This window comes from Hermetia illucens, chromosome 1 (genome assembly GCF_905115235.1).
Source record: "Hermetia illucens chromosome 1, iHerIll2.2.curated.20191125, whole genome shotgun sequence".
Taxonomy (NCBI): Eukaryota; Metazoa; Arthropoda; class Insecta; order Diptera; family Stratiomyidae; genus Hermetia; species Hermetia illucens.
Genome location: NC_051849.1, coordinates 149,551,024 through 149,623,112, shown reverse-complemented (window position 1 = coordinate 149,623,112; position 72,089 = coordinate 149,551,024). Strand labels below are relative to the sequence as shown.

Sequence of the window (72,089 nt, the reverse complement as noted above, 5' to 3'; positions counted from 1 at the left end):
AATTGACAAATTTATAAGAATGCCAACTCAGAAGTAAAGAAAGCGATCACTGCCACCCGAGTGGTCTATTACAAAAATCTTTACGATAAACGAAACACTCGGGGTGGCGAGAAAGATCTCACTTGCCAAAAGCTGAAACGAACGCACATAGGTATCAAACGCTTCTGTTGCGTTAATAACAAGAACGGTACTTTGCTTACCAACCGTCGAGCCGCGACGGATTGATGGCGAGAATACTTCGAGCAGATTGCAACTGAAGAATTTGTTCATCCTGCACTTCGAAAATCATTGTCGAAATTTGGAGTAGTTCACCAGTCAGTGCAACTGGTGCTCAGAGGTGGCGGTGAGGAAGACCTGCCGGCCGAGCCAAAACCAAATGGCCGAGGAGAACCTCCATAGTGGTGGCACCGGCTTGCCGGCCGTGGTGGCGAATGCTCTAAAGGCCTAATTAGGACGATCAGACCCGGGTCTGCACGGGGACTCATCTGAAATGGCAACAGGTCACGAAACCTTACCAGGGATATACTGATACCATGGGAACCGGGATAGCCCCTGAATTCACATATTTCAGGAAAACTCACGCTGTTTGTGCCTTCAGCTCGGTTGTTGCGGTTGGCCCCCTAGTGGGAGCTTCATGTGGGTTGTTGGTTACGTTCAAGCGGGCAGAGAACTTCAAGCTTCGATGTAGTGTTGCGTTTTAACACGGGTGCCGTACTCCTTAGTTCGGTAGAAATTTAGGTAGGTCTTCCATCCACCAGTATGAATGCTGGGCCATGCCCTTGGTATAGACGGGTACTGCTGTAACTTGCTGCAGCAGGGCTCTGATTGTGGTCACAAAATCAATCCATGTCTGAAGAAGACCGTGGGATTAAGTCCCCGAAACAGGTACCCAAGTAAAACCACAGAGACGTAACTGTCAGTGCCACTGAAGTCGAGGAAGCAATAAAACGAATGAAATCAGGGAAAACTACAGGACCGGACAACATCGCACTTGAGCTCTGAAAAGCGAAGAGCTGGAACCCAACACTGTGGCTCAGTGAAAAAGCAGGGTAATCCAGCAGAATATTCAAATTACCGTCCGATCCGGCTACTTTCCCGTACTATGAAGATTTTTAAACGCATTGTTGGCAACCGTATTCGCGAAATCATTGAAATAACCGTGATTCAAGCCCCGATTCGTGAGGAACTACGGAACTACTGACGCGTTACACGCTGCGCGGTTACTCATGGCAAAACGCGGGGGTGATGCCCTCTTTACATTGTAATTCTGGATCTAGAGCAAGCGTTTGACGGTATGCCATTCGGACTCATCTGATATACTCTACGACAACAGTTAGTGGAGAAGAACTCGTGCGTTGGGTTCAATTGCTCTACCACGATCCGAAAAGTAAAGTTTGAAGTGTGGCGGGTGAATCAAAACCGTTTCGTGTCTCTGTTGGTGTTTATCAAGAAAGCGCCCTCTCACCACTCCTCTTTGTTCTTGTTACGGACACCGTGAATATCCAGCGCCCTATATAGTGCGTTACGCAGATGATGTTTTGTTTGCGTCTAATAGCAAAAGTGACCTCGAGTAACTTGTCTAAAAATGGAATGATCGCCTCATGCAATACGGTCTCAGATTGAATCTGAATAAAACTGAATTTTTGACGACCGATACCTACGAAACAGGCACAGTCACTGCCAGCGTGATCTGCCCAGAACTGAGCGATTTAAATACCTCGGGTCAACGCTATCAGCCAATGGACAAGTGCAGTATGAAATTGCTTCACGCATTAACGCAGCCTGGATGAGGTGGCTTTCCACAATTGGTGTTCTTTGTCTTCGACGTATCAACGAACGTCTCAAATCTAAAATTAACGGCAATGTCGTCCGTCCTGCCGCTCTCTATGGTTCTGAGTGTTGGCCGACAACAAAAGGCAATGAACGATGTCTTGCGGTAATGGAAAGGAAGATGTTGCGTTGGACTATTGGCGTGAAACGTTTTGATCACATCCGAAATGAGGATCGCGATCGATATGGGGTTGCACTGATCGTGGAAAAACTGCGAGAGAGGCGTCTTCGATGGTATGATCACATAATTCGCGCTAACGAGAATTCACTTGCCAAGATTGATCTGAACATCGAAGTCGATGGTAAGCGACCAAAAGGCCACCCAAAACAACGGTGGCTTGATACGCTGTATGGGGATTTAAAAGCCTAGCGACTGCATACAGATCAGGCATTTCATAGAACCAATTGGCGAAAACGATCACGACGAGCCGATCCCGCTTGTGAACGGGACAAAGGTTGAAGAAAAAGAAGAAGACGTTGGGTGGTATCTGATCGCCCTATAAAGAAATAAAACTGGATAAGTGGAACTCGTGCTTGCTTTTACAGGACATTTTTTTTAATTTACAGGATGATACGTTATTTGCGTTATTGACGTTATCCAACTATAAGTACATATTACCTAAAATTCTTGACCTTAGTCGGTACTTAAACTCCAATCCTGTGGGATGATCACGAAGGTCGCCTTTGAATAGAATATAGCTAAAGAAATGGTCCAATTTGTGTTGATTTAACCTATTTGTGATTACATATAAGATTTCATATTTTGACAGTTATTAATGCTAACAATTCTTCTTTGAAATTGTAGCAAATTTTCGAGCGTTTTGTCTTCATATTGTTTATTATTGTTTTCTCTTCGCGGCAATCGATGGAAAAACTGTTGGAATATGGACATCAGTTGCACCATTTTTTCATCGATTTTAAAGCCGCCTATGATAGCATAGCTAGGGTAAAACTGCACACGGCCATGAGAGAAGACTGACTAGGCTGACCCTGACCAGTGTGCGAGGCCCGATAAAATCAGCAGGACCACTCTCAAGACCATTCGACAACAACAACGGTCTACGACAAGGGGATGGTAATTGCGGGGGTACGATGCCCTTTAAGTCCACCCAACTATTGGCCTATGCTAACGATATCGACATCATGGGAAGAACCACCTGAGATGTACAAACTGCCTTAATCCAGATCGAGCAGGCGGTAATCGGCGCGAGATCTTGGGCTGCACATCAATGAAGGTAAGATAAAATATATGGTGGCAACGTCAGTGCCAAAAACGAACCAACCAACAATATCAAACCGCACTGATCAAACGGGAAGAATAAAGATAGGAGACTACAACTTTGAGACCGTTGATAATTTCTCCTATCTAGGGCCGAAAATCACAACTGATAAAAGCTACAACGAAGAAATTCGCGCACGATTGTTGGTAGCCAACAGAGCCTATTTGAGCTTACAAAAACTGTTCCGCTCGAAACGTCTCACCATAGGGTTAAAGCTCATCCTGTAAAAGGCAATAATCTTTGCAGTGCTCATGTATTCCCCGGAGACTCGGGTTCTTAACAAGAAAAATTGCGAACTCTTGGCCACGTTCGGGAGAGGAATTGTCCGCAGAATTTTTGGCCCCCTACATGAGGATGGACGACTCCGTAGCCTACATAACGATGAAATCTATGAGCGATACTATGACCGTCAGGTTGTGGATAAAATCTGGCTCAATAGGTTATTTTGGGCGGGTCATTTAATCCGTATGGATGAGTAAGATCCCACTCGAAAATCTATAAGGGCAATATCTACGGTAGAAAAAGAAGACGAGGCAGACCCTGCCTGAGATGGAGCTATGGCGTAGGCCAGGACGCCAGGCAGCTTTTAGGGATATCGAATTGGTGTACCTCGGCTCAAAACCGGGATGTCTGCAGTTCCTTATTAAGGCAGGCCTAGACGGGATACCAGTTGTTGCGTCGTTCATGATGATGATTGTTTATTAGATCACTCATTGCTATCATTGCATTGTCTTGATCTTCAAGCGCCAATCCGCATGCCATCATCCTTGTTCTACCATCGATTGCAGGGCACTTCGAATTAAAAACGTCGAACCAATTATTTGTTATTTTCAACAATTCGCTCTATTCTATTGCACAATCCTCGCATACGCTTTTGTAAGTGAGTGCAAAAAAAGTTGAGTAGCTAGCTTAACTCCTGTTTTTAAATTCAACAAGCTGGGTTTTACAAAATTACTCTTTATGGTCAAGTCAGAATCAATGAAATGAGTGCTACTTTTCTTTTATATAGAAGTCTGTATGCTCGTGGTCCAGCAGAGTAAAGCGAAATGGCCTAAGAAACATCGCATCTTTTCATTCGGATTCCCCATTTTCCTAATTTGCCCTTTCGTAAAAATATCCTTGATTGAAGAAATAGTACGTTCTGCTTTTTGTAGACGTCTAAGTATTTTTTTATTGCAAGCTTTGAGTTGCCTGTTTTTCTGTTGTAACTCCAATAATTCCAATTTTTTGCTACAATTGTGATCAACCCTGTTCTAAACATTTTATTTAGATTAGCGAAATAAACGCATTTGCACCCTAATGTTAACTTACTCTGCTTGAACCTCGGCGTCTTTTCGGGTCGATTGAACAGGCGAAATAATTTCTACTTCGCTTTGACAACTTGCAGACCCTTCTTGCCTTTAATACAATTATCGAAAATTAAATTTTGATTCATTTATTTATTTATTTGAGGAATACTGAGTCCATCAATTGCTTTGTCACTTTTGGGCAAGCACCCAAAGAAAAAAAAGGAAGAAGATTAGAGGATTTCGTCGAGGTAGCGTCTGATGAATTATGCCTCCATTTTGAATGAGAACGTCTAGCCTTTTTCAATTTTTTTAATTTTCAGATTTCAGATGATGCAGTATCTTGTACCACCTTTTTTGTCTCTTGAGTTTTGCTCTTTTGGATCTGCCGCTTTTATTACCCTGCTGTCGTAAATGCTGACCCGGAACAGCGTCGTCCTTTAACCGCCTTTTGCTTTCCACAGTCTTTAGAAGTATGGCTTGGAGTCAGAAGTATGTTTTGCACAGAATTTTTTGAACACATACGAGCGTTTTTGAAGTCGATCTTTTAAACACGATTGATAGAAAAATTAAAACCACAAATTTTAACACATTTCGATAAAATATACGCAGCGATTTTCAAACCGAAACGTAACGTCACCGAATTCAAATATGACGGACATGATGTTCGCATGCTATTACTTTGTCTAGTCTGTACACTGATGTATTTGGTGCTGCATCTACTCTTATGTGCCAGGGATTAGCTTCAGTCCCGTTTAAATTTCCATGGAGCAGATAAGTGTTTAATTTTCAGTTAAATAATAATACTTAAGAGGATTTGCATCACGACTTTTAATGACTCACCAAAATACCAAAATACGTTAAGTTCCACCCGCAAATATTGGAGCTCCACAAAAGCGTTCTATATACACGCGCTTTCTTGAAGCGCCGAGCTTCCGGTATTCCGACTTGTTTTATATAAGAATATTAAAGTGAGCATTTATGTCATAGCTCATAATGTTTATTCATTAAATTTATCAGACTATTCACTTTAGTGTGATACTAATGTTCAAAGTTATAGATTGCAATAAATTTGCACAAGGGAGGCAATTTGACCCAGCACAACTTTGTTAGTAACAGGTCGATTTCCACCAAACTGCTCTATGTTATGGTGCAGTATACTACTGGGAAACTTGATGTTGTCTTCAAGAGAGTTGCTAGTCGATTTATAAAAAATATAAATAAAGCTAACTAACAACCCTATTATGTGTTAAAATTATTTAACCAGATATCGGTATGGAGAGTATTTTGAGGCCTAGATCACCATATGTATGGACCGCAACAATTTTTTTCAGATTAATCGGTTCCTAACTGCTGAAAACGGGTCCTGGAAGTAATTGACCCCTTTCAGACCCCGCACTCCTCCTCTTTGCAAATAATGTCAAAAATTATCGGGTCTCGAAAATAATAATCGAGACCTTTCATTTGATACCCCGCATGACCATATTCGCCCTCCTCTTAATTTCAGCGTAGAGCACTGTTACTCACTGCATGCAAGGGGATTCACAGTTCCCACCTTCCCACCAAATTTCGTATCGATAAGAGTAGTCGTTTTTGGGGAAATGGGTGTGACAGACAGGCAGACAGACGGACAGATCTCCCCAATGCCGAAGATGGCAAAATAGAAAGCTTATGGAAGGTTAGTAAGCCGGTAAAGGCGAAGGAGCCTGTAAAAGGAATAACGCGGGCAAGACTCACCAAGAACAGAGCCCTGATCTGGAAGAATTGCTTTTCATGCAGCATGGAGCTAAAATAGTTGATCTGTCCGAACGGAGGAAATCAAAGATACGAATTCACCCACAGGCGATTGTAATCTTCAGTAAGGGAAATCTATCGTATGCGGAGATAAAAAAGGGTCACAGCTGAAGCCGACCTAAAAGCCCTAGTCGGAAATGTCAGCAAAATTCAAAGGGCCCAGATAGGGATCTTATGTTTAATGGTTTTCGTAACTAAGTTATAAATTCGTGAAAGGTGACATCCAGAGAAGAAATCTGCATTGCCTTCAAACAACAATCCAAGTTGGAGGGATTTAGAAAAGAATCCATCCTGAGTCTAAGAAAAGCTTATGGCGACACTCAAACGGCCACAATGCGACTACTAGTAGAGGCAGCTCAGAGGTTGTTGGCCGTAGAGAAAGTTCCAATTGGATAGGTTGTTTGACGTCTAAGGGAGCAGATCTCTCCAAAGAGGTGGTTCAAATGACTGATGTTTGGACACTTCCCGAAGGCATGAACCGGCGGAATCGATCAATGCAGCAGGTTTGGAGAGAAAGACCATACTGTCAAGGAATGCAATAAGGACCCCAAATGCCTATTGTGTGAAGAAAAAAAGTAGTAAATGCTCGGAATTTAAGAAGGCATTGACTCTAATGAGAAAATGAGTTTTTTTCACATAAAACTCAATCATTGCATGGTCACTCAGAATTTACTTCAACAGACCACCCATGATGATGATGTTGAGGATGTTATCGTAAGTGAACCATGCAGGAACCATGACGGGGATATATTGGCCACTGACTCGACTGCTGGAGCGGCAAAAATAAGCGGCACCCCACCTAGTCTCACAATGTTTGTGGTTGAAGACTGGTTGGGCAACCTTGTTCATGACGGAAGGGGAGGCAGTTTGAAATTGATTGCCGGTAATTTGAATGCGTGGGCAATTGAACGGGGAAGCAGAGAGAATAACGCAAAGGGTCGAAGTCCATTAGAGGCTTTTGCCCAGTTAGATACTATTCTGGTCAAAGAAGGTAGACCCGACCTTTGTTAACCCTGTACTAATGCGTTATATGTCATGACATGTTCGCGGGGACTACACCACACACCATACAGTGGGGAAACTTCATACTCAAAGCCGAGAAGGACATCAGGCTAGTCTATAAAAACACTGTATGAGCGAATTCATAGAAGTGAGGTTAGACCAACCTAATGAGGCTGGTGGCTTCGCGGAAAAAACTCTCCATGTGACAGAGTGCATGTCCAAAGCATATGATTCCTAGAAGATGCACATTCTCCAGTAGATGACCCACCTGCTGGTTGAATAGTGAACTGGTCCGACTTCGTTGTCTCCACAGTGTTCTGTACTGCGATCACTACTGTAGAACATCATGTACTTAATCTTCCGGCTCCGAAAGAGGTCACAATGGTTGTTTATGCCGATGACATTGCAATCGTAGTGGAGAGGAGATTATTTGTAATATCACCCAGTTTCTCACCGCCTATGGTGGATACCGTTAATACCTGTATAGGTTTAAGCGGATAAAAACTTCATACATTGGCGCGTCTACTACAGTGTCTTTTCAAGATTTCTACCTTCTTAAAAAAAGGTCGTCAGAGAGTAAACCGATTTTCGTAAGGTTTTGTTTTGCAGAAAATCTTAAAAATAACGGTTCGACCACGCGCCTTACGCTATGTTACGCTTGTCGCGTAACCATTGACAGGCTTTGAGTACACTGGTAAATCCTGAGAGACCATACCACTCGGCTGCGCTGTCTATATCACTACCGCCGGACTCCACAGACTATCTTTCATTCGTCGTTGAAGAATACTGTGTCATAATCTTGCAACATATTGCTGATCCTCCACTCTGGTTGGAAAGTTCACACCAAAGTCCCTTGTGACGATCGACTTGCATGTGGCGTATGCCTTTGGAGCATTTAGAGGTTCCGGAGATACTTGCATGTTCCGTATTCAGGATGTTATTATGGCCGTAACTTACATACATTACACGTTAAAGCTTATTTAATGTGGAGGTCCAGAGGGTGGAGGTGTAGGAGTACAATGTTTAACATTGGACGAAAGAACCAATCTTAATGGTGCATAGCGTCAACTCCGTTTTGGCTGGATTTATGCCGAGTCTGCATGTTGCACACAGGCGCACTTTTCCCAACGTTCCTTTTATGGTTTCACTCATAACCACCTTCAGCTCGATCTATCAACCAGAGCAACGAAGAGATCCAGGACGAATCTTTGCTCATAATCTTCCAGATCAGCTGGATTATCCGAGTCCTTATTATGGATATTATCCAATGTGTATGATATCCCTCCAATCCTATTCTGGTTAGGGTTTTTTTTGATGTCATCGGTACTCACGTTGTTAAACGGTCCCTCTGTATCTAGGAAGGCAGCTGAAGTATATTGTTTGTGCTGCAGCGATAACTTAATCACCCAGTCAAGAGCGGTTTCGTTGCTTTGTGGGTAGGTGTGCTGAGACTTGAAAAAGGGCGTTCTCTCCATAACCGTCTAATTTGAAGACGTGCTCTAGGGTCTTTAGCAAGAGGTGAGGCTGATTGGTTGAAAGTTCTTCAACCGGCGGCCATGAGTCCGCGCTTCTCCAAGAGTGTGATATGTATTCAAAAGGGATACAGCTCCGGCAAATCTTGACAAGCCACGATATAACCCTTTCTTGCTGTTTCTGTAGCAAGGTTGGTATTATGTCATCTGGGCATATTGATTTATATGCCCAACTGATTTTATCCTTGGTAATGAAGATCTCCCTGATTAGCATCTTGGGACTGGATACATCTTCATTCCACCGCGGTGGAAATGCTTTCCTCCTTCCTTCTTCACAGACCACGAGATTTTGAAGGCGATTTCGAATGCCTCGGCGACCCTGCCTTTGATTCCAGTTCGTCTGTGTCCCAATGTTGTCAAATTGCACACCGAAGAGTTTGTTCTTGATAAAACCTTTCAGCGAGAATTAGACTAAAAACTTTGGATAGTTTTCAAATGTGGATCTATGCGACAACACGTCAGATTGAGGCTCTTACTTTTGTTGGTATTTGTATTCAGTCTGGTTCTGTTTGCTTCCTGTACGAAATGGAGAGTCATTTGGCCAACGTCCATAAGTCGGTGTGAGAGTGAGCAGACTTTTCGACTTTAAATTCCTTACAGATTGTACCTCGATGCTCTGGGTATACTTCTATACTATGCTCTACAATGATCCACCAGGTATTGATGTTGTCATCGAAGGAGGATTCAGAGCCGAAATAAGTCTGCTTTCTGTTGATCAAATTTTCAATTTGTTCTTTAATTATTTTAGTTTTTATCTTTGCGGCAGCCGGAAACACGCAAATACCCTCCACTTGGCGCATTTAAAGCAGGTGCTTCTTTTGGAATCTTAACGATCATTGCCTCCTTCCAATTATTGCGAAAGATTTTGGATTTCGGGATGATTTTATCCTGTTGAGGTTCGTGGTGAATTTCTCCTTCCACCTTTTTAGCTGTTTATAATCGTAGAAAGACTTGCGAGCAGTAAACTTGCGCTACAAAACCGGCTAATAAGATGCTCCCGCACAGACTCTGCATTAAAGTAGGGCGATGTATTGGCCTGGAGAAAATAATTTGAAAGATATCAATGGATTTAAGTGGTACGCTATATTATATAATTCATCTTAGAGAGGGGCAATGACCAAAAGAGAACCCGAAAGAGACCCTAGTGAAGTTTCAAAATCATGACACGGGGTAGGCAGGTAGATATCAGTGGCCGCTCCGTGGAGCCCAATTAGCGCTTTGGTGCGCCGTTTTGATGCCACAAACTCCTCAGACCGTGACTGTTGTTATGGGAGCAGGGAGGCAGAGTCCAGCCGGCTCGGATCTTCAGAGCCAGCCCGTAGCATTCACGAAAGAAAGCAGCTCTCCCACCCTGCAGCTAGAAATCTGACTCTAGCCAGAGTTGGGCAATCGCAGAGAAAGTGCATGAGGGTTTCCCTTCCTTCTCCGCAGCTTCGGCAATGCGAATTGTAGGGTATGCCGAGCCTAGCGGCATGGCCCTCTATGTGCCAGTGCCCCGTGCAGATCGCCGTATTCTTGAATGCAGTTGCACGCGTTTGGCACAGAAGCTCTCGTGATCGGGCTATGTTATAAACGGGCGAAATTCTCCTTGTCTTGGCACAGCTTGTGAGCCTTCGCCATCTCAGGCCCACGGTTGCTAGGTAGTGCAAGTAGACTCGGCCCCCGACAGCCGCCAGCGAAACACCGACTGTATTCGCCGAGGGACTGCCAAGAGCAGAGCCTTGCCTGGCCAGTCCGTCAGCCCGCTCATTCCCTTCTGACTTTGAGCGTGCCGCCCAGGCGGTTCAGCGCGTCTCTGCACTGCCTTACCAGCCTGGAAGATGTCGTCGCTGAGTACAAGGCCTTGACGGCCGCTTAGCTGTCGGTCAGAATGGCTATGTCACGTTTGGGGCTCGAATCACGTTTCAGCCATCGACAGACTTTCAATATCGCACTTCCGCCTGGAATACACTGGTGAAACCTGGGAGACCATACGACTTGGATACACCGTGTGTATTCGAGAAAACCCCCGCGCCGACTCCATAGGCCATCTTTGATCCGTCCGTAAAGAATGCCGTGTCATAGTCTTGCAACACGCCGCCGGTCTTCCACTTTGCCCTGGTTGGAAGGTCCACAGCAAAGTTTCTCGTGAAGTTCAGCTTGCGTGTGACCCATCCATGGGGGATGCTCAGATTTCTCGAGGTATTTCATCTAGGATATTGCTGTGGCCGTAGGACTTCGCTGCCCAGCATCCGCTGGGCAACATATTTGATGTGGAGGTCTATGGGGAGGAGATGCAGGAGTACATTGAGAGCATCTGCCGGGCAGGACTGCAGAGCCCCCGTAGCACCTGCACACGCGGTTTTTTGAATCCTATTAAGCTTCGTTCTATTGTACTTCTTCTTCAAAGTCACCATACAATAGAGCCGTACGTCAGGATCGGACGCACTATAGCGGTGTACATCCAGAGAACCATCTTTCTTTGCAAAGGTTCTCTTACAGACATAGAAGGCTATACAGGCCTTCTTAACCCACAGTTCTATGTTCAACTTCCAATTTAGCTTGGGATCCATGATTACACCCAGATACTTTACATTAGAGGAAAGAACCAATCTTTGTTCATTCAGCCGTGGTAGATGGAATTCAGGTATCTTTGTCTTGGTGGTAAATAGCATCAGTTGCGTTTTGGTTGGGTTTATGCTGAGTCCGCACCTTGCGGCCCACAGGCACACCTTTCGCAACGCTCCTTCCATGATGTCGCTCATAATGGACAGAAACATCCCTGATACTAATATCACTAAGTCGTTGGCATACGCCACCACTTTCACCTCGCTGCTGTCCAATGTATGTAAAATTTTGTCCATTACTATTAAACAGAGCACCGGTGAGATGGCACCACCCTGGGGCGTGCCTCTGTTCTCGGCTCTGGTTAGGTGGTTGCCTCCCAGATCCGACTGGATTATCCTGGTACTCTCACGCATGGATGCAATCCATTGCGTGAGATACCCCTTCAAGCCAATACCGGTATCAATCATGACACAAACTAAAAGAAACAACTCAGACAAAACGGGGCACTAAGCTATTATAAAATCGTCGTAGCCGACAGTTTTGTGTACTAGGGCGCAACAATGAAATATATGAAATTAAACAACGCATTCTACACTGTTTTGCAATTCCAGGAAAATGAAAATGTGCACAGGAAAACAAAATTCATAATACATAAAGCCTTAATTGGGCCGGCCTTATGTTCTGGCAGCCAGATGTGATCAAAGAACCAGGTTCAAGAGCAGAAAATCAATCAATCAGAAGAATCTGAGATCCAGTGAGGGTGGAGTACGCATGGTGAATAAGATACCACGGCGAGTTATAACTATTATACAATGAAGCACAATTCGCCATTCATATTAAGAATATGGATAACAGAGAAATTCCGAGGTGCTTATTCAAAGGGAAGGTAAATGACTATCTGGAAAAGCCCGAAACAGATGGGAGGATTTAGCAGGGTGTCACCCCATGTGTCGGATCCGAAGAATCGGTTTTTTGGCATCAATTGTATGTAATTTCAGAATGACAGGAAATATCGAAAAATTACTTTGATCAAATATTCTACATTACAGCTGGGTCCGGGCGGCTCAGTAGTTAAAGCGTTAGGCTTTAGTAGCAGGAGTTCGGGGTTGAATCTTAATGGTGGCAGAGGAGACGACCTGTTAGGTCACACGCCACTCGGTTCCCAAAATTGGAGGAACTGGGGAGAGTGGAGGAAAGCCTTCGGGAGGCCAAGGGCGAGTCAACTAGTTACGAGTGTTATTTGAAATTCAATTCATTAGATTAGATTTAAATTGCAATTAGAGAACCTACCTGCTAAGTGTTCATCGGATTAGAAAAAACAATTGAATAATGGGTACGGCGTCAATTAAAAGAGTACGGAGTTAAGGTACGTAGGTCGGTTAAATGACAATCTTCGAGTCGACTCGCCTGCGTTGGACGTACAAATATAACAGGTGGAGTCAGGCGCGTTGGGATGGAATCATCTTTTCCGACATGTGTGAATTTAACCTACATGAATCAAACGGACAAATTTATGTAAGAAAGTATGACAACTCCATGCCAATAATTAGAAGCCCCCAAACAAATTGAGGTAATGGTATGGGGTAGTTTTAGCAGGCGTGGTGTGACGATGTTTACATTGTAGCATAACTCAGAATAGTTATTAGAGTGACTGTAATAAGAAAGTCGTTTCGCTTTAATTATTGATATGTTTGCGAAGAATGATGAATTCACTTTCCAACAAGATAGTGCCCCTGAGGAAACTGCTGCAATTGTTACCACCAATTTATAAATTGAAGAAAATGTGTCAGCCTCATCCAGTAAAAAAGAATACAAAAATGGGGGGGGGGGTTTGGGATTCATACTATGGATTTACTTGGAGTGGTTTGAAGTACGCAGCATGCAGCCAAAAAATATTCAGAAGCACATTGCAATGCCATACTTTAAGCTTGGAACAACATACCAGAAGAATACCTGAAACATTGACTGCCTTAATACTAACAGGAGGCAGAGTACTTACAGTGCCGGAAAAAAACGTGCTCAAAGTTTCATGAACGAATCCATTTTTAATCTTTATATTATGAATAAGATGTGTAATTTTATTTTTTGAAAAAAGTTATCATAAAGTAATCACACTCACTTTTGTTGTTTTCGTCAATTTTTTTTTCACGAAAAAATAACGTGCTCAAAGAATTTTTTTTCAATTTATGGCAGCGCTCAGAGGAAGTTTGTTAGGTTATTGTCGATTTATTGTGTTGATAGAAAATAATTGTTCGTGAACCTCAAGATCTTTATCGTTAATTCTGCAAAAAGGCTCTAGACAGAGACTAGTTACTAAAGAATGCAGCATTTCGCCGTACGATTTCGTAACACGAACACGGTTGTAAAAGGGAAGGGGAACTAAAGTCCAAAGAAATCAACTGAGGCTCAGGACTGTCTGTTGGTCCGCATTATGTGAAAAGATAAGTTTAAAATGGCATCCTCACGCCGAAGATTAAGGCCACAATTCTTGAAACTTGGGAGTCACGACAAGTACGGTTAGAAACATTTTGCGGTGGACAATGAATTTTTTTGTATGTCTTATTTATGCTGCATTATATTGTCTAGGCATGCAAAACCGATTGCTTTCCGATCCACTTGAAAGCCATTAACATCGGAAAAAATGTTGTGCAAGATTATGTTTCGTGAAAGAGTATTCTGAATGGAGTGTAGAAGACTGTACTGCCGTATCTTATGGTTTAGTTAATCAAAATTTGTGATCTTTCAAACAAAGGGATTCGTCATGTTCGATTACGTTTTGGAAAAACTAAGGACGTCAAATACCAAGTATCGGCGGTCAAACATGGAGATGGATCTATGATGGCATGGTCTAATACTTCCCGTGATACAGTTAGTCGAATGTTTAAGGTGATGGGTGTAAAGACTGCAGCTAAATACTGTAATTTATTAACGGGAACTATGCGATTAATTGGGCAACAATTGAATTTTTATACACGACAATAATTTGAAGTTTTCAGCTCGAATGACGAAGAGACAACCATGTAAACGTCCTTCAATGGCCTGCATAAATTTCCTGACTTGAATCTTTGGAAAATCTTTAACAAAGATATTAGGGAACGTAATTTCACAAAAACAACTGACCTATATACCGCCAATGGTGGGAGTGGACGAGACGGCCAACAGATCTGATTTTTTGGTTTGTTGACTCCATTCTCCAACGCAGTCGTGCAGTTATTATTGGGAAATGAATTTAATGCGCATTTGCTTTTTAAATGAATGAGCACGTTTTTTTCTCTCAAAATTTTGAAGAAAACGGCAAGAGTGAAAGTGGTTACTTTATGAAAGCTTTTTTCAAAAATTGGAATTACACATCTTATTCTATACAAAATATGCTATAAAATCAAATATAAATATATAATATAAAGATTGAATGAAAACATCTCTGAAAGCTTTGAGTACGTTTTTTTCCAGCACTGTATATCCACGTATGGGGAGCACTTAATTACTCATTGTTTTGTGCTAGCTTTTTAAATAAGATAAAAGGGAAGAACATCTCATTTGCTAGTGTATATTATTTCAACATTTGATGCTGTTTCTGATATGGTCACTTGCTGGGGTTTAATAAAAATATGATTTTACCCAATAGGGGCATTTTCTTCAAAATTCTGCTTGCCTAAGAACACATTTCTTGCCTCAATATTTAGAAGTTTTTAGTTTATTTCTTCTCCCAAGAAATCAAAACTGTTCTATGGTAAAACTTACTCTCCTGGCGATATGCTAACGATTAAGGAAAGGCGTTTGTTTAATAAAGAGTTTTTTATTCAGAACAACATACAATACAACTTTAACCAACCCGCAAGCCAATTCTGTTTTTAAATATCGGAATAAATGCTACAACTTTTTATAAATAAGTTTTAATATGTTATAATTATATAAAAATCAATGCGTATATCGAAAAAATACGCAAGGTGAACGACTATACGAAACTTCTTAAATATAAAACCCTAAGCCACCAAAGTCACAGTCGAAAAAATGGAATATGAGAAATATAATAAAATTACTTCGTTGGAAAGGGTGGAACCCAGCCACCGAAAGCCCTTTCCAGTTCTTCAGCTACAGCTAAGCAATAACGATCGTTGTTCCGTTTCGATATAATCTGAATCCCTAGTGGAAGACCATCAGCACTTAGGCCCATGGGAACCTAGAATAAAAATTAGGAAAAACATAATATGGAAGTAGAATAGCATAAATTCAATCTAATCGACTATTTGAAATTGCTGAATGGATAATTTCAGGGACAAAAAATGGACTTGTATCGACAAATTTTTATGTAGGACAATGGTAGGACTTTAATGTTAAGCTATATATCGTAAGGTGGCAATAAAAATATGATTTTTAAAAAAAATGGCGGGATCTCTAATTTTATATTTGCTTGCTTCAAAGATAACACTATTTTTTTTAACTATTATATTTATTGTGTCTTTTTAGGGTAAAAACTAAGGACAAATGTTCGAATCTTATAGGGTGCAAAACATGTTGAGATTTTGTGTCAAACCCATGTAACAAACTTGAATCCGTCGGTATTTTGTCGAACTTTAACCACAACAACAACAATCTTATTCAAGACAAGACAAATAGGTTTGTTTAGATTTTATTACTTATAAGGTCAGAATCATAATTGAATTGTAAATCTACCGATTGTTAGTATCCAAGGGAAAGTAAAATAATTCATCAAAATGAAGGACAAGGATTGGTGTGCCACAAAGGCTCTGAGCGGGAGACACTACGAAGGGATGAACACTAAGGTCTCATACGTACTTGCGGTTAACTGTGTAAGCGGCTAAACGCGCATGTACACACCGCAACAAAATTTCAAACGCGGCGTTAGTTATGACATCGAAGATGGAGAGAGGGTGTTTGATACTCGTGTATATCACTAACAGGTAAAACAAGCTGTTCTTCAACACTAAACATTTTTGATGTGGCGATGATATATGAAGATGGCGTCCACTTCACTTGTGAATCGCGGTTGGACAAACGTGACTCATTTCAAACGCGTCTCGTGCTTAGCCGCGGCACTCAACCGCGTCTGGCGGTTCGGCGCGCCCGTCAACCTCCAAGGCGCGACCGCAAGTGTGTATGAGTTCTAATTCATTAAATTCGGTGAAAAACAATAAATTTCTTTAACATTCACTTAAAATCTGCTTTTATGGAATATACTTGGGGCATGTAAATGCTGAAGGACGTACCTTAGGTGGAGAACACATCAACACAAGGACCCCAAATTAATACATATCTTAGCTTGACGTGTACCCGTTTTCACTGCAGGTGGTTATGAGTACTGAAACCATTGTCATAGTCAAATTACTGACACCTTTCAAGGAAAATATTTCGGAAACTTCAAAGTGAAAGGAAGGGAAGTTAGAAACCCGGCTGTAAAAAAGGAAAACATCACTGATCCCAACAGCAGTCCGTCGTTCGTTAATTGTTCCGGATCACACCCAAAATGCTGAGACAAAAGTTAGTCCTTAGATATGCAAAAAGTCTTGCACCTAGTCATCCATAAACCGTAAAAGAATTGGAAACGGTGTGTTTACGTAGAACAGGAGAATAATAGCGAGGTACTAAAACTAGTGTTTACATAATATATCAGCCGGAAGTGTTGCTCCCTTTTCTTCTTTTTCTTTGGCCTTTGTCCCGTTCAGCCATTTTAATAATAATAATAATCGTTGGCGCAACAATACAATTGGATCAGGCCCTTGAAATGTGTTAGACCACTTCACTCAAGATCGCAACTATACATTATAGGATTACAGTACCCTTTAGGAGATTCAAGACGGTAACGGCACACTACAGTACACTGTAGGAGATTATTACCCTGATTTGACTCAGGTACTCATTCACAGCTGAGTTGACTGGTATTCGACGTCAAATCACGATATAAATCCCATTCCCACCAGTGAGATTTGAACCGCGACCTTCCGTACGACAGCCTTGTGCTCTAACCACTCAGCTATCCGGACGCAGTATTGACTATTTCGGGTTGATTAATGGCGTTCGTTGAAATCTATTCCTTTGTGGAAGGTGGGAGCAATATGGTCAGGAAGTTATCGCTTCAACCAATTAGGTCTTATATATCTGAAACGCCTATTCTGATAGCATGATGGTTACGGGAATAGCGCGCCAACTGTCTTCGTTTTGTACTTGCCTTGCTGCAGTGATTTTACCATTTGCACCTGAAGAAAAAAACAATAACAACAAAGAGACTGTTCGGATTTCCTATACTTTAATAAGGGCTCACGTTCGAACGGATGGATTCTTCCGTCCGACGTTCACAGGTTCTCGTAATTATAGCACATCTCCTAAAAGTCTCCTGTTTTTCGTTGAAAATTCTTATGAAGTATTTGCTTCTATCGTCTGAGGAAGTCTGGCAGCTACATATGAAATGAAGCGCCGTCTCCTCCCCCAACTCAAATAAGCTACCTACATTCGAGACTATGATTTTCTCGAGCAGAAGAAGTGCCCTAGTAGACATTCTACTAGAGTTTTCACATCCCCTTTCTTAAGATGCAGTCAAAATTTGCTGATTTTTATTATGGATGTATGTATAAATTCAGTGAATCTGTTGTCGTGAAATTTTCCAGGTCTTACATATTACAGTCCTACAGCTAGCCAAGCACAAGCACAAATACTTCAGTTTGCATTTCCTATATAGGTACTCCTAAAAACTTTTTCACTCTAATTAGATTTTGAGCCCAATAAAACGTGTGCGTGCAGCTGCCTCACTTGGCATTCTTAGGAAACATAAGTAGTTCCTATGTTCACCGTGAGTACATTTTCGAGGTACCAGCTGCAAATTCATGCAGTCACATGTTGGGTTGGAAATCTTGTCGATTGTTGCTGCGTGCCAGTTTCACAAACTTGAGCTTAGACCACTATTTCTGTTTTCAGAAAACTATTTATTTCTCCCCACCTTTTGCCAAATTATTATCAGGGATCGTCAGTAATCCTCTGAGTTGCCTCGAAGTCATCACGAATATTTTCTGATCCTTGATCATGCCGGGGCAGCAAGTGAATATTAATGATAATGCTTCCTGATCTCTGATGATGCCGAGACAACCCAGCGAAAAGTTGAGGAAATTTTATTTTTCGAAAAACAACAATTCAATTGTAAGTTTCGAGTAGTAAACTGTTATCTAAAAAATAGTTCCGATGGTTAGATCGTTCGCAAATGCTTATGCAAAGGCTCCCTCGTCCTCAATAAATAAATACCAAAGTCCATTAATAGGAGTCGTAGCAAGAGAGAGCGAACCTCTTCCACTGTAGAGCCTTTAAAATATGTTTCTCATCTAGGTTTATTTTGATGATTGTTTTTACTATTTATTGGATTGGCGTAATGGGGGGATGGGCCCAACCAGTATACTATGAAGCGCACGATCAATGATAACGCGAAAGTTGAGGGGATAGAGCGTCAGCCTCTCAATCTCGCTGCCCTGGATTCGAATCTCGTCATGGGTGTCTGTATTCGTCTTGTGTTGCCTCGCTGCTGTGAGTTTATCACTTGCCCAGCATTAAGTGCGATGACAGTGAAACTGAAGTATGGTCTGACTGTGTGAATTCCTTATACTCCACTAAGGAGTAAACAGGAAACACTATTCCGAAAATCATCATCATCAACGGCGCAACAACCGGTATCCGGTCTAGGCCTGCCTTAATAAGGAACTCCAGACATCCCGGTTTTGCGCCGAGGTCCACCAATTCGATATCCCTAAAAGCTGTCTGGCGTCCTGGCCCACGCCATCGCTCCATCTTAGGCAGGGTCTGCCTCGTCTTCTTTTTCTACCATAGATATTGCCCTTATAGACTTTCCGGGTGGGATCATCTTCATCCATACGGATTAAGTGATCCGCCCACCGTAACCTATTGAGCCGGATTTTATCCACAACCGGACGGTCATGGTATCGCTCATAGATTTCGTCATTGTGTAGGCTACGGAATCGTCCATCCTCATGTAGGGGGCCAAAAATTCTTCGGAGGATTCTTCTCTCGAACGCGGCCAAGAGTTCGCAATTTTTCTAGCTAAGAACCCAAGTTTCCGAGGAATACATGAGGACTGGCAAGATCATAGTCTTGTGCAGTAAGAGCTTTGACCCTATGGTGAGACGTTTCGAGCGGAACAGTCTTTGTAAGCTGAAATAGGCTCTGTTGGCTGACAACAACCGTGCGCGGATTTCATCATCGTAGTTGTTATCGGTTGTGATTTTCGACCCTAGATAGGAGAAATTGTCAACGGTCTCAAAGTTGTATTCTCCTATCCTTATTCTTGTTCGTGCTTGTGTTTGACCAGTGCGGTTTGATGTTGTTGGTTGATTCGTCTTCGGTGCTGACGTTGCCACCATATATTTTGTCTTGCCTTCATTGATGTGCAGCCCAAGATCTCGCGCCGCTTGCTCGATCTGGATGAAGGCAGTTTCTACGTCCAATTCCGAAAATACGTTGCCTAAACCGATTTCTTTCCGATCACAATACGAATCATTTTCCACTCTCCAGCCTGTGAGAAATAAAACAGAACCGTATGTGCAGGTGCTGTCGGGGCTCTGCGGTTCAGGCCGACGGATGTTCTTAATGTACTCCTACTCATCCTCCCCCGGAACTTCAACGGAGTGCTAATAAACTCCGTGGGCCAGGATGGTAGACAATGAAGTCATAAGAGCACAGTAACATCCTAAATAAAATACTTCGGCAACTCTGGGCATTCCCAATTGACTACGCTACGTGCGAGCCGTGTATTTTTTAACGTGCACTGGGGTCCCGGTATACTCCATAATTAGGCGAGAGAAACTGTCAGGGATTTCTTTTGCGATTGTGAATTCAATTCAGTTTCAGGGGAATGAAATGGATTGCCAATAATTTTTTTGGACGACATAATATCCCAATTCATAGAGAGGAGGAGCAAGGAACTTTTGATGAATCCCTGCAAATTTGTTCCACCGATATTTCAATTGGGAAACTTAACACAATTCGCGATTTATTAAACGGTAATGCCTGTCATGAGCATTTGAATAAATCAAAACAAAGATAAATATACTCTATTAAACGTTAGCAACTTGAAAGATAGTTTGAAGTTATGATTAAACTTCTTGAGTAGCAGGTGGGTTTGGGCGTTGAGTTTGAACTCACTCTACCTCTGAACCAAGTCAAAGACTAGTAAAACTTGACTATCGCGAACATGGTTAATGTCAAGTTAAATTTTCCTCTCCATCCCGACTCCAGTCAGTTCACCAAAATTGTGAATGAGTTTGATTCCCGGAGGATATTATCACTATTTGTCATATAAATGAAGATAAATAGCTTCAATAAGCATAAGGAAACATTTTTTTCTCATGATCTAATAATCTATGATAAATCCAACTACTTAGAGAAATCTATAATTACCTGTGTGGCTGGAACTTTCAAAACATTGAAAATCGAGAAATAATGAAAATCTCCAAATTTAACCAGTGGATAGTAATGGAATGGTGTAGTTTTCGGTGAACTAGGGAATATCAAAACACCATCATCTTCCAGGATGCTATCTAATTCTTCCTCCATCTGTCGAGTGATTTCCTTCCACTTTTCGGGTTTTCCAACGGGTAAGAAGTCATTTATCATTCCATAAATACCAGCCAGAGTAAATTGACTTTTGTTGAATAGTTTTTTGGCAAGCTCGATGAATGGATTCGGTTTCACACCGTTACCAATAAGTTTAGAGAATTCTGCTGGTTCCTGTGTCATCCAATACATCCATAGTTTTCCTGAGTATTCGAGTCCTGATAATTGAACTTGTTGGACATTTTGTCCGGATATTGATGATAAGTGTGAGATAGTCCTGAGGAATTTGCACAGAAAATATTAATGTGGTTTATGGTCTTATTAAAAAAAATAAATTGAACAAACGACTTACTTTTCCATTGTTGCTTTCATTTCGTTCGAAACAGGACTAGAGATAAGTACGTTGTTTTGTGGTATGTAATAGTATTTCAACTTTTTCACGTCCACTTTCTCATTAAGCGTGAGAAGTTCTGCGTTTTTAGGCCCAACGAGTACCTGAAACCAAGATGAAAATATGCTATATTGTTTAAAATGCTGAATATTACAATTATGATATGTACAATTTCACCGTTGAGTCTTATAAGCGGATAACCTTTCAAGCAATAGTTGTGTGTTATGTTTGCATTGTTTATATATAATACACAAATCTAGTTTTACTTGTTAATAGAGTGCAAGAAATAAAAGTACATTTCCAAATAATCAATTCAAAGTTTGAGTTGAGTTGAGTTTGTCATTTAGTTTGTTTTCTGTACTCAATTTTGTCAGTTTCCCTCAAGTGTGTTTTGCGATTTTTATAATAGATAAAATATTGCGGTGAATCGACTTGATTAAAAATAAACATTCTTGCGGTCCAACTGAAGCTAACATCGATAAATTGATGGAAATGATCACTAAATATCATGATTTAATTTAAAAGAGGTTGTTTCAGATCTTTCTGCGTTTCACGAATCAATTTGCACGATTTTACACAATTGTTTGGGCATGAAACACTCGCAATTGCACTAGTTTCGAAACACCTTGAAATTTCTCAAAAATTCAATGGCGTAACGGTCGCTGAAAATATGCTGAGAATGAATCAATTCCGTTCCCACATTAAAAACGCATTATAACTGGTGATGAAACATACGCTTACGAGTTTCATATGATATATAACAGATTTCAGAATGGCATCTTCCAACTTAGTCGCGAAATGGAAAGTTCCCGGCAAGAATTGAAGTCGATTCTGGCAAATCTCTTTCAAAAATGTTCAGATGATTGGATTACTCGCTGGCATATGCCTATTATTCCGAAACGTACCTGCTTTGAAGGTAATACAATAAATTTGATATAAAAATATTTTTTATTTTATTGACTAACTCCGTGTAGTCTTTGGCAGGATGTATAATGCTCATAATCTTACAGCTTTTCGAAGCTGGTCTTCTGGTGCTGGACCTGCTCAACACCCCTAGAGGCTGCAGAACCTCCGAGTTTGAAGGTGGAACTACGACCCAGACTACATCTCAGAGGATTGGATATTGCGGTGGATACCCATGCAGTCTCTTGGCACTTGAATAGGCAGCTATTTTCTACCTTCTCCAGTCATTCCCCAATTTCGAAGAACACCAGATGCGGAAATAATTTTCCAATGGCGACAGGTATAAAGGTTCGTGGTCGATGATTTCACTGGTCAAATCGTTGGCCTTCAAAGTCGAATTTTAAGTTGAGATTGACAGTGATTTCAATAAAAGCGATATTTTTTTTTTGGACCTGATTTATGCTTGAAAGGTGCCAATGTGTCATGGTACATACTCCCTGTTCACGCTGTTGAAAACTTCCTCGAAATTGACGACGAACAGGTGGAGTGGTGGTCTAAACTCCGCACATTGCTCTACAATGATCTCTTGGGCGATAATATGGTCGCCACAAAAGGATTCAGAGGGTAATTAGCCCGCTCTGTGTTTTGGAGGTGTTCCTTGATGTGTTCCGGAATGATTTTGGTTAACATATTCGCGTCAACAGGGAGCACGCAAGCACCCCTCCAGTTCTTGTATTCAAAACGTGTCCTTTTTCGGAATCTTACGATAGTGTCCTTCTTTCATTTATTGATTTCCAGCATTTTTTGAACAGGCGAAAATAAGGAGACCGCATGAGATTCCCGGAAGAATTCCGCAGGGAGACCGTCAATGCTGAAGGCTTTATTTCGATTCTGTTTAAAGGAGCGGCCCGGATCCGCATGTTACGACGCTTGGAACAACGAAGCTGATTATTCTTTCCGATAGGGAGCGGATTCTTTTTGGAGAACTAAGTTTTATATTCGAAATGGTGAGTTTTATAACCAAATTTTTTTCAATCTGTTTGGATGCTTCTAGCGAGTATTATAATCAACATCCAATATATTTGTATTGGGTCCCGTGGGCAATGGGTATTGGGAATGGTAATAATAACAATATAACAGTTTCTTTTGGAACCTTGCCCGCCAAGCAATGCAGTTAGAAATATTATCAGAGGAACATTGTGATGAGGAGAGGGATCTGGGCATATATGGTTGATATTTACTCCAGAATGCTTTGACGATTTGCTGAAATGAGATTCAGCCCCCTCCAGGACTTCCCGAAAAGCATGCACTCCTCCCACAGTTCTGTACAATGTTGTTTTTGGGGTGATTCACTCATCAACGTAGAAAAGTGTTGGTCAGTGTTGCCGGAAGTGTAAAAACTATGGTACTAAAAAATGCGACAAAAAGTTACTAAATACTACTTTTATATGAGTGTACTTAATTTCGTCCAAAAAGAAAAGATTTTCATCTCTCTTGTTACTGTTGTTGTATTTTGTGTCATGTCCATGTATATCGTGCAAACTGATTCTAGGAGAGAAGAGCTTGAAGAACGCACATCGCTATATTTTTAATGTTATATATTCAATTACGGTTGTAAAACAACGATTCATCGGAGTGGAAAGTGATTGAATCATCCCAGGGCAAATTTCGTCCCCAACAACGTCACAATGCGTCATAGAACTAATTTCTTGTGGAGATGTGGGGTTTATGGATGTGGAGTTTGAGCAAATAACACAGGTGTTAAACTAGATTAAGGTTTATCAATTGGGGAGACATATAGAGGTGGCATGAACATTATACAATAGCAATTCCAGAAGGCGAACGATTGCTGCATGCCTAGGGTGGCGTTTTGGCGTAAGGCACAGTACACTCAAACATAATTTCTTTCCATGTTCTAGCCAATAAATATCTGCCCACTCTGGTTTCTTTGACGCGTCAAGTTAACCGATTCCTCCCACAATGCTTGACAGTTGTATGCATGTCGCTAGTTTTAAATTGCATGTTCGCCTATAGACATGCTTTCTATTAAACCAAAATAGGTTGTATTTCGTTGCCGGACAACCGAACTGAATATCAAAAGCCTAAAATTTATATCTACGCTATAGCACGCTCTTTCACAAAGACAGGCTGGTTTTCTGGTTATTTTCAGAAATGAACGGTTCTTTTTCTGACCGGGCAACTATGCAACTTCGCTACCCACAATACTCTGCTCTAAAGTCAATCTGGATTTTTTTGTCTATTGTGAATGACATCGCGTCTTTTTTGAATTGGCAGCTTCCGCAGTGGGTCGTTCCAATTTATGTGACGTGATGGACTGCATTCACTGACTGACAACCGCTAATTTGCTTTTGCGATTTCATGGAAATTTTGGCCTATTTCACGAACTGACAGATGGTGTAACGTTACGTAACGTTATTATTTTGTTATTTACAAAACGTGTTGTTGCCAAATATTAATTTCATTTCGGTTTCTGTTCAAAAGTACTAAAAACCACCTATTTTACTTAAAAAGTACTGAGCTACTGTTAACTTCAAAAGTACTAAATTTATTACTTTTGGTACTAAAAAGTCAACACTGGTGTTGATGTGGACATGGAGGATTTGAGTAACAACGGCGGTCATTTTTCATGTGCTGCTTCAATTTTCGACTTTTTGTCTTAATTTCAATATGCATTAGAATATCGTGAAATGAAAAGTGAATTTGCTCCATATTAAGACCACGTTTTCTCCCATTTAATGCATAATATCCCTAAATTTTATATAATTAAGCCCATCATTTTTACACGTAATTTGAAAGCTAACATGATAAAGCAACTTTTGTCAACTTTACAGGTTTGTAAGTTTAAGTAAGCACCGTTACAATAATGCATATTGAAATTTCTTTCCAATTTGAACAATCATATCTTCGAAGTGATGATGACCCTTGCAATTGAAAAAGTATCCATTTATAAGTAATTTTATGTAGTTTTCGAAAATGGTATCAAATCTTCGATTAAATGATTGCGGGAGTGGGAAATTGTGAATTTTTTGGGAAGGGCAAGCTTTTTGAAACTATTCACGAAAAACTCTATAATTCCGTAGCGATAAAAAATAGAGTACCTACACCACGGACCAATTTTCCACAGACAAGTGGTATTATCCACCATTAAAATTTGCATCATCATAAACGGGACACCTTGTATAGTAACACAGAAAGAACATTAGTACGAAACAATTTCAACTTGATGTTGGTATTGAGATATTTGCGACATCAAGTTCGGTATCACCATCACAATGTTTCCTAGATATACAAATTGATCAACTCCTTCGATGTTTGTCTATTAATGCCAGTAGAAAGAGTGTGTTGACTAATCACACTGAGAATCTTGATTTTGCTGGTGTTTATCTTTACTCGGATTCTACTTGCCTCCTTCTCCAAATCAGTCCTCGATGCAGCCCGCGAAATTTTACCCCATAGCATATGCAATATATTACTTTGATAATAGCTATTGGTTTCTCTGAAATATCCTCCTGTGTAGATCACTCTAGATAAACACTGTTTAAAGTTTCGAAAGTCTTCTCGAAATTGACAAAGACCAGGTAAGGCGGAGATCTATACTCCGCGCGCTGTTCCAAAATGCAGGGTTTTGATGTGATCAGTGGAGCATCCACAGCGGAAACCAACCTGCTCTCTGACAGTCAAGGTTTCAATGTGTTTTTTGATGTGTTCCAGGATTGTTTTAGATATTATCTTTGGGGCGGCAAGGAGCATGCAAATACTCCTCCGATTGCCGCAACCGAGACCGGTGCCTTTTTCGGAATCGTAACGATTATTCCCAACTTAGTGCCGGGAAAGGTAGAGTTCCAGCAGCTAATTTCATTAAACCCCAGAATGTCCAGCTTGTAACACTGGAACTTATGCTTTGGTGGAGAAAGTGAGCATTCTGTGGGCTATCGATATCGTTGTTGAGAAGCGTACACATTTCCTAACAACCGAAACCAACCAATTCCACTCTCATTGCGGCATGAATAACGTTTCTGCAGTAAGATAGTTCCGAAATCTACAGGTTGGTAACCCGGAGGCTTCTACCTCTTTTAGTTACCTTTAACGAGAGAGAGTGAAATGTTAACCCCCCTTTCACTATCTCAGTGGGATAAAGATGCGATAAATTATTAACGATTATTTTTGAGAAGGCCTTACCTACTCGCTAAGACATATTGATGTTCCAAGACCATTAAGAGATTTATTCCTTCTCCTATTCCAAAGGGGCTTGGGATCGTCTTTAGCGGAGGGATCTAATACGGATAGCTAAGTGGTTAGAATACAATGCTGTCGTGCGGAAGGTCGCGGTTCAAATCTCACTGGTGACAGTGGGATTTGTATCGTGATTTGACGTCGGATACCAGTCGACTCAGCTGTGAATGAGTACCTGAGTCAACTCAGGGTAATAATCTCGGGCGAGCGCAATGCTGACCACATTGCCTCCTACAGTGTACTGTAGTGTGTCGTTACGGTCTTGAATGAAGTGCTCTAACACACTTCAAGCCCTAGATCCAATATGGATTGTTGCGCCAACGATTATTATTATTATCTAATACGGATTAACTTCCTTATTTGAAATGATGGTATTCAAAATAAATGCGACAATAACCATGGTGAATAATACCAGCTAAAAAGTGCAGATATCAATTAGTTGCCAGTAGCAAATAACAAATGAACTGATCCTTCCAGAAACAATAGGATTTCCAAACATAACATTCTCTAATCCAGGAACATATGGAAAATATTATCAAGGCGTGTTTCTCGCAATTGGATTTTCTAGTTGTCGGCCCACCGATTAGCCCTACTGCTACCCTGAGACTTACCGAGTTTTCTTAAAATCTTTGTATTGGCCTCTTGTCGGCACATTGGTTCCATTATAGTTATTTTAATTTTATTGTGGTAACTGAAATATGGCATATCTTATCGGATGGACTTTTTCTTTCAACGAATTAGATAAGTTATTGGCTCCAATGACTTGATAGCGTCGATTTATTGTAGTCCGGATGTACAGGGAATTGATACATCATCATCATCATCAACGGCGAAACAACCGGTATGCGGTCTAGGCCTGCCTTAATAAGGAACTCCAGACATCCCGGTTTTGCACCGAAGTCCACCAATTCAATATCCCTAAAAGCTGTCTGACGTCCTGGCTTACGCCATCGCTCCATCCTAGGCAGGGTCTGCCTCGTTTTCTTTTTCTACCATAGATATTGCCCTTATAGACTTTCCGGGCTGGATCATCCTCATCCATACGGATTAAGTGACTCGCCCACTGTAACCTACTGAGCCGGATTTTATCCACAACCTGACGGTCATGGTATCGCTCATAGATTTCGTCTTCATATAGCCTACGGAATCGTCCATCCTTATGTAGGGGGCCAAAAATTCTTCTCTCGAATGCGGCCAAGAGTTCGCAATTCTTCATGCTAAGAACCCACGTCTTCGACGAATACATGAGGACTGGCAAGATCATTGTCTTGTACAGTAAGAGGTTTGACCCTATGGTGAGACGTTTCGAGCGGAACAGTTTTTGTAAGTTGAAATAGGCTCTGTTGGCTGACAACAACCGTGCGCAGATTTCGTTATCATAGCTGTTATCGGTTGTGATTTTCGACCCTAGATAGGAGAAATTATCAACGGTCTCAAAGTTGTGTTCTCCTATCTTTATTCTTCCCGTTTGACCAGTGCGGTTTGATGTTGTTGGCTGGTTCGTTTTCGGTGGTGACGTTGCCACCATATATTTTGTCTTGCCTTCATTGATGTGCAGCCCAAGATCTCGTGTCAACTGCCGTCTGCTCGATCTGGATGAAGGCAGTTTGTATGTCTCGGGTCGTTCTTCCCATGATGTCGTTATCGTCAGCATAGGCCAGTAGTTCGGTGGACTTAAAGACGATCGTACCGCACTTTCACAAGCATCACTTTCTCAAGGACCAGGTTAAAGAGGACGCATGATAGGGCATCCCCTTGTTGATGTCGAATGCTCTTGAGTGTGATCCTGCTGCTTTTATCTGGCCTCGCACATTGATCAGAGTCAGCCTAGTCAGTCTTATTAACTTCGTCGGGATACCGAATTCTCTCATAGCCGTGCACAGTTTTACCCTGGCTATGCTATCATAGGCGGCTTTAAAGTCGATGAATAGATGGTGCAACTGTTGTCCATATTCCAACAGTTTTTCCACCGCTTGTCGTAAAGAGAAAATCTGATCTGTTGCTGATTTGCCTGGAATGAAGCCTCTTTGGTATGGCTATCCAGCCTAGCAAGATAGCGGAGAATATCTTATAGATGGTACTCAGCAACGTGATACCTCTATAATTGCTGCACTGTGTGATATCTCCCTTTTTATGTATGAGACAGATAATGCCTCGTTGCCAATCGTCAGGCATTGATTCGCTGTCCCATACCTTGAGCACAAGTTGATGAACCACTTGGTGTAACTGGTCGCCTCCATATTTAGCCAATTCGGCTGTAATTCCATCGGCTTCTGGCGACTTATGATTTTTTAGCCGATGAGTTGCACGGACTGTTTCTCCTAAACTTGGTGGTGGCAGTATCTGTCCGTCGTCTTCAGTTGGCGGGACCTCCAACTCGCCGATGTGCTGTTGTTCAGTAGTTCATCAAAGCACTCAATCCATCGCTCCAATATGCCCCTTCTGTCGGAAATTAGATTTCCCTCTTAGTTTCGGCAGGATGAGCATCGAGGTATATAAGGCTTCATCCTGCTGACTTGTTGGTAAAACTTCCACGCCTGGTGCAGTTGCTCCCTGTACTTTTCAAGTTCACAGACTTGTTGGTTCTCCCAGGCTTCCTTTTTCCGTCTGTGAAGTCTCTTCTCCGCTCGACAGAGTTCGTGATAAGTCTCTGCGCGTGCCCGTTTTTTGAGAATGTAACATTACTCGGTACTTGGTATCAATTCACTTTATAATCTGACTATATTGTATGTATTTTGGTGTGCTGGTAAATTTTTGAATGAAACGCTTGTATGTCGTATCCTTCAAATTGGGAACAAATTAATAGAGCTTTCGGACGTAGAAGATAATGATTTTTTTTATGAGAATTCAATAGGATCCACGTGAGATACGGGTACAGCCAACGAACCCAGAATGTTTACCGAAAAATATCGAGTTCGTAATTATTTTATTAGACGTAATAAAAAAGAAAATGGTACTGACTTCAAAAGGATCGATATGCTTTAAAAAACAAAGTCTAATTGCCACTCAAAAATTCCAACTATATAGATAACTGCTTGTGTCGGCGAACATTTGAAAATTGAATTTCATTTTGGCACACAAGTAACTGTTAAGTTTATAAGCACTAGCCTATTAAATTATATAAGGTGCTCACTAATACTCGAGTAAATCGAGAATTTGTGACTAAGATGTTTGTGCTTCTATGAAATATTTATCTGAGCAATGAATACAACGTTGACTTTCCAAAGGACCACACCATTACATTGGATTGTTCATATTTTCTATAAACTAACCTTGAAAATCGGTAACAAATCTGTAGCATTTCTAGTCATTGGACCTGCGGTAACCATTGTTTCCTCTTCATCACCTCGTCTGAATGTACAGCCTCGCATATTGATGGTTCCGGTAGTGGCTTTATGACCGAAAATGCCACAATTAAATGCTGGTATGCGAATCGAACCACCAATATCAGTACCTGTGAAATAAGTATGCTATTGAAAATACTACAATACACAACGATAAATTATATGAAATTATATTTATTTCAGAAAACAGTAAAAATAAACATAAACATAACTAGCTCAAAACAATAAAAAAATAAATGCATTATTGAGTCTCATTGGGTCTTAACATTTCTAGTAAAACTTCTAAGTACTTCAAGGAACATATACGGAAGTTGGGGAAACTACAAAAAAGCAGTTTGAGATAAATCCTCACTAAGTGATAAATCAAGTAAATTTATATAAAATATACTTTATGACCAATTTTCATATCTTTTTGGATAGGCTAGACTTTGAATTTAAAGTTTTTTTCGTTCATTCAGTTGTTCTGTAGTCAGATCGAACTAGTGATACTGAACAAAAAATCAATTCCGTGTGAACTCCTAAGAAATATCACTACACATTTATGTGCATATAAACATTAAAAGTAAAATAAAAACGCAAAATATTAACAACTAAGGTATACATATTTAACTACAAATTCTCTAACAAAAACAACAATAAGCAACCTCTGAAGGTTTTTAATAACTACGATTTGACCTTAGGGGACATAAATTGAGCCAAGTTTTGATCCAAGCTGAGAAATTTGTAGAAGAAAAGGTCATCAAAAATATCCTGACAGGAAGGTTTGGAATATTTTGGTTTTATCTGTAGGTCTTGAAGCATTTATAGTTGTTCAGTCCAATATTACATAAAGATAGTTATAATATCATGAGCTTAGGCCGATATACATAGTTTATAGGGCACTTGGTAAGTTACAAGAGAGGCAAATTCTACCTACCTAGAACTAAAGTCAAACTGAGTTTAACGTGGTGAATAAATTGTATCTTCTTACGGAACCTAATTGAAACATCTTTAAGCCTTAGAAAGAATGGAATGGTAGTCTAATACATTCACTGAAGGTTTTTTCATGCTTTACTATGGACTTCGTATGCAGTCATAAATAGTAATGGCGCACTATCCGAATAATGGCAAACACCTTACGGGTAAATGTGTCGAATTTAAAATTGTCGTCACCCGCAAATTCGAAGCATTGAATCGGGAATTTTTCTGGTTTTCAAGCGAGACCAGAAAATCAGTAATAAAGTGTTGAAGGCGAGCAATGTCTTATAAGTTTTACGGTACAAACATATGTAGTTATTATTTTTTCTTGCTTTTGATGCTACTGAGTTCCATATTTCTTACTGCATTAGTTGTGGTACAATAGTTTTAAATTTGTAAGAATAGCTTCTTTTCGTGTCGACGTTTACTAGTTTTGTTTATAAGAGAAATCATGGAAATGACCGGCAACATAATTTAACAGTTACACGGTTTTCTCATCTCGTTCGCAGTTAGACTGAGCAGTGCCCTATCTCATATCTAGCGACCTAAAGTGATTGTGACGACACTGTGGGAAACTTTGAACGTTCCAAGCTTGGGTGCAGAAAGCAAGGGCCTTACGTTGTAAGTCCTGCTTGGTTTGATATAAAAGGATAATTTGCGATGAATAAAGGGCAATCGATTATTTGGGCAAATGCGAAATGCTTCACAGTCCTGAGTAATTTGAAATAATTAACAAGGCGGCATTTGACACTAATGATGACGAAATTAGCAAACTGTAGCGCTAAATTCGAGTTTCTGTACTGACAGGACTTGGAAATATCGCGTCCCCATATGAAAGTTTTTCAAAAATTGAAAGATAAAATCATAGCATTTTGGGAGTTCTTATCATTCTGCTAAGAAAGAATAATGATCAGCGGTAATAGGAGCGTGTCGTACATTTCGAAGGAATCTATTTAGGTGGTTCACTGGGTTGTTCGTAAATGAAACCAGTTGGATCAAGAGAGTTTTATTGTTGTATGAACCAAGGATAAATCGAACATTTATTGAATGTATAGTCTTTACCCATATGTCACCGTCTCAAGAGTACTGTTACCACCATCACGAGCGCGAGATAATTTTTCTCACTTACAAAACAATGAACGTGTTGCGTCCTATGAATTCAAGGGGATGAGTGTAGATCAAATTAACAAACCTGTGGTCTTGTTACTCTAAGTACCACGGGATGATAGTACGGAATGCTTGCCCGTGGTACTGGACGAAATCAGTAGAGAAATGAGTAACGTCTCCAATTTAAACTTCCATCGAACCTAATATTGTAGAGACTAATTAACCAATATATTTCTAATATCTTAGTTCAAGATATTTCCTAGACTATCAAAAATGGTGTAATTAAGTCAACAGATTAGTTACAGTTTGTATATTAGTTGGAACTGTGACTGACATAAAGCTCTGCAATTATTTGAATAAAATAAGTCTAGGACTAATTTTTGTTTTTATTATGGCAGTGAATTTATTGAAATCGCCTAATCCATCCTTATTTGTCAAGGAAGGCATTGTCTTAGTCACATTATAGACAAAGTTTTTCAAGTGTTGTGCTTAGTGCAAATTGAACACACAACTACGTGCACTTTCAAAATGAACGATTTTTCTACAAAAAAACAGTGGACTCACTATTCCTCTAAAAGGGAATTTAACTACCGAAGAACTTTCAATAATGTTCCTCATACAAATTACCTGTGTGCCTTAGGCTTTATATTTCATTCGCCAGAGCTTGAATTTACCCTTCCGAGGAACCCCTCTCTTCATTTTACTATTATGGCAAATGGCGGAAATTTCTCTGTTGAAATATTCATACATTTTAACTGTCATTAAAAATATTCTAAAAAATAATCTCTTTAAATACCTTCTAAAACGTGCATATCTTATTATCAAACTGCAAGATATTTCTCGAGCAAAAAGTTATTAATAATATCTGTAAATTAATGTAAGGAGCAATGAATCGTTTTCACGGAATAATGGATATTATAAAGCATGTTATACTCATAAGTTAATCATTTTATTATTTTATTACGAATGATTGCAGTGCACATAACGAAAGCTGGGTTTGGTGGTAATTCTGTGCATGAATCGGCATCTAAATTAGAATCACGTTGGATTCGGCGTTTGAACTACAACTATTCCTTTTGACATTCTTGGCGAGAACGTAAGATCTACTCGACTCTCCGGATATGAGGGGAGTAATTAGAAATGTTTAAAGTTGTACCTTTTCCCCGCATATAATACCTGGAGGCTGTTTCTCTTTCAAATAAAGGATTTTTTGAGGAATGTCGGTGAATATAAGCAAAATTAAAGAGTTTAGTGTTCAGTTAAATATATATATATTTTATTTATATTGAAAAACTTGACGTTGTTTATGTCAACCGTGTACCAGTTGGTGGATTTTAGCGCAGGACGCCTAATTACAAAAGAGACTTTAGTTTCTTCAACTAATGCATACTCGGACTTATTTCGCGCCCGCCTAATTTCAATAAAGGGAACACAAGTCACTATGTACATGCCGATTTGTTGTTTTGTAAGCATTTCGGGCACACCGTGGGATATCAGTTCATTCTTTCATTTTTTATTCTGTTCGGACAGGATCCGACTCAACTGTCTTGTCAGTGGCACCACACTTTTAAGGAATTACATTTGTGATTGATCAAACTAACTATTTTCGTATATCGCTGGTATCATAGGCAACAGCCTGCCGTTTTGTTCGTCTCGGGAATCATCGTAAACGGGACTGGTGTGTTTTGCCGCACACTGTTAGCTTGCCGGGGCCTTGTAGTGCAAAACAAAATAACAATACCAACAATTAACTGGACTCCGGGAACAGATGAATGATTTTAACGTGTCCTCTCGGGCACCACCTTGTAGGTGTGGGGTAGTAGTTCACTAATGCAAAAAAGGTGTCCAAAACACATGAAGATGGGAGCAACGGATTTTAACTCTCCAATTGGCAAGGATAGATTTTGGGATGGAAAGCTTGCACGGCACTGAGGAGGAAAGGAAAGCACACCAACTTCCAAAATCAAAGGAACTGGAAACCTACGGCCGGTGTGTCGTGGCATTGTTGCCTAATTCTTCCAGAAAATGGGCTGCCTAATTCTTTTAGAAATGGGGGACATTTCAGTCACAAAGGCTAAATCTTGCATGTTAGAACCTTCTCTTCCGCCTCTACCAGGAAAAGCGGAAGAAAGGTAGTCTTCATACCTAAGCCTGGGAATTCAAATCCAAAGAATTTCAGACAATTTAGCCTAACATCATTTTCGTTTAAATGTCAGGTGAGGTTAGTCGAGCGTCACATGCGCAAAAAGACGCTAAGGTGACACCTACTAAATCAAAACCAACACGCTAGCCAGTATGGAAAGTTTGATGGGTCTGCTCTTCACTCTTGGTTTTAAAAATAGAGGATGCATCTCTAAAAGGCCAGCACGCGATGGGGGGTCCGTGAGCATTGAACGGCTTTTGACTGTACGCCTTTCTAAAAACTTTGTGATGTCGCCACTGAGCATGATTTCTTTGAAACTTCAATTAAATGAATCTATGCTAACCCGGACTTAGATCTTAAGTAGTAATATGGACATATGCTTCTGTCATTTGGCCGATGTTTGCTCATGCACCTGTAGTGTGGCGGATTAAGATTGCTTCACTGCTAAGAACTATATATCTGGGTATTACCAATGCCATGAGCACAACATCCGGGGTAGCCCTAAATGCAATACTCAATTTGCAGCCCTTCGATTTACTTATTTAGAGCGCTGCAATGAGAGCAGCTCATAGACTAATTCGATTATATTTATGGGGAAATAATGGACCTCACGGACGAAGAGCTTGTTTTTATAGTCAGCCGACTAACGTCCAGGTATTTTATTTATTTATTTCTATTATTATTAGAACATAGAAACCGACACAGTACATGAGAAAGAATTTTCGAAAATTTCATTAGTAACAACGTCAAATCTTTGAAGTTTTCAAAGTTTCGGGGAAGAACTCACAAAAAACCATTTAGTCAATTTAGTTGAAAGTTTAATCCCTTGTTCCACATACACATGATATGCGGGACCTCAAAGATATTTAATTTTTTAATAATAAACTTTCTTCTTTTTTCAACCCTTAGTGTTAGAAGAACCCGTGCCGTGGGATTAATTGTACCATGATCCGAAAAGTCAAGTTCGAAGTGTTTCGGATGTATTAATACCGCTTCGTGTTTTTGTTGGTGTTCATCAAGAAAGCACCCTCTCATTACTCCTCTTTGTTCTTGTTATGGACACCGTCACATGGGACATCCAACCTCCAGCGCCCTATACACTACTTTATGCAGATGGTGCTTTCCTTGCGTCTAATAGCAAAAATAATCGCGAGCAACTTGTCCAAAAATGGAATGATTTCAGATTGAATCTGAATAAAACTGAGTTTTTGCCGACCGATCCCCATGAAATAGGCACAATCACTCTCAGCGGCGGTAACTTGCTCAGAACTGAGCGATTCAAACTGCGTTATGAAATTGCTTCACGCATTAACGTAACCTGGATCAAGTTACGTTCCATAATTGATGGTTTTTGTGATCAACGTATCAACGAACGCCTCAAACCTAAAATTTACCGCAATGTCATCCGTCCCGTCATTCTCTACGGTTCTGAGGGTTGGCCGACTATAAAAGACAATGAACGGCGTTTTGCGGTAATGGAGACGAAGATGTTGCGTTGGACTAGTGATTATATTCGAAATGAGGATATCTGATCGATATGCGGTTGCACCGATCGTAGAAAAACTGCAATTCTCCGAAAAAGGATTGACCGCAGTGTATCAAGAAGTTTTTTTGAAAGCCACTGAATACATAAGGTAATATGAAAAAAATAAAAAAACCACATTTTGAAACGATACTTCAGGTAGGTCCCGAGAAAAGTTACTTCTAAATGTGGTGAAAAATAGAGGATGCTGCGCGACTGAAGACACACTAGGACAACTAATGGTTTGGTGAGATTTGTCAGGAATCAATACGAAAAAAGGAAACTTACCGGCTTCTAATTGAAATACATAAACAAACCAGAGAAGACAAGTATCAGGAACCCAGGCCATACGCTTAGAAAACTGTAGATGAAAATAACGGTTTTTTTAATTGATGATCATATGAGAAAAAACGAAGTATGAGTAACATTCATCATTGTGAAACAAACGGGACAAGATTATAAACTCTTGAAGATTCTCTGTAAAAACCAGATCATATCAAGAAGAGGTTTGTTTGGTATTTTTGAAAATTAAAATCGTACAAAACCCCAGAGACCCACAGAATCATAGCTGAGTTCTTTAAGAAAGAGGAAACAGAGTTGATCATCCTGCGAGGAAAGTTAGTGTTGTATATCAAGTGTACAAAAAAGCGACTATGTGCGCCGCGAAAACTAATGAGGAATTTAATTGTTGTGCACGTGTTATAAACGACAAAGCAGTCAATGATTTCAACTGGGGAATATTAAGGAGGCTTCAAATCCGTTTACTTACCAACGGACTAGTTATTCAGTCTAATAGGCGTTACAAAAATTTTGGAAATATAACAATGATATGCACCAACTTTTCGCTGACTTCAGACTGCTAGATTTAGGATAGCATTGATCGTAATCTGTATAAATTAGCGATCTGGCGAAATAGTCCGATTAGTAACTCGATCAAACGAATCCTAAATAAAGAAATAAAATTAACCGTATAGAAAGCCTCCCAATGTAGTCAGGACTTAGATAAGGCGGCGGTCCCGCCACCATTCTTTTAAATCTGGTTCTCGAATACGTCGTCAGGAAGGTGACGGAACACGTTATGATCAGATCCGAAATGATAACCCCGATCGATATGAAGTTGCACCCATTCTGAAAAAATTGCGAGAGTGGTCTACAATAGTAAGAGTATATCATTCACGAAAACGAGAAGAAGAGGATGCAGCTAATTTTTACGACTAAAATGAATAAGTTTATTCAGTTTCATTCTTTTGAAACTTCTGTTGCTGCTATCAGCAGCATAAAGCCAAAAGTTTTTGTTTCTGTCTGTTTCTAATGTATTATTTTCTGTTCGTAATGCTACTGGCGATCGAGTTTCAAAATTGTGTCTTCCTGTTGTAAATGTACTGAATTCTTTTTCTGTTCTATGCGACAACAAGACTTAACTCCAGGATATTGCTCTATAAAGATCTTTGGAAAAGTGAAGAAACATAGGTTCCAAAAAATTTGTGTCATCAACGTCCCTGAGAGAACAGAAACTACATATGTTGTCAGTAATTGCTAATGATGGTCATTGTATTTTCAATTTGAAGAATAGGTACATTCGCGATACTCGGTGAATCATAGACACCTTCAGAATAATCATGCACACCTTCAGCATAATTTGAGAGAGAAATGGAGGGAATAGAGATCACAAATTCAAAAATATATCCGTCAAAATAGAGCATTATGTGAGGTATTTAACTGAGAATATGTTTTTATGAACATTCTCTCTTACTTTCAGCACAGAATATAGCTACGACACTTTGTAAAGTTTGGAGTGTGGAGGTTGGAAAGGAGATAGTGGAGGTACAAAATAGCGAGGGAAAACATAGAAGCAGAGAAAGGCATGAGGAAAACAACGAGATAGGATATGTGTAAATATATAAATAAAATGTGCACCGCTCTCGTTCCATAATTACACGAGTAAATGCATCGTGTATATTTTTTATTGCAATAATTAGAAGAAGTAAAAGTATGTTGCCTTCGATCCATTTCTAAATTGGCCCGCGATTTTTCGTAAAAGTCGAAATTGAACCTCGAATCGGACAGAAAGTACAATGATTACTATAATGGAAAAGACTATAAGTTTGCAACCTGGAACGTGCATTCCCTGTTCAGAACTGGCAGTCTTAGGGTACTCACAGGTCACAAGTACGACCAACTTGTTAGGCAGTGAGGTATGTGACTCTCGATTGTACACGATTTTTAAAAGGGGATACACCTGGAACACCCGAATGTAGAATAGCTTTTGTCGTCCAAACCCGTAGCATGACCGATTTCAGACCAACTAATGCTCACTTTCCAGTTAATCAACGCTCCAACAGAAGGCTACGATGACACAAATAAAAAGAACGGAGGCAGACTCATCGAATTCCCAGGTAGCAGAAACATAGTAATCTTATCGAGTCTCATAGTTCCGAGAAGAACGTGAGCTTCACCAGATAAGATGACGTTTAACCAGATTGATCATGTCCTCATGACAAGATTTGGCTTTGGATGTAGATTTGTAAGCTTACAACCTGCAAGTTTTGAAACGAATTATGCTTCCGTAACGGTTTTTAAGTCTCGGACTGATCTTTCGATTCCGAACTTTTGCTTTTATCAACGGTTTATGATGGGATTTTCGAATGTGAGAACATTTCTCGACGACGGAATCGAGGCTGGTAAGAACGCTCGCTTGGTTTAACTTCAGCGATACAGAATGGACCTATGGCGTTAAGCGAGCTAAAATGGTGGGACTCCGGGGCTCAACTGACCAGTAACGTACATCTAATTAGATCCACCACATCGTGATCAGCAGTAGTTTTAGGTGTTGTCATCCGGATGTACGAAGTAAGAGAAGTGCTGACATTGGCCTGAAGCAAGATTATCGTCGTCTGCCTTTGCTCAACACGGTTCACTCACGGGACCCGACTGTCGTCCGACAGTGGCAAATCTATCTTGCTGTTCGGAGAATATTGATGAGCCATCAAGTCTTCTTTCCGTTGCAAATGAGGTTGTAGTTATTGCCGTTGCGAATGGAAGCAAACGTGATGCGTTTGAGCTTTGGTTCTACAAAAAAATTCAGTGAGCGGACCCTAGCCGTGACATAAGGGCATTCATTATTGTGGTAGTCGTGGAAGCTGCTGTAAATCACTACGGTTTTGTTACCGTACACGGAATCACGAAGAATTTGCTGACGGTCGCAAACCTACCAATGGTGGCCATTAACGGTAGAAATTTCTCATCTGCTGATGAAAGTTCCAGTCCGATTCTCAGCCGAAATCCTAAGATTCACATCTTCGATTCACGAAGGGTTTCGACAGCGATGATATTAATAATGGTGATGAAGGCGTTGCATCCAGGTCAAATCTGTCTGAGGAATTTGAAGTTCAAAAGTCCTGCAAGGTTGCATTCTGTCGTCAATATAATTCCTGTTACCGGTGACGTTTTTTATGCTGCATTGTCCGGAAGACTTTAATTAACTATGACATTCTTCCTCAAACACCTGGACTAAGTTGATGACATCTGTGCTCTTTGGAAAGAGAGGCAATAAGACCCGGATTGAAGATATGCACCAACAAAACCAATGTCTTTAATCTGACTGGTAATTGCAATCGTCCTATCTGCATCAACGATCAAACCATCGAGTGACGATCGATTTGTCTATATTGGTTGGTGTTGTTTCTGCCAACTGTGACGCCGGAGGTTGTTTTATATACAGTTTAGCCTTCTTTCTGCATTCGGATGAATTTTCGTGTGTCGAGATCTATTCTTCGAACAAGTATAGGGCTTCCTTCATCGGTACGTTTGGGAACAGCACTTTTACGTAGAAGGATACTAGGATTTCATCACTTTGAACTCTAGGAGGCTGGGGCACTACCGAGATTCTGGATCAGATATGTGGATGAAGTATTAGCAATCATCAAAAGGGAAGAAGTAGGAACGATCCTCGAGAAACTCATGAGATCACCATGGAGATCGAAAAGGAATTGGGGATACTGTTCCTGGACTTAAAAATAATCCGGGAAAAGGGAATTTTGAATTCAACATCTACAGGAAATCAACCCAAACACAACGAAACATCACATACACTTCGTACCCCGATTTCCACCATAAGATGGCGGCATACAACTTTATAATTGATCACAACACCGTTCAACGAGGAGAGCAAGAATCAAGAAATGAACTACATCCTGCCAAGAAAAACGGATACAACAGGAACTTCATCGAAAACCGGATCAAAAAGAAACTACGCCAGGCCTCAAGCCAGGAACTTTCAACACTCCTCCAGGAGGCGATTACAGAACCTAGGCAATGGATAGCTCTCGGGTCGGACGCAGAACATCAAAAGGCGGCTACAAAAACGTGGTTTGAGGGTCACCTCGACCCTGCTGGTCCTATACCTACTTAGAACCCGGTTACAATTGGTCAAGCACAAAAAAGAATGTACTGAAAAAAGCGACATTTATAAGATTTCATGCCTAGACTGCGGCAAGATTTATGTAGAGCAAACAAAACGGTTAGTCCACACCAGGGTGTTAGAACACAAAGGAGGCCGAATTCGCTAAAAATAAGAATAACCCACCCCCATCCATAAAGTCCTCGGTTGCCAGACATATAATAGAACAGGGACACCATTTGTTGTTGGACAACGCGAATTTTTTGAAGTAAGTGAACAACATTTGGTGGAATTAGGAAGGATTAGGAGCAGAAAAGAAGCATAATTAAGGATATCATCATTACAAAAATAGCCATAAAAATCGAAATTGTAAAGAAAATTTTCAGAAAAAAATACTTTTAGTCAATAAAAAGGCTCAAAGGCACATCTTTCACTTAAAATTTCGGCTGACTAACTACCTCCTAAATCAAACCACTACCAAATCAACTAACAAAATATTTCGGCATAGACTCTGGATGAAAATAAGGCTGGCCCCAATATTATTCAATATCGCTCTTATCATCTACATGTGACCCCACAACCATCAAGTTGACGGCATGATGGGGTTAGACCGTCAGTCTTTCATATCCTGCAGGTCCCTAATCCATAGAACTTGCCTAATATAACGTATCTTATGAATTCACACCAGCAGCAAGAGGTCGCTCCAAGTGGCGGGGGAGTCAGCGATTTGTTCATCCAAAACAAAGTGGTCATATAAGAACTTTAGATGAAGAACTCTTCAATTGCGTTAACACGATGAGATAAACCAAGTTTTAATTTGTTGCAGAGAAATAGGAAAATTTTACTAAATAGATCGGTGCCTAAGTAGATCAAAAATGAAATCTACCGGCAACAATCAATGCTAAGCAACTCAACCGTAAAATGTTTCGCAGTAGTATATGATCCACGAATAATACTATGAAAAGCAAAACTTGATAATTGCAACGTGATGTAATAATAATAATGACGAAATTTAGCTGTACTGTGTTGCGTGTGTTGCTGCTATAAGTTATAAGGAAAAACCCGGCAATAGACCGATGAAAGCAATTCAAACAGAGTGAAATTATGCGGTGTTTCCAACGATCAATTAATTGAAATAATAAAAACTTGTTTTTTCTTATTCGTTGGTGTGGGTGTTTATTCTTGCAAATACCGATATTTCGGGAACCACTTGTTCCCTTCATAGTGTAAACAAGAATAAACACCCACACCAAAGAATAAGAAAAAACAAGTTTTTATTATTTCAATTCAAACAAGATGACGGATGCAGGTTGGCCTTTTTCGAAACCGGACAGATATTCTCAATGGCCATAAGTAGTTGAACTGACGGTCACATGAATTTAATCTCCCAAATGTTTACTTGAAACATATTCTAAAGTAACGTATTTCGCGGAGCATGTATTGTCTGCGAATGCATAAAGCCCCAAAATGATATGAAAAATGGCACTCTGTAAGCCCCAAGCATGGAAAATTATCTATTCAATAAAAGCATTCGGTAACCTAGTCCAATGGCTGTTCCGCACGCCGCTACCAACGCTCCTTCTCCTCCTGATGATCCTCCAACCGACCGCCGAGTATCATAAGGATTGTTCGTATTCCCAATCACCAGATTCCTCGTCTCTATCCATTTATTAACCTCAGGAACACTTGTAGTGGCGATGATAATGGCGCCTGCCTCCTTCATCAGCCGGACACACTCGGCATCCTCGTCCGCACGAGTATTTCGTCTGGAAACAAGCCCGAGGGTGTGGAGCTTTCCCTTAACTGCTGTACTGTCTTTCGTCGTGAACGGTACACCCAGGAAGGGTTTGCTTGAGAACTCCGCGTCCGAAATCTCGCCGTTTTCAATTTTCCGGTCAATATCACGGGCCTCGTCTAAGGCTTCACTGAATGGACCATCGATGACGGCATTCAGGACTCCGTTGACCTCATTGATTCGATCGATGTAGGCTTTGACGACAGCATACGATTTTGCCCGCCGCTCAAAAATCATTCGAGCCAGGTCAGTGGCACTTTTTGTGATGATTGTGGGGTCCGACGAAACGATGGCAGGGCAAACCTGTTTCGGTGGAAGAACCCGCTCTAGAACCATCTCCACTAGGCGGTCCACGAGCATGTGGACGATTCCCACGAAATTGACAAAAACACTCCACAAAATGCCCATCATCACGTCTCGACATTTGTTGCGCCGTCGTTTCTAGAAAGCGGAAAAATCATTCGTTAATTATGCAGATTTTCATGTATGGCAGAACCTAATTACCGATTTCTTGTGGTGTCTGGGTTCAGCGTCGGATTTTTCGCGCTTATCACGGTGGTGCCTGCTCATGATGATTGTCGATTCGGCTTGATTGTTCGCCAGCAAACTGATAGAAGGTACGAAGGATGTAAACAAAACTTGAAGGATCTACACGTTGCTATGCACTACCATTGCCCTCCCCGGCAGACTACTCCCACAACACGTAATGGGCGGTTGGACGGACCAAAAACAAGTTACACGGCAGTCACGGCCAAGGCAAAACTTCTTAGACGAGGTACTTTGGAACTGAAGAAACGTCAAACGAATCTCACCATTTCTTAGCCGGGCTCCAAGGTGGCTAATAAGATTAGGTGTGTGTCTGAGATAAGCAATCATTCCATGACGTTAGGCAAGGAAGTCGGTCAGACACCGGAAACGAGGATATCCCATCCAAATTGAGGACTCTCAACCAAACCAAATAAAGCGTGAAATTTCTTTATTCGCTTCCTCTTCGCTTGCATGGTAATTTGCCAAGTATTTAACCAAATCTTCATGTAAGACAAATAATGAACAACTCAAAGAGTAAAAAAAATATTATTATTTTCAATTGTTTACTATTTCATCAAAATGTTGTACTGTAAATTATGCTTTGGTCTTGGGAATGTTTTCTTTCTCATGGACCAAAGATGTTCTTGATGCACTTGACAAAATAACACGCACGCACAACAAGCAATAGATAGTTAATGTGGGAAGGTTTGAATAACTGGGTCTCACTATGGATTGTTGAAGGTGGAAACATTAGGATAAGGAACCTGATACGTAACCTGCTGCTCCATATTTTTTTTTTTTTTTTTTGGAGTAGGGTAGGTGAATGCGTTTACGCACAGAGTGTTGGACTCCCGCAACAGCACGCTGGCGGACTACCAACTAAACACCTCCCTGTCATCAGAGAACTAGCCTGGAACCGTTTGACACATTACTTCGGGCTAGCCCTCCCGCTCTCCCGGCTTTGGGAGCCTTCAAGTCAGGGAATTCCTTTCACCAACGGGAGGGGAGGGGAGGAAGGGAATTGTTAGTTCAGGGAACCCCTTACCGTCCGATCCCTCTGCCGGTCGAGTTCAATCTTCTTCGTAGTAAGAAGAGCCCGAACATAATGCGCAATACGATTCCAGCTGCCAGCGCTCTTCAGCATCTCTCTGACAATGTTGTCTGGAGAGAGCTCCCCTGTGTCTGCATAAAGCTGCTGGCGGAGGCCATCCCACCTCTCGCAAGAGAAAAAGGTGTGTTCAGCGTCATCCGGCACTCTATTGCAGAACACACAATCAGGAGATCGCGCCTTCCCGACCCTGTGCAGGTAAGACTGAAAACCTCCATGCCCACTTAGAAGTTGGGTAAGGAAGTAATCAATCTCACCGTGCTTTCTGTTCAACCACGGGTCTAATTTGTCGATGAGCCGCGCAGTCCACTTGCCCCTTGGCTCATTTTGCCAAGAAACTTGCCACTCGTTAAGGGTGCGTTGACGTTCTTCACGGGCAACCACTTCTCTTAAGTTTTCGCCCTTACGGCGATAGATAGCTTTGCGCTCCTTGGCAAGGAGGGCAACGGGGATCACTCCCGCAATCACCATCACAGCCGGTTCGGAGACAGTGCGATAAGCAGACGCCACTCGCAAAGCTCCCCGCCTCTGCACTTGAGCTAGGCGTTTACGATGCACCTCCTTGTCAAGGGCATCAGCTCATACCTCCGCACCATAGAGAAGGACGGACTGCGTTGCTCCCATGAGGAGACGTCTCCTAGTTGATATAGGGCCGCCCACATTCGCCATTAGCCGACTCAAGGCCGCGACTCCTGCTGCAGCCCTGTCCGCGGCTGCTTTGATTTGCTCGAAGAAGCTCATCTTCGAGTCGAGCATTAAACCAAGGTATTTAACTGCTGGTTTTGACTCTATAGTCAACTCGCCGATCGATATGGGACGCAAGGTCGGGATTCTCCTTCTGGTCAGGATGACTACTTCGGTTTTCTCCAGCGCAAGGTTGAAACCGTGAGCAGTCATCCATCCGTTTACCCGTCGCATCAATATGCCAAGTCTGCTTTGCGCCTGTTCAACAGTGCGTCCGGCAACAAGTGCCGCAACGTCGTCTGCATAACCGACCAGGCGCGACTCTTCAGGCATATCGAGTCTCAGCAGACTATCGTAGGAAGCGTTCCAGAGGTCCGGCCCTAGGATGGATCCCTGCGCTACTCCCGACGTGATTTCCATCCTCCTCTGGCCCTCTAGTGTCTCATAGAACAGGGAGCGGTCTTTCAGATAATCTCTCAATATCCGCAAGAGATAGCTTGGCGCGTGAAAGGAGTTCTCTAGTGTGCCCAGCATATCTGTCCATCTTACGGAATTGAAGGCATTTCTGACGTCGAGCGTTATGAGGAGCACTATCCGTCGAGATCGGCGGCTGTGCGCCCCGGCCCGATTAAACGCATCTACGACCTCCATAACAGCATCCACTGTAGATTTCCCTGTTCTAAACCCGAAATGCCTTGCGGATAAGTCCCCGGCAGCACGGATCGCTTCAGCGAGTCTACCCCTGATGAGCTTCTCGAGCACTTTTCCGGCCGTGTCAAGCATACACAGCGGTCGGTATGCAGACGGGAGCTCCGGATCTCCTTTACCCTTACGGATCAACGCGAGTCTGGCCACTTTCCAGCGAGAAGGAAAAATGCCCTCCTTCAAGCACGCGTTGAACGCTTCGAGCAGCAATTCTGGCCGTTGGCGGAACACCAGTTTGTAAACTTCCGCCGGGATGCCATCAGGGCCTGGCGCCTTCCTGTTTTTCATAGTGAGAACCGCTTCTTCGAGTTCTCCCATTGTGAAAAGGGGGCAATCCACGAGGCTTTCCGCGCTGTTTACATCAACCCGTACAGGGTGTCTGGGGAACAATGCCCGTACAATGCGGTCCATCTGGTCGGTGCTCAGTATGCAGGGCTTCCGCAGAGCCCCGATTTTCCGAGTGACAAGCTTATAGCCAAGTCCCCACGGGTCATCATTCACCTCATTAACAAGATTTTGCCAGCCGCGAGCTTTGCTTTTATTTATAGCGCTGCGGAGTCTCCTTTTTGCTGCTCTATATTGTGCCTTTATGGCACATGCCTCCTCGTTGGCGTACAAACGTTGTGCCAAACGGCGGAGCTTATGACACTCCTTCCGTAGGTCGGCAATTTCCGCCGTCCACCAGTACATAGAAGGCTTGTCGCGCCTGGGGCCTCTCCGGGGCATGGAAGCCTCACACGCCGTCGTTATCAGATTCATCACTGAATTTACGACGGTGTCAGCTGCGACACCACCACCCCCCGGAGTGCCCCCCAGTGCGGCCCTACCTGCTCCAAGAGCTTCGACGAACCTTCCGATGTTCACCTTCGCGACATTCCACACGCAGGGGGAACGTCGTGTTGGTGCTCGCCGGCAAGTAGCGTCAAACACTTCGAACGCAATGTACTGATGATCACTTGCCGAGAAGTCTTCTAGGACTCGCCACCCGTCCACCGATGATGCCAGAGATTCCGACGCAAAAGTGATGTCGGGAATGCTTCCTTCACAACCTGAGCGCCGAAACGTTGGCGTGGATCCGATGTTTAAAATTACGAGCCCGGTTCTCGCCGCCATTTCCAGAATCCGTTTCCCTCTGGAGTCTGATTGAGGCATGCCCCATTCAAGAGCCCTGGCATTAAAATCACCGCCAACCAGGATTCGTCCCTCGGTGCTCGAAACGGCGTCCTCCAGAGCACCAAGCCGGCGTTGAAAGTCCGGAATCGACTCATTCGGCGTCAGGTAAACGCTAAAAAACGTTATCCCTAAACACCGGATCCAGGCAAATCCGTCCCCCCGGCCTTCGGCAAGAACACGAAGTCGAACGTCGTCCCGAACCCAGATGGCAGCGGTGCCCGATAAGTCCAGATACCATGAGGACGGGTCTTTGTTTCGGTATTGCTCGCTAATCAGCACTAGATCAGCATTTACTTTCGCATCGAACTGCGCTAGCAACTGGTGAGCGGTTGCACTCCGGTGCATGTTAATTTGCAAAATGCGGATCATGGCGTTCGCACCCTAGCCCTCTCCAATTCCGCCCTGAAGATCGGACACCGTCCCGAGCCCGCAGTGTGTGCGACGCTTTCGCCAGACGCACCACGATCCCTGCAGAGAACACAACTCTCGCTTTCCTTGCAAGTCTTCGCTTGATGACCCGCTTGGCCGCATCTCCGGCATGCTGTCCTCCTGTCCGGACCCTTGCAAGCTGCTGACGTGTGTCCATAGTCCAGACACCTGTAGCACTTGGTGGGGACTATCCGCATTCGTACCCTGCATACTACCCATCCGATTTTGATTCTCCCGCTGTTAAGGAGTTTCCTCGCATATTGCTCGGGGACATCCACCACGGAAAGTTTTTGGCCTCGAGCATTTACAGAGGTAATAGCTACCCGGGCATTGGTTACCTCTGGACATTCACTCTTTAGCGCCTCCTCTACTTCGACCTTTTCTGTGAGGCAGTCAAGATCCCGTATTTCCAGAGAGCACATGGGTTCTAGGCTGGAAACAAGGGCCTTCTCCCCCAATAGCCCCTTGATCGCTTCGCAGAACGTGCTCTTGTTGGTCGTCTTTGGGCCCAGTTCGATGAGAACTCCACCACTCCTCGTTTTCCGTATCGAAGACACCTCTGCTCCGTTCTCCTCAGGTTTCATCCTGTAGCGGATTTCACTAAGGACTTCCGCAAATGTCTTGCCTTCCGTCGGCTTAATGAGCAGAGCCGACGGTCTAGTCCTTCTTCGTTTCCTCGTTTTTTCCGCTACTGGCTTTGGGTTGGCAGCCTCCTTGTTTTTGGACAGACGTGTCTCTGGCGCCGGAGTCCGTTGTTTCTTTTTATCCTTTTTCGCCTTTTTTTTGGGCCTTGGAGACTACTTCGATAAAGTCTCCTTCAGGCACGTCGTCCTCTTTCCGCTTTTTCCCCAGTTCACTTTGCAGAGGGCTATTTGCGGTCCGTTTGACGCAAGCAGCATTCTCAGCGGGGAGTGCGACTGTTTCTGCTCTACAATCGTCTTCCGCTGCTCTCCACGTGCGTCTATAAAAGGAAACGCGGTCCAGTAGTTCCTCCAGTTCCATCAGCCCGTTTTTGACGCCTTTGCTGACGTTTCTCTGAAGGAACGTTGCCGACCGCATACGCTTCACCACTGCTGCGCACTTTCGGATGAGCCTTTCCTCTTCGGCTCTAGCGAGGACGGTCGAATGCATTTCCACTCGATTTGTGCCCAAATCCATCTGCTCAGGACTAGCGTTTCTCACTGAGCTTACTTCCAGGACAGGGGCACTGCAAGGTAGTGGAGTTGCCATCCCCGCACGGTCAGTCGCACCACTTGATGAGGCTTCCTCTTTATTTGGGCGCCCCGGTGTCTCATCGGGTATATCAGCCCTCGTTGCCTCTTTCACTGGTCGCTGCGGTGAACGACGCATCTTTGTGCTCCGCCCAAACGCACCCAGCTCTTCCTCCTTGTCTGTTTTTTCGTCGTTTTTTTTTATAATTTTCAGAATATTCTCCATGAAAAAGTTACCATATTGGACAGTACAGCGGGGGGCAGCGCCAACGAAACGTTATACCCAAAATATTCTGTACAATTAGCATCCACTTTTGACAATTTTCCTGGCACCCACAACCCCGCTACCAATATATAGTCGATCAATTAAAAAGTTGGACGGTTACGGCAATACACTTTGAAGTCAAATATATCGGAAGTCCGATGATATTTTTTAATAAATGCTTGAAAGAAAAACAACATTTTTTATGTGTTTTTTATCGTTATTATCATTTTATTAGTGTTATTTCTAACAGAAAAATAGTGATAAAACCAGAAATTAGCGTTTTCCACAGCCTATTTATGTTAACGATGGGTAAATTAGTGTTAGTGTGGTGACCATGCCAGAAATGTTCTTTTCATCGACCTTACAGATTTTTCGGTGACTTCCGCAGGAATAGAGTTTCAAACATCCTTTATGTGGTATTCTAAATCCTTTTTGTTTTTTTTCTCCCTTTTTCGCAGCTGTGGGCGCAGGTGTGGCTTCTTCTTCGGAGTATAGGTCCTGCCTCCCTCCCTATAGAGAAAATTTCACTATTCCTTTGTTCTCCAAATTCTTTGCAATAGATACTGCAGTTGTCTTCGAATTGTTTCTTATGTCTAGCAAAGTTTGTCTTTTTGTTTGTTCCGACTGGATTTTCGTAGGTCGACCCCTACCTCTTTTGCGATAAACGGATACACTTTCTTTAAAAAATTTTATGACGTATGGCTTTTCAATTATTTCAGCGATTTCTCGTACATTTCTATTATTATTGAATTATTTAATGATCACCTTTTTTAAGCTTCGAGACAAGTGCTTATTGTCAATTTTCGGGCCTTTCCCGTGCGATACTTGCAAGGAACTAATCGCTGCAGTAGATGCTAGAAAGACCAGCACTTCTAGACACAATACGAAGCATAACGGTATTCTTTTCGAACCACAATTGCGTTACGTGTTGTCGATATGAAATGATAACTGCAAGTGTCCAAGTTTTTGTTTGGTCACGATAAATGCTAGCTTTTTTGTTTTTTAGCATTTTTTCTGCGCAACATAAAATAATAAAAATAATAATAACGGTAGAAAACACACATTAAATATTATTTTCTCTTTCATAACTCATTTAAAAATATCAGCTTGTTTTCGAGATATTTACCTTCAAAGTATATTGGCATACTGTCCCACTTTTTAATTGGTTGTATACATTTTTTCAGGTTTGCGGAAAAATGGAGGAAACTGTTGAAAAACGTTAAATAATCGTATCTCCGTTGATATTCAGAATTTCGAGAAAAAGAGCTTAATTCGTGATCACTTGTATAGAAAAGAATTAGATCTTTAAAATTATATATAGGTTGGGGGTCTACGGGCCGTGAAAACGGCCTGAAAGTGGACGTTTTTTTTATAAACTTGAAACGCTCATGTCTTCTTTAATATTGAGAATTTCGAGAGCTTAATTCCTGTTCACTTGTATAGAGGAGGGTTGGGCTTTCGAAATTGTATACATGTAGGGGTGACTAGGTGCCGAAAAAAATGGCCGGATAGTTAGTTGGAAAATGGCTAGAAAAAGGAAGAAACTTTTGAAAAAACGTGCAAAGCTCGCATTTCTGTTAACATTGAGAATTTCGGTGGTCAAAGGGTAGTATAGGTCTCAGGGCGAAACGTGGATTGGTACTCAAGATGGAGCATAAAACCTGGGAAACGTCTGCTAAACCAACACCAATAGCTCTATCATCAAACTCTATCTCCACCTCCACGTGGTGATCGCTGGGAGTTCTTTCTTCATGAAAAACTGCAGACGGAGAACGATGAAGGCGAGTCTCCCGCTCCTAAAAACGGGACAAAATGTACTAACTGGTCCTCCAGGTTGATTGTTGGGTAGGGCTGATAACCCTACACGGAAACCGATGTTACGAAGCCACGAATGGTGCCTCGGACAGAATGAATTTTAAAACGACGAACCTGGCAACGACAACAGATTAACGATTTGTGCATTTTCTCATGGAATGTGCGCTCCCTGTACAGACCGAATGCTGCTGAGCTGGTTGCCGATACCCTGTCCCAATATAAGGCTAAGGCAAGTATGATATCAAAATCAAACTTTGAGATTTCAAGAGTCAAGTCGGGACGGAGCCCGTATTCAGGAGATACGTCGGCTCCCATAGCTTACATAGGGATACCAATGATAACGGATTGCGCATTATCCAATTAGCAGTATCACACGAAATGGTTGTTGGAAGTACCTGGTTTGCGCGGAAAGCGGTTCACAAACATACGTGGGCCTCTCCAGACGGGACTACTTTCAACCAAATTCACCACGTGCTGATTGAACGCCGTCACCTCTCCGTCTTGATGAATGTCAGAACATATAGGGGAGCCAATATAGACTTGGACCACTATCTCGTTGGCATGGTGCTCCGAGCCCGAATTACGACACCACCTACAATCCCGTCTGACAATTAGGTGATAGTGAATACTGAAGCTTCACTCCAGGCAAATCAGCAACAGATCAGACTTTCTCTCTGCGGCAAGCGATGGAAAAACTGTTGGAATATGGACAATAGTTACACCATCTATTCATTGACTTTAAAGCCGCCTATGCTGGCATAGCCAGGGTAAAACTGTACACGGCCATGAGAGAATTCGGTATCCCGACGAAATTGATAAGACTGACCCTGATCAATGTGTGAGGCCAGATCACTCTCAAAACCATTCGACCCCATCATGCGTCCTCTTTAACCTGGCCCTCGAGAAAGTGATCCGTGAAGCTGAGGTAAATGCAAGAGGTTCGATCCTCTTTAAATTCACCCAACTATTGGCCTATGCTGACGATATCGACATCATGGGAAGAACCATCCGAGATGTACAAACTGCCTTCATCCAGATCGAGAAGGCGGCGCGAGATTTTGGGCTGCACATCAATGAAGGCAAGAAGTATATGGTGGCAACATCAGCATCGAAAACCAATCAACCAACAACATCAAACCGCACTGGTCAAACAGGAAGAATAAGGATAGGAGAATACAACTTTAAGACCGTTAATAACTTCTCCTATCTATGGTCGAAAATCACAACCGATAACAACTACGATGATGAAATCCGGGGACGATTGTTGCCAGCCAACAGAGCCTACTTCAGCTTACAAAAACTCTTCCGCTCGAAACGTCCACCATAGGGTGGCTCAAAGCTTTTACCGTACAAGACAATGATCTTGCCAGTCCTCATGTATTCCTCGGAAACTTGGGTTCTTAGCAAGAAAAATTGCGAACTCTTGACCGCGTTCGAGAGAAGAATACTCCGAAGAATTTTTGGCCCTCTACATGAGGATGGACGATTCCGTAGCCTACATAACGACGAAATCTATGAGTGATACCTTGATCGTCAGGTTGTGGATAAAATCCTGCTGAATAAATTACGGTGGGCGGGTTACTTAATCCGTATGGATGAGGATGATCCCACCCGGAAAGTTTATAAGGGCAATATCTATGGTAGAAAAAGAAGACAAGGCAGACCCTGCCTAAAATGGAGCGATCGCGTAAGTCAGGACGCCAGACAGCTTTTAGGGATGTCGAATTGGTGGACCTTGGTGCAAAACCGGGATGTCTGGAGTTCCTTATTAAGGCAGGCCTAGACCGGATACCGGTTGTTGCGCCGTTGATGATAATTCTTGTAAGTTTTAGTGATTGAGTTGTGTGGGAAGGGTTGAGGAGTTCTTTGTTTTTACAAAAGGGCGGTTTTGGATTGACGTCTATGCCTCAAGTTTTTCACTAGTTTGTAGGCTTGTCTGGTTTGGTTTGTTTCGCCTTAATATTTAATTAGGTGCTTGTCTTCGTCTGTGTTTTCGCTCTATATTTTGTTTGTATGCCTCGTTTTTCTTGCCAAGCGCTTTCTGGTATTCATCGTCAAACCAATCATTTCTCTGGCGCTGGGGTCTATATCCAACATTTCTTTCGCTGTTGTTTTAATAGTGCGTTTGATGGGCCCTAATCGTTCTTCTTGTTTTGCTTTGTACTCTCCCGCTATTAAATCATTTTTTGGATTTTCTTTCTTAAATTTCCGAAGAGAGTTGATTTTTTTCCGCGGGTCTTTCAAATTCGGCACTTGACGCTTTTTACCATGTAGTGGTCGGAGTCATAGTTTGCGCTTCGATATGATCTCCCATCCAGGATGCTGGATAACCATCCTTTAGTGATTTGAATGTGGTCTTAGAAATAAATTTTCCATATTTTGCGCAGTTGTTGAAGTCTACTAATGCCGCATCTTGGAAGTGTGGACGCGTGATCGGTAAATTTTTTAAAATACCCGTCGTCATTTAAACATTATAATAAAGTAACAGAAATTACATGCAATTTAAAAAAAACCCAGATATGATATCAAAATCATACTTGGGGATTTTGATAGTCAAGGAGTTCGTATTCAGGCGGTACGTTGGCTGCCATAGCTTACTAAGAATACTGATGATAAAGGACTGTGGATTATTCACTTAGCAGTGTCACACGAAATGGTTGTTGGAAGTAGCGGTCCACAAACAAACGTGGGCCTCTCGAGATGGGACCACTTCCAACCTAATTGACGGGTTGATCAAACGCCGCCACCTCTCAGCCTTGATGAATGACAGAACACAAAGAGCGCAAAATCTAGACTCAGATCACTATCTCATTGGCATGGTGTTCCGGGCTCGAATAACAACACCACCTAGAATCCCTTCTGATAATCAGGCGAGAGTTCTCATTGAAGTCATCTACAGCACAGCCCTCCATAACACCTATAAGGGGGAAATGGATGTCACAATAACCGCAGCTAACAAATGTCCTGGAGATGAAGCATCAATAAATGATCTTCACGGCCACAAACAGACTTGGCTCCAGCCGCAAGAAAAGTCGGAACGGCTGGTTTGACGATGAATGTAAGCAAACAACGGAAGGGAAGAATGCCGCATACCAAGTAATTCTCAAAGAACGTGGGCAGGCAACTGAAGACGATGGACAATTGCTGCCACCATCAAGCATAGAAGAAACAGTTCGTACAGTCCACCAGCTTAAAAAAAATAAGTTGCCAGAAGCCGATGGAATTACAGCTGAATTGATTAAATATAGAGGTGACCAGCTAAACCGAGTGGTTGATCAACTAATGCTCAAAGTGTGGCACAGCGAATCAATGTCTGACGGCTGGCAACGAGGCATTATCTGTCCTATACATAAAAACGGGGATATCACACAGTGCAGCAATTATAGAGGTATCACGTTGCTATAAGATATTCTCCGCTATCTTGATACGCAGGATACCCTCATACGCTCAGAACATCATTGGCCTACACCAAAAAGGCTTCACTCGAGGCAAATCAGCAAGAGATCAGATTTTCTCTGTGTGGTAAGTTATGGAAAAACTGTTGGAATATGGCCATCATTTGCACCATCTTTTCATCGACGTTAAAGCCGCTTGTGACAGTATAGCCAGGGTAAAACTGTACACGACCATGAGAGAATTCGGTATCCCAATGAAAGACTGACTAGGCTGACCCTGACCAATGTGCGAGGCCAGATAAAAGCAGCAGCATCACTTTCGAGACCATTCAACATCAACAACGGTCTCAGACAAGGGGATGCCCTATGATGCGCCCTCTTTAACCTGGCCTTGGAGAAAGTGATTCGCGATGCCGGTGTAAATGCAAGAGGCACCATCCTCTTTAAGTCCACCCAACTACTGGCCTACACTGACGATATTGACATCATGGGAAGAACAACTCGAAATGTACTGCCTTCATCCAGAACGAGCAGGCGGCGAGAGATCTTGGGCTGCACATTAAAGAAGGGAAGACGAAGTACATGGTGGCAACGTCAGCGCCAAAACCTAAAGAACGAGCAACATCGAATCGCACTGGCCAAACGACTACAACCTTAAGACTGTTGAAAATTTCTCCTATTTAGGGTCGAAAATCACTGCAGATAACAGCTATGACGATGAAATGTGGCACGGTTGTTGTCAGCCAACAGAGCCTATTTCAGCTTACAAAAACTGTTCCGCTCGAAACGTCTCACCATAGGGTCAAAGCTCTTACTGTACAAGACAATGATCTTGCCAGTCCTTATGCATTCCTAGAGACTTGGGTTCTTAGCAAAAAAACTGCGAACAATTCCTTAGCCTACATAACGACGAAATCTATGAGCGATATCACGACCATCTGGTTGTGGATAAAATCCGGCTCAATAGGTTACAGTGGGCGGGCCACTTAATCCGTATGGATGAGAATGATCCAGTTCGGAAAGTCTACAAGGGCAATATCGATGGTAGAAAAAGAAGACGAGGCGGATCCTGCTTGAGATGGAGCGATGGCGTAAGTCAGGACGGCAGATTGCTTTTAGGGATTTCGAATTGGTGGACCTCGGTGCAAAACCGGGATGTCTGGAGTTCCTTATTAAGGCACGCCTTGACCGGATATCGGTTATTGCGCCGTTGATGATGATGAGGTACCGGAATGGCCTGAAAGTAAAGGAAACCTTTGAAAAACTTTAAACCAATGGGGATTTTCAAGAAAAGAAACTAATTCGTGATCATTTTTATGGAGGAGAATTGGACCTCTCAAATTGCATTCAGGTTGTATAGAGGGGAATTAGACCTTTAAAATGGGACATTGGTTGGGGTCTACATGTCGCGAAAATGGTCGAAAAGTGGAGGATTTTTTTAAGTAACTTGAAACGCTCGTTAATATTGACAATCGGCAAAAAAGGCATAATTTCTGATCACTTCCATAGAGCAGAGTTAGGACATTTTTTAGTTTTGCGGAACATTAGTGGAATCTTATGAAAAACTTGAAATGGTCGTGTTTCCGATAATATTGAGAATTTCCAGAAAATTAGCTTAGTTCGCGACCATTCGTAAAGCGAAGATATAGACTTTTGAAATAGTGTATAGCTTGGGGGACGTGGGTGCAAGGGAAATGGCTGGAAAGTGGAGAAATCTTTCGAAACATTTTGAACGCTCGTGTCTCCGTTAATATTGGAAATTTCGAGAAAAGGTTCTTAATTCCTGTTCACACGTACATGTGCTTAGAGGTGGCGGTGAGGAAGACGGGGCGGCAACCCTGTCGGCCAAACCAAAACCCAGTGGCCGAGGAGAACCTCCATAGTGGTGGCACCGGGAGACGCTGTACTCACTTTGGCTTGCCGGCCGTGATGCAGTAGGCGAATGCACCAAAGGCCTAATCAGGGCGATCAGACCCGAGTCTGCACGGGGACTCATCTGAAGTGGCAAAATGGTTACGGAACCTTACCAGGGGTATACTGTTACCATGGGAACCGGGATAGTCCCTGGACTCTCATACTTCGAGTGAACTCCCGTTGTATGTGAGTACAGCTCGGTTGTTTGCGGTTGGCCCCCTAGTGGGAGTTTCATGGGGTTTGTGGTTACGCTCAAGCGAGAAGAGACCTTCGGGCCACGGCGTAGTGTTGCGTTTCAACACGGGTGTCGTTGTTCTTAGTTCGGTAGAGATTTGGGTAGGTCTTGCATCCACCAGTACGAATGCTAAGCCATGCACTTGGCATAGACTGGTACCGTTGTTGCTTGTCTCAGCGAGGCTTTGATTGTGGTCACAAAATCAATCCGTGTCCCAAGAAGATCCTGGGATTAAGTCTTCCAGACAGGTGCTCACGTAAAACCCTCAAGGACTTAACTGTTCACACGTACAGAGGAGAATTAGACCTATAAAATGGTGTATAGGTTGGGGGGACAAATGGCCAGCAACTGAAGGAATCTTTTGGAATACTTTAAACGCTCGCATCTTCCTTAATATTAAGAATTTTGAGAGAGTGGCCTTAATTCGTCATCACTTGTATCTGCGTTAATATTGGGAAATTCGGGAAAATGAGTCAAATTTGTGATCAATGAGTCTACATGGTTTATTTGTCAGGAGGAAGTAATGACGGGATTCGTGCGTTTCTCTAAACTTTGAATATTAACGTAGGTAGGTAGGTAAGTAGGTATCAGTGGCCGCTCCGAGGAGCCCAATTAGCGCTTTAGTGCGCCGTTTTGATGCCACAAACTCCTAAGACCGTAACTGTTGTTATAGGAACAGGGAAGCGGAGTCCAGCTGGCTCGGATCTTCAGAGCCAGCCCGTAGCATTCACGAAGGAAAGCAGCTCTCCGACCCTGTAACTAGAAATCTCACTGAGGTCCCCAAAGAATGGTTTACCCAGTGTCCGCAGCCTGACTCGAGTCAGAGCCGGGCAATCGCAGAGAAAGTGCATGAGGGTTTCCCTTCCTTCTCCGCAGCTTCGGCAATGCGAGTTGTAGGGTAAGCCGAGCCTAGCGGCATGGTCCCCTATGGGCCAGTGCCCCGTGCAGACCGCCGTAATCTTGAATGCATTTGCACGCGTCTGGCACAGGAGCTCTCGTGATCGGGCTATGTTATAAGCGGGCCAAATTCTCCTTGATTTGGCACAGCTTGTAAGCCTTCGCCATCTCAGGCCCGCGGCTGCTAGGTAGTGCGAGTAGACTCGGCCCCCGACAGCCGCCAGCGGAACACTGACTGTGTTTCCCGAGGGACTGCCAAGAGCAGAGCCTTGCCTGGCCAATCCGTCAGCCCGCTCATTCCCTTCTATGTTCCTATGCCCGGGAACCCAGAGGAGAGTGATCTTGAGCGTGCCGCCCAGATGGTTGAGCGCGTCTCTGCACTGTCCCACCAACCGGGAAGATGTCGTCGTTGAGTACAAGGCCTTGATGGCCGCTTGGCTGTCGGTCAGAATGGCTATGTTACGCTTGGGGCTCGAATCACGCTCCAGCCATCGACAGACTTCCAATATCGCCAGTACTTCCGCCTGGAATACACTGGTGAAACCTGGGAGACCATACGACTTGGATACACCGTGTGTATTCGAGAAAACCCCCGCGCCGACTCCATAGGCCATCTTTGATCCGTCCGTAAAGAATACCGTGTCATAGTCTTGCAACACGCCGCCGGTCTTCCACTTTGCCCTGGTTGGAAGGTCCACAGCAAAGTTTCTCGTGAAGTTCGGCTTGCGTGTGACATAGTCCGTGGGGGATGCCCAGATTTCTCGAGGTATTTCATCTAGAATGTTGCTGTGGCCGTAGGACTTCGCTGCCCAGCATCCGGACTCACGTAGTCTGACGGCACTGCACGCTGCAACATATTTGATGTGGAGGTCAAGGGGGAGGAGATGCAGGAGTACATTGAGAGCATCTGCCGGGCAAGACTGCAGAGCCCCAGTAGCACCTGCACACGCGGTTCTTTGAATCCTATTAAGCTTCGTTCTATTGTATTTCTTCTTCAAAGCCTGCCACCATACAATAGATCCGTACGTCAGGATCGGACGCACTACAGCGGTATACATCCAGAGAACCATCCTCGGCCGGAGACCCCATTTCTTGGCAAAGGTTCTCTTACAGTTAAACTACCTAACCTAGCATTTTGCCAGTTTTTTGTCTGCTCTAAAACACTGACGATGAATTTCACTCCTTTTCTGAAAATTTTTAACATTAGCGAAGATACAGGCATTTCTATTTTCTCATGATATTTGTTCTTAATTCTCTATTTGGGAATGACGCCGATATTTTCATCCGCGCCAGAAATGAAAGCAGTTTCGCTGAAGAACCAATCTTCCTTAATGATCTCTATACACTGCAATAGTAAGACCAATGATGGGGTGGTAATTTGGGCAGAAAGAATTGAACTCAGTACACAAGCCAGGTAATTACACAAACTCCAAAGACTGGCGAGTATAAGTGAGGCGATATTCTTTCTAGGCGGTACCAAGAATTATTGATACCAAGGGATAATATGACAACGGGGTTTGACTTTGATAAGCAATTTGGAACACCTTGGAGTAACTGGGAGAGCAAGACTGTGACATACGGCTTAAACCAGCTACTGATTACTTGGTACACTAACAGACCCCTCACAGGAGAGGGAGTGGGCGCCGGTGTCATTGGGCCAAGAAAAATGTACTTGAAGCCAATGGGTAAGCACAATAGCCTATTCGAGGCGGAAATATACGCCATATACAGATGTGCCTCGTTTAATCCCTGAAGGAACTACAGCGGGCAGAACATTGCTATTCTGACTGACAGTCAAGCAGCGATCAATGCACTTAGGTTTAATCAAGTGAACTCTAAACTCGTATGAGAATTGCTTGAGAGACTGAATACCCTCGGTTCGTTCAATGCGGTCTGAATACTTTGAGTTCCTGGCCATGTTGGAGTGGAAGGCAATGAGACAGCGGATGAACTAGCCAAGAAGGGAGCAGCGACACCTTTACACGGGCCAGAGCCCTTTTGTGGAATCGGAAATGGATTCATGGTTATGGTTAAAAAATGTAGAGGAACGGTTGAGGGAACTATACTGGTCGGGTCAACCACGAATGGAGCAGGGTGGTTATTGGGGGATACGAACCCAAGCGCACAAAAGATTGCTTAAATCTCACCAAGAAGAACCTCCGATTCATAGTAGGGATACTTACTGGTTACTGCCGGCTAAACTATCACCTAGGGAAGTTAGGGATATCTACGGACACTGCCTGCAGGTTCTTTGCATAGTATGAAGAAACCTCTATACACGTTCCGGGACAGTGTCTGCCACTTGTGCGAGAACACTTTATACCAGATGCCAAGTTGAAATATTTGGAAGTAGGGAATATATTAAAATTCTTAACAGTTATAGGCTTGCTTGAGATGCTATAATTAATAGGCGCATTATGACCAGTCAAAGGAGCACAATACTTCTTTAAGGACGCGGTGCAACTCCCCCTTAACAGAATAATAATAATGATCTCCGCAGGGTTGTTTAAGGGCGCGCTTGACTGTAGCTGTCGGCAACAGTCCCCCCATTGAATTTACGATTGCTACTTCTTGGCTTTCTAGACTATTAAGAGTGCGAACATTCTGGGGGTGCCGATACCCTTGATGAAAAGCGTCGCAGTCGCGGGATTAGGACTTAGACGAGGCGTTGCTAACGTTTCGGTAGCAACAGAATCTGGAAATTTGCAGGTTGCTAACCTTCAAATTTCTACACCCTTCAGTCTTTTAGGGCAAGTATGGAAGACTGGAGCTAACACGTGGAAAACACAAAACCTTAATAGCCTGAAATGCCTTGTTTCCGCTTTGCGACCTGTTTACTTTGGCTTTCGTTTCTGTCCGTTTTACTCCCATCATTGTCCAAGGAGGAGGAATTCCCAATTTTTTTTTTTCAATTTTATGGTCGTTCTTAGGCTAATTGTAAAGTAGTTGTTTATAAAATATTACTAACCCGCACACGACCATGGAAAACCTTATACTATCGCATTTCTAGTCGGTGATTATAGATCAAGGGTGCAGCCAAATTTTAAATAAGAAGGAAACGAAACCTTTCATATCAGTTTTTGCGTTTCGACTCTGTAGTGAGTTATAAGAAGTCTGGAGTTTTCGACTTCTTGGATAGGCAAAAGAGGGGTTGATTGATTTGTGTCAAGCCACCCCTAAGTAATCCTTTGCTTATTTTTGACGTTTAGTATTTGTTTATTCAACCAAATTTACTTGGCTTCTTCCCAACAGTAAGTAAAACGTGGCTCCCAACTTGCAGACGGCAATGCTTCCCCGATAGCTACAGAGCAGCCAAATCTGAATGGAAGAGCTTTATGTGCCGAGCGTTTAGGAAAGGGGGAGCTTTGCTATGCTGGGCATGTGATAAACAACTATTCGGTGCTCCGACATTCGGGTTCAGCTAAAGCGTGAAAAACACGATGAAGTACTCCCGAGCAACGGCATCCTAGCTATACGGAAAGAGAAAAACGCGAGGAGAGAAAATGTGCTGGCTCCCGTTGTCTAGTTGGGCTAGGAACCAGCCTTTTTCTGCTTTCTCGCGGGGGCCACGTTCTTAGTAGATACTCTGCATTGGGGGTGTTATCGCTTATCGCGCGGAGTACGTTTCTCAAAACCGAACGAACAATCCACGGCGGATTTGCATGCGACTTTTCGTGAAAGCGTGCGAGCACACTCTATTTGTTTGGTGTTGCCCTCGGTTGGGCTCCATGTTCTCGCTCTTTGTGATGGTCGCGGCGCGGCCACCACCTTCGCTGTTCCAGCTTCAGCTCCTCTGTTGAGTGCGGGGGAGTTGTACACACTTCCGCTTCTGTTCTCCAGCAGCAAATCTTTTCTGAACAGACGGAACTTTTTCGGATTTCAGTTCGTCCGTGGTGTTCATCCACTCCACTTACGCTAGTTGGCTTGCGGTATCCAGTCCATTGTTGTGAATTGGTGGCATTGGTATCATTGTTCAATCGGGAATCTTTGTTTGTGCTCCATTCTATCGAAGAAGAAAGATTGCAGCGTTAGTGCTTTTCCGTGGGAAACGTTGCTTCGGTTGCGAAAACAAGCTCCTTTCACTTCGATTACGGCCGGCTCAAGCGGGATCCCTTGCAATAAAGTGAGAATATATAAGCGAAATTTGCATCCTTTCCACCCAATTACCAGACCAAGTGCAATTTGTTGGACGTTTTTGAATTTCCCAAGTGAGTTAGTTAACTTGTGGCTCCACAGAGGAGCAGTTTCCCGGCCTGAGATTGAGTGTAACCAGTCGAGCTATTGAGTGAACCTGAATATATAATCGAGGCGCAAAGCGAGATTTGCATATGCAAGATACATTTAATTAGAGGAGGATTAAAAAGTAATTGAATTTCACCTTTCTGCTGCTGAGGCTGAGCTCGAACCGCCGCCAGTGTGTGGAAACTTGAAGGTGAGTACAGAAAACCAAGCAGTTTTTGAACGTATAATAATGCGGCATCCTTTTCCTACAACTGGGATGCCCGGCGTCGGGATGGGATGCACGGGGAATGAAGTTCTCGAGAGTCACCCAACTCGATCCTGTTCGCAGGATAGTTTCAATGTGGTAGGAATATAGTGAAATATAATGAATATAGGTGAGTGGGTACAGAGTATATTCACAAGTGTTCGTTTTAGGTATGCAGCGGGCATCTACCCAGTTATTGAAGCAATTTAATTGGGGCAGTCCTTTTTACGTTTTCTTTTACCCTCGAGGCGAAAATCGAGGGAATATTTTGAAGTGAGAAAAAGTGGAAACCTGATTGCATTCGGGTATTCTGGTAATGAGAGAAAAGTCGAATCATAAATGAAAATAAACTGATTCGGCAGGATTCAGAGGAATAAGTGCAGTTTTGAAATTGAAGGACATGCAACTCGATTCAAACTGCGAACACGGACTCTAATTATTACGCTCTAATTAAGGGAACTGCTAACGAGCCTTTACGGTATTCTGGATTCGTTTCTCAATACCATAATGTTAAAATTAAAAATTTTGTACCAGGCGAGTTGATCCTAGCTAGTAAACTGGGTACTTAGGAACTCATTGGCAACATGTACAGAATAAATGAGAAGAGCTGGTTTGTGTTTTAACATCAAAAGAGTAGCAGGTAATACCTAAAGATTTGTCAGAATGCAGTAGGTGGCAAAGCAATATAATGCCTTCAATGTCGAAGGATTTTCTTGACGATTATCTTTTTCTCTATGTGTAATATTTATTGAATCGGAAGGGCCTAACAATAAGTTTAAAAATCCCCCCACTCTGAACAGAATATTCAGAGTGGGTTCATCATGATTTATGTATTTACTCAATTTCTAGCTATTTTGCTCGCTGTACATTCTCGCTACTTTCCTCACAGTTGAATGCTGTACATGCAAAAGGGCCTAATTAAGACTTTGTAGGGAAGAACCCTATATTCCAAAGAGAGTTTTAATCTTTAGGTTATTAGCCAATAAAGGTTTCTGACTTTTATCAACATTCGAGTTTTCTTGGTTTCATTATGCCGTTTTCAGATTAGGCATCTATCCAAGCGGGTACCTAAGTATTAAACTTCTTTACTTTGAGGAATATTTACTGCATTTAGCTTAAATCCCGAATATTTTTGTTTTTGAGGTTTTGTTAAAACAAAGCACAATAAAATCAGTGGAAATTTTCAGAATAAATTGGTCTGGTTGCGTCACTATGTCAAAATGTTATACACTAAAACCAGCTCTTCTCCCTTCACCACCCAATACAGCTAACATAAGGTGCTACATCACGGGGCAGAGTTCTCGGTTCGCTTTTCGCTGTTTAAGTCGGATAGATCTCATGAAGGAGTCGATTGCAGCCCAATCTTTTTGGTATGCCAGTATTCTCCACACCGGATTTTCCGGAGTATGTATGGGGTTATTGAGAGACATAGTCACTGAGCATTCAGACCCTTGTGATCCATTGTATTCGACGCCCCCGTCTACCGGTATATTCCTGGTTTATGTATCGCGAGACAGTGGAGGTGATGCTATCCGTTGCATTTGGAGCACATCAGCACCGAAAATGTTATGTCTGATGCGTCCATTAGCGAATGGGCACTTATTATCTTGCGAAATTTCTATCATTTATTTATTTATTTAATTAACGGACAACAAACAGAAAGAATTCCAATTAATTATTGTCCTCAGGAGGAGGAGAAAGCAAAAAACTTATCCTACGTTTAAAACTATTTAAAGTAGGGAAGTTAAAAGGACCAAGCTGTTTTGCATTATAATTTCGGCAAAGCCTGGGAATCGGGGAATGAAAATAGACTTAGCGTTACGTGTGTTATAAGACGCAGGACGGCAGGTGATCTCGTCAGCGGCGGAGCAGTCCATCAGGCCCGAGGAAAGTTTAAAGAATGTGCATAGATCCAGATAGGATCTACGCTGTTGTAGGAAGGGAAGGTTTAGAAAGCGGAGGCGGGAGGGGTAATCCACACGCTTTTCTTAAAGAAGAGAGAACGGGTGAATTTACGTTGTACATTTTCAAGGGCAAGACAATCACAGTTACGAGTGGGTGACCAAATCACGGAGCAATACTCGAGGGTATTCCTCACAAGGGAATTGAAGAGAGCTAAGGAGGGTTGGATGGAGTCAAAATCAGAGGAGGAGCGAAGAATAAAGCCTGACAATTTTGCTGCTCGATTGATGACATCGAGGCAATGGGTGTCAAAGCGGAGCTTATTGTCGAAAGTGACTCCGAGGTCTTGAGTGGAATTTAAGCAGGATAAGGAATGTCCGTTAAGCGAGTAGGAAAAAGAAGTGGGTGAGGATTTTAGGGAGTAGCACATAGAGTGACACTTTCTGATGTTTAGCGCTAAACAATTAGTCGAGCACCAACGAACTAGAGTGTCCAGGTTATTCTGAAGGGAAACACAGTCCATAGGCGACGATATAGCGGAAAACAGCTTAAGGTCGTCTGCATAGAGCAAACAGGGACAAGTAAGGAGGGGAGGAAGATCGTTAATAAAAAATAAAAATAGCAAAGGACCCAGAATAGACCCCTGTGGGACGCCAGAAGAGGTATGCACTTCTTGCCGTGAATTTAGACATCTGGCGACAAAGTTGGTAAAGTCAAGCAGGTTGGAGGCAGTGGATTTACGTTTAACAAAGCCGTGTTGTTCTTTCACTATGTGTTGGCCAAAGTGGGCGGACAACCATTCGCTGACATATCTTTCCAGGATTTTGGAACAGGAGGAGAGGAGGGAAATGGGACGGTAATTCTCGGCAAGCGAACGATCGCCACTTTTGTGAATGAGGATAATGAGAGCCTCTTTCCACAAGCTGGGAAAATGATTCTCTTCAAGGCTTTTGTTGAAAATAAGAGATAGGGGAAGGGAGATGGACTTACCAGTTTTGATCAAAAAGAGGTTTGGAAGACCATCGTAGCCAGGTCCGACCTTGGCATCAAGTTCGCCAATGAGGTATTCGACAAGGATTGGAGTAAGAAGGAGTGGTAGGCGATGCGGGGCAGGCTACATCTACTATCGGGAGGGATTCGGAGGAAGGAGGAGGAACATAGACTGACGAAAAGTAGCGGCAGAGTAAATCACAAGATCGTTGGGGGGAGTTAGCAGAGAAGCCAGAGAATTTAATGGACGGAGGAGATAACTGGGCTGGGCAGCGGGAGTTGCGAATGTGGGACCAGAAAGGTTTCAGATTTCCGCGCTTTAGTGAGTCTTCCACGCTGGACAAATATTCGTGTCTGGACTTACGTATTAAAGATTTGACCGAGGAACGAAGGGATTTGAAAAAAACTAAGTCAGCAACGTTTCTAGGAGACAGAAACTTCTTTCTCGCAGTCTGTTTTTGACGTAATTTTTTGTGAATTTCAGTGGTGAACCAGACGGGGTAAGAGCGTAAGTACTTAGGAGAGGAGGGAACGTAACAAGGAAGAAGATCAGATAATATGGTATAGAAAGTATTGAGTGCTTGATCACATGTAAATGGGGAGAGTATGGGGAGCCAGTTGATTGACGCCAGGGCTGAGTTCAGACCTTCGAAGTTCGCCTTACGAAAGTTGAACTTGGTAGGCTTGCGAGCGACAGGAGAGTGCAGTCGGGATATCTGAACATCGAACTCGAGAGCTGGATGATGGGCGTCAGGGGCAACGTAAGACTGAGCATGAAGGGATTGGGAAAGATAACGTACAGGAAGGTTAGAGAGGACAAGGTCAAGAGTGCGATCTAATTGGTTTCTAGAAAGGTTAAATTGGAGGGCCCCACAGGTGTACATGAAAGTGGATAGAGGAAGGGAAGGGTGGGTCGAGTTATTAGGGAGGGAGGGAAGGCCAGGTGTAACGGGCCAGGAGAGCATAGGAAGATTAAAGTCACCACAGAGGATGAAAGGAAGTGAGGGAAACAAAACGGTTAGGGCCTCTGATAATCTCATCTAGTGAATTATCGCCAATCAGAATGGCCACAAGACTTCAGCAAATCTTCTTGCTTTTCGATTTTTTCTGAACCATTTTTGCAGTGATCAATGCATTGCTCAATGCCGTCAATGTCGCAGATTGCGATACGTCTGCCTTTCCACTGCTCTTCAATCACTCGGGTGGTTGCCTTTAGAATCGCATACACTTCAAACTGATTGTCCCAACGAAAAAGCCCAATTTCCGTCTTTATTCGGAACGTTGATTCATGTTTCAGAACCATTTTTTGCTTTTGAACCATCGTTAGAAGACGTTAGTATATCCTGCCACGAATTTTTCTGTTCCGTCCGAGTTCCATCCGCTGTTTGCCCATAGATCTAAAAGAATAAGTCTATGAAAGAGCTATAAATCGAGCAATGCATTTGCAGCTGCGCCAGATATTGTACTCAAGGCACCTGTCCGCCTGCACAACCCACCAATTTTGAGATTTCGATTCATCGTTCCCTCTACATGTTTGTTTCAAAGAAGCTTCTTATGTAGAATAGCTGCCAGATATTTCGTTTCTCCGGAGATATGCAGGGTTATACCTCTCATGTCTGGGAAGCAAAAAGTATTCAGTTTCCTCCTTTTTGTAAGTAATAATATAGTGGTTTTATTTGGGTTTACTGAAAGTCCATGCCTTAGGTATCTACGGGATTTCGGCCAATAGCTAGCTGAGTAACATTGTCCGCATGAGCTTGGGGGTGCATAGGCAGATTTTGCAGTTCGGATAGTAGCGAGTCGAACAACATACTCGTCATAAATGATGATAGCACACCTCCTCGGGGCAGCACTGCAGTAAGATAGACTAAAGTGTTTTACTGGACAGTTAGGTGGAAATTCTATTACTGTTAACAAAGTTGTAGTAGGTCAAAGATGTTACATCTTACTATTCCTCACAAGATAAAATTTCAGTATCTCGTCGAATTAATATCGGGCATATTCAACGAATATATACATTTACTATGAGCTATATATAATATAATGTAATCATCTATATATAGTTAAAAAAGCCCATGAACTCTCTTCCCACCCAACCGGACCGAGGGGCAACCAACCTAAGGATGGGCTGAAGGCAATATCCAAAGGTCCGCATCACAGCGATAATGTGTTTCAACGCAAAGTGTGTGCGACCATGCGAAAATGTATTGCTGTATTGCTGTATTCTGACTACAGAGACATAGATCTTAAATGAAAGACAATACGAATCAAGACTGAAGCCCCCTAGGTCAGATTGTTACCGGACAGGACTCTTTGGACTATGGAACAGGTTGCAAGGTTAGCCGCTTTTTGCATCTCCATGTATAGCTCTGCCCTTAGATCGAGCGTTTCCAGCACTTTATGTAAATTTTTCGAGATTAATCCCGTCGCTGAAATTACCAGTGGGACTACTTCGATCTTTTGAAGTCCCCAAGTCTGCTTCATATCGTCCACCAAGAGGCTGTTGTTCTGGATTTTTTCTTATTGTTTTTCAACAGGGTTCCAGTCCAACGTTCTTCCTCGGGAAGTAGAACTAGATCGGGTCTGTTGTGATTAACACTGTGATCGGCGGCAATAGTGTGATCCCACAGTATTTTGGCTCGATCATTTTCCAAGATTCTCTGCGGAGTATAACATATTTATAATAACGATGGTAGGTTGCCACTAAGTTATATTTCAACGCAAGGTTTTGATGGAGAATACGGTAGGCTGAGTTATGACGATTGGTGTACTTGGTGCTGCTTAACATTGAAGTTAGGAATGCTTCGGTCTCATGGAAAAGTACACCATTAGTCAACCATTTGTTGGAAGCTTCGATGTCAATGTCTGGCAACAATATATTTTTGATATGACCTGCGTGAATAGTTTTCTATTTCCACATTTTGATCTTCCGTTGGACTGAAGTAATATTCGACATGGGATCCCATTCTCTGCTTCTCAAATCCAAAGGAGATAATTAGCCATGACGGTAACCTGATGTAATTGGCTAAAAGAAAAAGCTCACGAAGAAAATGCACTTGATTATAGTGCAATGTTTTTAAATCAAGGACCCCTCTTTCTTCCTGATGACGTAGGATAGTGATTCTTACTTTTTCAGCTGCTCTATTGTTCATGTTGATGTTTGCAAGAACTACCCTTACCCGTCTATTGACAGATTCTAAATCCCTATTGCTCCACCGTATTACACCGAAAGTATATAGAAGGACGGCAATATTTCTGACACTTAGAATATTGTAAACTTCCTACGTGTCTCTTGCAGAGGAATCCTAAGACCTCCAAACATTTCTTTAGGCTAGTATCAACCCTAAAATTTTCGTAAAACTTTCAGATTCAAATTAAATTTGGGCTTTCTTTTGAAAAATTTTAGGAAAAGGTCGCCACTGACGACGTCATCGATACTTTGCAAAAGTGTTATAGATAGGTTTTGCAACTGTAAATCAGAATTTTCCAAACTTATTTCAAACTTTTTCAAATTAACTTCATACTTTACCAAAACAATTTTAGAATTTTCTATTTCAAATTCACACTTCTCTATTTCGAAATCTGTATTTTCCATTTCAAATCCAGAATTTCCTCAATACCTTATAGTAAAGTAGTGAGACGATTCGCTACATTTTATACCATCTTTAATTACTGCATAAAGTTGGAGTTGGGATTCTTTGAAAAAAATCTGAGCCCCCCATCATCTTTCCATCATTATTTATTTTAATGACCCAAGGTATTTAATCTGGGTAAGAAATGAAATCCCTTCATATTTTACTGGGTTTTCACAACCTCTAGGTGTAGAATCGTGTACTTGTGACTGAAATTAATTCCGCTGTTTCATGTAGAGCCTGGTTAATGTCCATTGACAATTGGAAGACTTCCAAGTATTAAGAAGTTTAAATTGTGAAGTTACTAATCAGACACTTATCCGGAGCCAGCGAGACGTCGGGACCTTAACTACTTTATTATCTACCGAAGTTGTCTTTCCTTAAAAGTTACTTATTTACTTAATTCAGATGGACGTTACTTTAAGTAGGGGGTATAATTTCAGTGTTGAACCGCCTATGGGCGTCCTAGAGGACTTCATAGGACCATAAATGTGAAGTGGAAAATAATGATTTTTGAATGGAATATTCTGAAATTGATTTATCAAAGTTTGAATTTAATTCGGAAAGGTCTGAAATTAGTTGAGAAAATTCTGAATTGGTTTGGAAAGTTTCGAATAAGACTTGCAATTCTCAAGCACCGTCGATAGCAATTCTGCTGTATCTCGGCGTTCGCATTTCCATGCACAACAATTCATGATCATCAACGGCGCAATAACCGGTCTAGGCCTACCTTAATAAGGAACTTCAAACATTTCTGTTTTGCGCCGAGATCCACCAATACAATACCGTAAATGCTCTCAAGCGTCCGAGGCAGGGTCTGCCTTGTTTTCTTTCTTTACCATAGATATTCCTCCTATGGACTTTCCAGGATGAATCATCCTCATCCATACGGATTAAATGACCTGTCCCACCTCAACCTATTGAGCCGGATTTTGTCCACACCAAGACGGTCATTGTATCGCTCATAGGTTTCGTCGTTATGTAGGCTACAGAATCGTCCCTCCTCAAGTAGGGGGCCAAAACTTCTTCGGAAGATGCTTGTCTCGAACGCGACCAGGAGTTTGCAATTTTGAGAAAGAGATGAGATTTCATCATTGTAGCTGTTATCGGTTGTGATTTTCAAGCCTATATAGTAAAACTTATTAACGGTCTTAAACTTATAATCTACTATCTTTATTATTTCTTATAAATGATATATGGTTGTCATTCACCCCTTGCTTTGGTATAGCGCGTCAACCACACCTACGTGTCATCGTTCGAAATATCCTTCAGCTCCCCACTCTGACTTCCCAAGATTCTTCCTTTACTGTTCTGCGCCAGGTGCGGGTGAACCATTGGTCGGTTATCTTGGGAGGGTGGATTCCAGCGGCAACGAAAGCGGATCTAGCACTATTAATGCGTCAGGCGTCAACGCTCTGTTAATTGATGCAGATAGGGAGAGTGAGATAACCCGTCAGACGGAGAACCTTGGTTTTGTTGGTGTTTTTCTTTAGTCCAACTCTACTTAGTTCTCTCTTCAAATCCACAGCCATTTGGCCAAGGTCCATGACTCGGTGAACGAGCAAAAAGATGTCATCAGCGTAATCGAGGTATTCGAGGAAAGATGTCATCGTCCGGGCAAAGCAGCATGAAGAACGTCACCGATAACAAGAAGAAATAATATCGATGACAGGATGCAACTCTGGCGTACTCCGCTTTGGACTTGAAAATCCGCGGTGCAGTACGTGACACTTTGCGCCATCATATATCGCTTTGATAATAGTTATTAGTTTTTCCAGAATGCCCCTCCTGCATATAGCACTCCAGATGCACTTACTGTTCACGCTATGGAAAGCTTTCTCGTAATCGATGAAGAGCAGGTGCGGCGAAGATCTAAATTCCGTGCACTATTTCAAAATGGTCCGTAGGATGATGTTGGTAAATGCTGGAGGACCCAGAGTGGAAACTAGCCTGCTCCCTGTCGATTAAGCTTTCGATATGTTCTTCCACTCTCTGGCAAAGGTCTCGGATTCCCAAGTTTTCCGTATGAGTGGAAGCATCAGGTCCGCTGTAACTGCAGGTGCGGCGATAAATAACTCTGCATGTAGACTGTCAAGCCCAGCGGTTCCACTCCGTTTGAGTGCATTGATGGCGGAGATGACTTCTCTTCTACTTGGAGGAGCAGTCCTTTCGTCTTTCGTGATGCGGTATACATTTTTAAAATCATTGCGATTGGTGGCATTTTTCGCCTCACTGATCATTGCAATAGCAAATTCTCTCTGTGTCTCTGTGACGGGGTACATTACGCTGAACTTTTCGGGATTTCGCTTGGTATCAAAGTTCGAGTTCGTCATGTTCGCCATCACTGGCAGCGATTAGTAGAACCTTCAAACTCCTCAGCTCATCGACCTGCTTCCACGATTTCCAACCAGATCATATGACACCCCTTCAGAATGTGACAGACCACCTGTGTAGCACACGAGAAAAGAGCATTTTTGATGGCGGCGGCTCATCAATATTCTCAGGGGAGTTACTCGGTATATCTGTCGTCTGATAATCAAGATCATGTTGAACTTGGGAGTTCGCAGCTCCCCAACTCTGTGAGAAGTGACGGACGCTACACGCAAGCGAAGCGATCGTCAGATGGTAATCTCTTTCGAGGCCGATGTCAGTGCCTCTCTTGTTACGCACATCCAGGAGACAACTGCTGAGTCTACTGCTGATCGTGAAGTGGTAGATTTGATTGCTGGTAGGGCGTCGGTCAGTTGAAACCGAATTGACCTTATGGCAAGCTCTGTGTTCGAACAATTTGCCACCAATAACGAGGCGGTGGAATTTTCAGAAATTCACGAACCTCCTATCATACCGTTGCGGTCGCCACGACCGTATGTGCTCATCACATGTCTCTGTCTGAGCGAGGTTTTATAAGCTCCCACCTTGGCATTCAGGTCAGCCATCACGATCACAATGATATTGTGAAATAGCACTTTGTAATCCTTCTTAACTTGCAATTTTGCGGTTAGACGTCGGTCAGAAACCGGCTCCCGTGTCAAGAGAGTGCGTCTTGCGGAAGCCGTCAGAAGCAACCTGACACCGGATTCGTGTATGCTAACAGTTGGCTTTGCTGAGTACAAAATCATGTTGCTTCAAGAGTGAAAGGAGGACTTCCCAGAGTCTCACCACTTTACCTCGCCTAGGCCCAGAATACCCAGCCTAATTCGCTGGAATTCCCGCTCAAGTTGGAGCAAGTCAGCATTCTGAGGAACCTTCCTAACGTTGATGAGAAGCGTGATACCATTTATTGATGTGTAGCCCAAGATCTCGCGCCGCCTGCTCGATTCGGGTTGTTCTTCCCATGATGTCGATATGGTCAGCATAGGCCAGTAGTTGGGTCGACTTAAAGAGGATGGTTCCTCTATCATTTACTTTTCCAGGGCCAAGTTAAAAAGGGTGCACAATAGAGCATCTCCTTGTCTTAGACCGTTGTTGATGTTGAATGGTCTCGAGAGTTATATTGCCGCTTTTATATGGCTTCGTACATTGGGTCAGCCTAGTCAGTTTTATCAATTTCGTAAGGATGCCGATTTCTCACATGGCCGTGTACGGTTGGTGGTGACTTATAATTTTTAAGCTGATGAATTGCACGGACTATTTCTTTCATGCTTGTTGGTGGTATCCGGTATCTTGAGTTGGAGCGACCTCGAACTCTTATTCAGTCACGGTACAAACCCCTCTGCCTCCAGTAAGATTTGAATCGCGAGTTTTCACATCGAGAGCTTATCGTTCTAATTACTACTCCATCCGGAAACAAATTGTAAAAAAATAAAAAAATAAAAAAGTCGAAAACCGGAACTTGACGCTTCACGTATGAATCTTTTGTGTATTTCTTGTATAAGTGAATTTGAGTGCAGAACTGTTCCATTTGTTGCTGCTTGTAAGGTACATGCATTTAGCTAATCAGACTGCTCACTTTGGAGTGATATTGATTTTCAGGGTTTGAGGTTGTAGTAAATTTACGCCAAGAAAGAAATTTTCAGATACAATCACTTTGTCACGAATAGTACGGTTTACATCAAACTTGGGGATATCACGCTCTATGCTATAGTCTGCACTATTACAAATCTTGATGATTCTAGTATAAACTTAACTTTCAACTTTCAAGCTTCCTTTGAAATTTGGTTGGCAATAAAGATAAATGTAACCCTCAATTTTTTAATATGTTGCTATTGGGGCCTTGAATTATGACAATAACAATTTAAAAGACGAATTTGATAATCGTTTATATTTGTTTCTTACGGTCATATTCGGTTTCTCAAAACGGAGATGGGTTGGTGGTGGTAAATCCAGAATAAAAATAAGAAATTATTAACGAAAATACTTAATCATAATTCGAAACAGAGCTACTGATGTGAAGAATAATGTGCAAAAAATTCAACTTGATCGGTTGAAATGAATTCTAGTTGTACTTCCGACCAGTTGAAAAAGTGTGGTTTCGAGAAAAACAAGTTTAAAGTTATCGTTTTGTATAAACGTCAACATGGCGGGGGATCTTCTATTTGCTTTAACTTGGTAGATATTCCGAATTACGGTCTGAAATTTCTGCAGTATACGCCCAACATAGAGGGTATTTCGAGATCTTTACCCCCCCCCCCCCCTTAAATTTGCAATAGAATGCTGTAACTCACTGCATTTCGTGTCATTTTGTGATGGAGGTTTTTTACACAAAGCCCTACAATGATAATTTCCTTATCGGTATTTTTAAAAAAAATGAATGTTGAGATGGGATTTGAAAGGAGGATACTGAAGGTGTTGAAGGAAGTTAATTAGAAGAAAAAGGAAATATGCTCTACACAAGAAAATGAATGTCTCGTCAGTTGGCCACAGGACAAGGCGAACGAAATGATGCGGATGGTACGAAGGTGTAGGTCCTAAGGTCCTACAGTGAGTTTACTGAACTCGACTCTTGCGTAATGAAATCTTACATATGAAAGACACAGAAAACTCTTCATAACTGAAGAGCTGAACTGCCGTATTCCGGCTGCTCACATAATTTCATAGTGAATATATTCCGCACTCGGCATCATA

The 72,089-nt window shown here is 42.4% G+C and overlaps 2 protein-coding genes across 4 annotated transcripts; one reads left to right on the top strand and one right to left on the bottom strand.

Moving 5' to 3' along the window:
• Positions 1-15,237: 15,237 nt before the first annotated feature.
• Positions 15,238-42,457, bottom strand: LOC119651125 (fatty-acid amide hydrolase 2). Its single transcript, XM_038054516.1, has 6 exons — positions 42,161-42,457; positions 41,401-42,097; positions 29,662-29,843; positions 21,194-21,336; positions 20,686-21,118; positions 15,238-15,451 (listed from the first exon to the last, which is right to left on the bottom strand). The coding sequence occupies exons 1-6, from the start codon at positions 42,224-42,226 to the stop codon at positions 15,308-15,310; spliced, it is 1,665 nt and encodes a 554-aa protein (XP_037910444.1). The 5' UTR covers positions 42,227-42,457; the 3' UTR covers positions 15,238-15,307.
• On the top strand, positions 21,412-23,582 carry LOC119651130. Of its 3 annotated transcripts, none has more exons than XR_005249424.1 (3): positions 21,412-21,654; positions 21,770-22,148; positions 22,217-22,344. XR_005249424.1 is itself a non-coding variant. In XM_038054526.1 (3 exons), the coding sequence occupies exons 1-3, from the start codon at positions 21,983-21,985 to the stop codon at positions 23,400-23,402; spliced, it is 303 nt and encodes a 100-aa protein (XP_037910454.1). In that variant the 5' UTR covers positions 21,412-21,982; the 3' UTR covers positions 23,403-23,582. The 3 variants fall into 3 exon arrangements, 1 of the variants encoding a protein (XP_037910454.1); XR_005249425.1 differs by having other exon boundaries at positions 21,412-21,953; positions 22,024-22,148; XM_038054526.1 differs by adding an exon at positions 23,395-23,582 and having other exon boundaries at positions 21,412-22,148; positions 22,217-22,345.
• Positions 42,458-72,089: the final 29,632 nt, after the last annotated feature.

Coding starts and splice junctions, on each gene's coding strand:
- LOC119651130 (XM_038054526.1), top strand. CDS start 21,983: ATGATATATAACAGATTTCAGAATGGCATCTTCCAACTTAGTCGCGAA. Junction 22,149..22,216: donor GAAACGTACCTGCTTTGAAG/GTAATACAATAA, acceptor AGTCTTTGGCAG/GATGTATAATGCTCATAATC.
- LOC119651125 (XM_038054516.1), bottom strand. CDS start 42,226: ATGAGCAGGCACCACCGTGATAAGCGCGAAAAATCCGACGCTGAACCC. Junction 29,844..41,400: donor CGGAACAGCCATTGGACTAG/GTTACCGAATGC, acceptor CTTATTTCACAG/GTACTGATATTGGTGGTTCG. Junction 21,119..21,193: donor ATGAAAGCAACAATGGAAAA/GTAAGTCGTTTG, acceptor CAAATTCCTCAG/GACTATCTCACACTTATCAT.